We start from the raw sequence: 72,089 nt of genomic DNA, 5'->3' as shown, positions 1-72,089 counted from the left end.
TGACGTGCACCCTTGTATCATCCAGAGGCGGCGGGCCCGATGATACGCGGAGATACCTTACGGTTATCCGCACCCTTTTGTCATCCAGAGGCGGCGGGCCCGATGACAAGCAGAGACAAGGTTTGGTCATTCTGCACCCTTGTATCATCCAGAGGCGGCGGGCCCGATGATACACGGAGATACCTTACGGTTATCCGCACCCTTTTGTCATCCAGAGGCGGCGGGCCCGATGACAAGCAGAGACCAAATTTGGTCATTCTGCACCCTTGTATCATCCAGAGGCGGCGGGCCCGATGATACGCGGAGATACCTTACGGTTATCCGCACCCTTTTGTCATCCAGAGGCGGCGGGCCCGATGACAAGCAGAGACCAAGTTTGGTCATTCTGCACCCTTGTATCATCCAGAGGCGGCGGGCCCGATGATACGCGGAGATACCTTACGGTTATTCGCACCCTTTTGTCATCCAGAGGCGGCGGGCCCGATGACAAGCAGAGACCAAGTTTGGTCATTCTGCACCCTTGTATCATCCAGAGGCGGCGGGCCCGATGATACGCGGAGATACCTTACGATTATTCGCACCCTTTTGTCATCCAGAGGCGGCGGGCCCGATGACAAGCAGAGACCAAGTTTGGTCATTCTGCACCCTTGTATCATCCAGAGGCGGCGGGCCCGATGATACGCGGAGATACCTTACGGTTATTCGCACCCATTTGTCATCCAGAGGCGGCGGGCCCGATGACAAGCAGAGACCAAGTTTGGTCATTCTGCACCCTTGTATCATCCAGAGGCGGCGGGCCCGATGATACGTGGAAATACCCGAGTGGTTATCCGTATAAACATTCTTTTGCTATCTGTAAGACAGAACGCTTGATAGCATGCAGAGACTGACATAGTCTTCTGCACCTTTTGTTCCTCCGGGAACAACAAGTCATTTACATGCGGAAATTTCATGGTCGCCCGCGACTCTCGTCAACCGAGAGGAGCGAAATTAGTGTCATACACTGATTTTCGGGGACCTTTGCTTGATGACATGCGACCATTCTTTGGTCCTTGTGAGGTGCTTGGCATCCATCATTAGGCAATTTGTGAAATTCTAGGAGCGACAAGTCATGGTCACCCGCGACTCTCGTTAACCGAGAGGAACGAAATTAGTGTCATACACTGATTTTCGGGGACCTTTGCTTGATGACAAGCAACCATTCTTTGGTCCTTGTGAGGTGCTTGGCACCCATCATTAGGCAATTTGTGAAATTTTGGGAACAACAAGTCATTTGCATGTGGAGATTTTATGGTCACCTGCGACTCTCGTCAAATCGAGAGGAACGAAATTAGTGTCTTATCTTTACTTTCCTTTTATCTCCAATAAAAGACAAGTAAAGAGGGGCAACTGTCATACCCTAATTTCGTCCGGGGACCTTTGCTCGATAACGTGCGACCATTCTTTGGTCCTCGTGAGGTGCTTGGCACCCATCATTAGGCAATTTGTGAAATTCCAGGACATGCCGAAAAACCAAAAAAATATTGATGCACAATCCGTAAGTTTCCGTGACACACCGGAAATCAAATGGAAGCATCGTTGCATAATTAAGTGAGGTTCCGTAACATTCCGTAAGTCAAAAAGGGGATGATTATGTAATCCGCAAGGTTCCGTAACATTACGGAAAGAAAACAAGTATCGTTACGAAATTCGTAAGTTTCCGTAACTTTACGAAAAAAGAATCACCAAAAAACAGCAGAGGGGGGTGTACTTAGTAAAAATGGGGGTGCAAATAGCACCCAGGCCCACTTGGGCCCTCCGGAATATTCCTCCAGAAGGCGGTTGCTTCTGGAGGAAGCAACCCTGCTCGCCTGGGCGAGCTGGGCGGCAACCACCTCCCCTATTTTGCTATAAATAGGGGAGGAAGGCAAGAAGGAAGGGGTTCAGCCCCTTTGGCACTTCTCTCTCTTTCGAATTTGCTTGGAAAAATCGTTTCCGTGAAGAAAATCTAAGCCGAGGCGCTTCCGAAACGTTTCCGTAACGTTTTCCGTGAAGAATTTCGCAAAGGTTTCAACCGTTCTTCGACGTTCTTCATTCGTTCTTCATCGTTCTTCGATCTTCAACGGGTAAGTACCTCGAACCAAGCTTTTCGATTCATTCTATGTACCCGTAGTGGTCCACATTGTGTTTCGTGCATTTTTATTCTCGTTTTGTTTACTTTTTATACCCCCTGTTGACGTGCTTAAGCCATTTTACTTAAGTCATTTCTCGCTTAACTTAAAAATAAAATAAATTTCCACCGAACGTTTGAATTGTATTATCCATTAACTTCGGTTAAAATAAATTCCGACCGTTCGGTCGTGCCGTAACCACGTTGGAAATAAAAAAAGAGGTAAAATAATAATATAATAATCATAAAAACATCTTTTAGTAAAATAAAGCGGAAAATCAATCGGACGTTTTCTCTTTGGGATTTCTCATTCTTAATCGAATTGATTAATAACTAAAGTGAAACTAAAGGCTAAAATCAATTCGCCTAGTCAAGCTCGTCCATAAAAATAGGCTTTTGAAGTTTGTCATTTCATTTCCTCACTAAGTAAAATGGATCATTTTTAAGGTCCAACGCCTTAAAATGATCACCTCCTAAAGTAAAAAAGAATCACTTGATAAAAAAGAACTACGTAGGTCTGATTTTCTCATCGCAAATTGAGGAATACGTAGGAGCAAAGGGAAACACCCTTGTCGACCACAAAAAGAGAAAAATATAAAAAGGGTATAAAGGATATAGAGACATAAAAAGGGAACATAAAAAATCAAAGTCATGTTTGCACATTCGATTAAAGGTTGCCGTCCCTTGGGACGGACGTGTGGGGTGCTAATACCTTCCCCGTGCGTAAATACAACTCCCGAACCTTTCACTTAAAAGTTCGTAGATCGCGTCTTTTCCGGTTTTCCCGACGTTTTCCTCAAATAAACGTTGGTGGCGACTCCGCGCGTATTCCTTTCGTGGAACACGCATCCCGCGAGTCTCGCGTCGCCCTCCCGCCGAAGGGTAGGTTGCGACAGCTATGGATCCAAATCATCAAGAGAAGACCACATTCACTTGCCTATTTAGTGTGTTTGCTTATAGAAGAATGCCCTTTGGGCTCTGCAATGCTCTTGCTACTTGTCAAAGATGCATGATGGCAATATTTGCTGACATGGTAGAGAAGCGTATTGAAGTATTTATGGATGACTTCTCAGTGTTTGGCTCATCATTTGATTGCTGTCTAGCCAATTTGGAGCTGGTGTTGCAATGTTGTGAAGAGACAAATCTAGTGCTCAACTGGGATAAAGGCCACTTCATGGTCTAAGAAGGGATCATTTTGGGGCACAAGATTTCTGTAAGGGGAATCGAGGTGGATAAAGCAAAAATTGATGTTATTGAAAAATTGCCTCCACCAATTAATGTTAAGGGAGTAAGGAGCTTTCTGGGACATGCTGGATTCTATAGGCGGTTTATTAAAGACTTTTCGAAGATTTCCAAGCCTCCGAGTAATTTTCTCAATAAGGATGTTGTGTTCTTATTTGATGAAGAGTGTTTAAAGGCATTCAACATTTTAAAGACCAGCCTAGTATCCGCTCCCGTAATTACAACATCAGATTGGAGCCAAGAATTTGAGCTTATGTGTGACGCAAGTGACTATGTCATTGGTGTTGTGTTGGGCCAGAGGAAAGACATGGTTTTTCATGCCATCTACTATGTAAGCAAGGTTTTAAATGACGCTCAATTAAATTATGCCACCACAGAGAAAGAGATTTTTGCAATTGTCTATGCCCTGGAAAAATTTAGATCATACCTGGTGGGATTGAAGGTCATTGTGTACATTGATCACACAGTTATCAAATATCTATTGACAAAGGTAGATTCTAAGCCCAAGCTAATTAGATGGATCCTATTGCTGCAAGAATTTGATCTAGTCATTCAAGACAAAAATGGATCAGAAAACCTGGTAGCTGGCCACTTGTCAAGACTAGTAAATGAATAAGTTACCTTGAAGGAATTAGAAATAAGAGATGAGTTTCCAAATGAATCGCTATTGGTGGTGAACGAAAGGCCATGGTTCACTGATCTGGCCAATTTTAAGGCAGGATGAATCCTTCCAAAGGATCTGAATTGGCAGCGGAAGAGGAAATTCTTGCATGATAACCTTTTGAGAAGATGTGTGACGAGAGAGGAATCTAAAAGCATATTGTGGCACTGCCATAATTCACCTTGTGGAGGTCATTATAGTGGGGACAAGACAGCAACGAAGGTCTTGCAATCGGGATTCTTTTGGTCTTCAGTTTTCAAGGACGCCCATGAGCATGCAACTTAGTGCGATCAATGTCAAAGGATGGGAAGCATATCAAGGCAGAATGACATGCCCTTGCAAAGTATCATTGAGGTAGAAGTTTTTGATTGCTGGGGTATTGACTTTGTAGGTCCACTTCCTCCATCTTATGGGAATGAATACATCCTTGTAGCTGTCGATTATGTGTCCAAATGGGTTGAAACAGTGGTTGCCCTAAAGAATGATGCCAAGACTGTTGTAAAATTCTTGAAGAAGAATATTTTTTCTCGCTTTGGGGTACCAAGAGTTTTGATCAGTGATGATGGCTCTCATTTTTGCAATAGCCAACTTCAAAAGGTGTTGGGGCATTACAGTGTCACACACAAGGTGGCCTCACCATACCATCCACAGACAAACGGTCAAGCTAAGGTTTTCAACAGGGAACTGAAGAAGATACTAGAGAAAACTATGGCTTCTACAAGAAGAGACTGGGCTATTAAGCTGGATGATGCCTTGTGGGATTATCGGACTGCCTTTAAAACCCCCATAGGACTATCTCCATTTCAAATGGTTTATGGCAAAGCTTGCCACTTGCTAGTAGAAATGGAGCATAAGACATATTGGGCTTTGAAGTTTCTGAATTTCAATGATGTTTTGTCGGGGGAAAAGAGGAAGTTGCAGCTCTTGGAGCTGGAGGAAATGAGGCTGAATGCTTATGAGTCATCCAAGCTATACAAGCAGAAGATGAAGGCATACCACAATAAAAAGCTGTTGAAGAAGGACTTCCAGCCAGGCCAACAAGTTTTGCTTTTCAACTCAAGACTTAAGTTGTTTCCAGGCAAATTGAAGTCCAAATGGTCTGGACCATTTACCATCAAAGAAGTGAAGCCATATGGAGCAGTGGAGTTAATGGATCCTCAATCAAATACTCCTGAGAGAAGCTGGGTTGTGAACGGGCAAAGATTGAAGCTTTATCATGGTGGAAGCATTCAGAGATTAACCACTATGTTGCATTTACAAGACCAATAGAGGTGATACACATAAAGCTAGTGACGTTAAAGAAGCGCTTACTGGAAGGCAACCCAACTTTCTTTCCTTTTCAATCTTTTATTTTTGTGTTTTAATGCATGTTAGTTAGATTTTGTTTCATTTGATACTACTAGGGAGAAGAGTGAAAGAGCATGAACTTAGAGGAAAAGGGTTGGCCATAAGCTTCTTTGAAGTTGCTTGGATAGGTTGAGTCTTAGAAAACTTTTAGTCATCCAACTCATTCAGCGAGACACAGCCTATGCGTTGAGTGAGTAATACTCTCGCTAAGCACACCAACCCTTCATCCAAAGGCAGATGGTGCCTCGCTAAGCGAGTGCATGCACTAAGCCCAAAACCTTCTCGGGTTGTGCATTTAATGAAATTGGGCTAAGCGAGACACTTTTGCTAAGCGCATCAAATTTCCTCTCTAAGTGCACCAGCGCACTAAGCACAAAACCTTCTCTGTATGAGCTTTTATGTTAATTGGGATAAGCGAGATCATCTCACTAAGCCCAAATGTCTCTTTGTAATGGCAATTGAGCTAAGCGAGACTACCTCGCTAAGCGCTTCACCACCACTACATTCACACTCACTTAATCCATTAAGCGCGCCATGACCCGCTTAGTGGAAGTTGCAGACCAATCAGAGCTGCAGAACTCGCTAGGCGCACACCTACGCGCTAAGCCCAAAAACCTCTCGGGTTGACAATTTGGATAATTGGACTAAGCGAGTCTTTCTCGCTAAGCACATGAATTTAAATTTTGAAAATTCAAATGTCACAGAGTGCTCGCTCAACATGACACTCGTGCTTAGCGAGCCAATCGTAACTACAAAAAGAAGACATAACTGTCTTAGGGCATTTACATTTCTCATCTCTATAACTGCAGTCTCCTTCTCTTCTGCCTCATCATTTTCTTGCACTCTACTCATTTTGTGTATTTCACTCACTCTTTGCATTCCAAGTAAGTTCCTTCTTCCTCTCTTGTTAATTTCTGTTATGAAAACCCTAGGGTAGAGGACTTGATTACTTAAGTGTGTATGTGTTGATGTTTGTTAGTTTCCTGTTTATTTCATGGATTGTTAGGAGTATATTAGGTTGCAATGTGCTATTAGGTGGTTAGGCTGAGCCTCAAGCTTCCAAGCTTGAATAGTGGCTTAGGGAGTTAAGGCTGACAAGCCTTAATTTTTGGGTTTGCGATGAACTCACTAAGTGAGACGGCTCCGCTAAGCGAGTTCATACGTTTTTATGAATTTCTGGGTTTTTAGGATGAACTCGCTAAGCGCGCCTTGTTCCATTAAGCGAGTTCATCAAGTTTGTTTAAATTTATGCAGTTTAGGATGAACTCGCTAAGCCATTGTCTTACGGCTTAGCGAGACTTTGAGGATTAGTTATATTTTCTGGGATTTTATCAAATCGCTAAGCCGGCCATCTGCGCTTAGCGAGCACATTCAGTTTGATCTGAAACTCTGAGGCTTTTTACATTCCATCAGTGGCTTAGCGTGTCTGTAATAAGATTGGGCTAAGCGAGCCTGTCTCGCTAAGCCCAAAGAAATTTAGATTTCTGAATGTTTATTCATGCGCTAAGCGCGCCATGAGTGCTAAGCGCAAATACCTCTCTGCCTCACTAAGCCAGCATTGTTGTTGGATCAAGTGGCCTCAGAATAATTAAGAGGGGGGGGGGGGGTTGAAATAATTATTAACGAACCTTTACTAATTAAAAATCTATCCTTCTTAATATTACCAAAAGTAAAAGCAATAATTAAAGTGCACAGCGGAAATTAAAAGAGTAGGGAAGAAGAAGACAAACACAAGAGATTTATACTTGTTCGACAACAACCCGTGCCTACATCCAGTCCCCAAGCGACCTGCGGTCCTTGAGATTTCTTTTCAACCTTGTAAAAATCTTTTTACAAGCAAAGATCCACAAGGGATGTGCCCTTCCTTGTTCTCTTTGAACAACCTAGTGGATGTACCCTCCACTAGAACTGATCCACAAGAGATGTACCCTATCTTGTTCTCAGTCACAACAACCCAAATAGATGTACCCTCTACTTGTGCCACAAAGGATGTACCCTCCAATGTGTTAAGACAAAGTTCTCAGGCGGTTAGTCCTTTGAAACTTTGTGAAGGGGGAAACAAAAGAATTCTCAGGCGGTTAGTCCTTTGAAATCTTTTGTTTATGGGAAAGGGAAGAATCAGAAGAATTCTCAGACTGTGTCGTTTTGAATTCTTTGACAAGGGAGAAGGGAGACACAAAAGAATTCAGGCGGTTAGTCCTTCATTCTTTTTGAAAAGGGAGAAGAGAGACACAAAAAGAATTCAGGCGGTTAGTCCTTGACGAATTCTTTTTGGCAAAAGGAGAAGGGAATGAAAAAGTTGAATAGCACAAGTTTTTGAACAAAGAACTTTTCTTGGAAGAGAAAGTTTTGAACAAAAACTTTTAGAAAGATGAAGAGAAGATGAAACCAGAAAGTTCTGAAAGAAATGAAAGAAGATGTTGAAAGATAGATTGAAAGATAGAATGATTGAAAGAGACAATTGATCTTTTTCAAATTAATGCCATGGTCACATATTTATAATCTTTTGATGACTCAAGTCAATGTTGCTATTTTTCCATTGTCGCGCTAAGCGCGTCCTGCGTGCTAAGCCACTTGCTGTTATTTCTATAAGGCGCACTAAGCGAGCCCATCTCACTTAGCGCCAACCCTATGTTACCACTTGTTTTCTTAGGTCAGTTTTCAATAAAACTCCCGACTAACTTCAATCTTTTTCTGTGTTTTGGTGCAGATGGCTTCTAAAAAGAGACTTGCTTCCTCTTCCAGGCCTCAAGAGCCATATGACACATCCAGATTTGTCTCTGAGATTGCATGGGAGAGATATGAGATGAATGTTCATCACAGGAACATCCTCCCAGAGCGAAACATGGAGCTGACATACTCACACTATGATGAATTCCTTCAGGAATTAGAGAGACGCCAGTGGCACAAGAACCTGACAAGGCAGATGGAGAATCACATAGACCTAGCCTTGGTCAAGGAGTTCTACTCCAACCTATATGACCCAGAGGAACGCTCCCCCAGGCAGTGCAAAGTGCGGGGGAAGACTATCAAATTTGATGTCGCCACACTGAACACCTTTCTGGAGACACCGGTGGTACTGGAGCCTGGGAAGAGGTACTCAACATACTCCCGCTTCTGCCATACTCACCCTAACCCTCAGGCTATTGCATCCAAATTATGTATAGCAGGGTGGGGGTTTGTTCTAAATGTTGAGGGAGCACCTTGGAAGCTGCTGAGGAAGGACTTGACCACTCTCGCGCAGACATGTAGTATCCTTTCATACTCTAACCTCGCTCCTACTTCTCATACCTCTGACCTTAACATGGACAGAGTGAGGTTGGTATAAGGCTTAGTCATGAAGATGGACATGGACCTGGGCTCCATCATTTAAGGCCAGATATCTCAGATGGCCCAGTCCAACTCCTGTAGGTTGGGCTTCCCAGCCCTCATCACTGCTTTATGTTTGTCTAGGGGAGTAGTGTCTGATTCTTGGACTTTTGAGTCCCTCAGCCCGACCATTAATTTGGCATACATCAGGAAGAACTACTGGAACCTGGAGGATCCTTCCATCACATTCTCAAGGTCCCATAAGGCCAGGCCCGAACTCCTTCAGGCGCTCCAGCTCCTACACCTCTAGCACCTGTACCAGATTCAACTGACCCTTTTATGCCCAGTAGTGATGTGATTGTGCCTATGCTGCAGAGTATCCACCTTGGCCTTTGCCTGGTGATTGTTGAACCCTCGACAAGTGTATCGATTCACACAAGTAGTATATAAAATGGTAAGACCGAGCATCATATCCACAGGGAATTTGTTTCACCTAGACTATGTATATTCGAGTATGTAAACACTTTTTAACTTTGAAACAAAGTAAAAATTGAATGGTAAATAAGTTTTCTGCAATATTAAACTACTTAGACAATGGTAAAATACTCAAAATTGTAAAATGCGATAAATATCAAGATAAAAACGCCAGGGAGTTTCCTACTAAAATTTCTCTTGCCGTATAAAAAGGTTTTTCTCTATTTAACGTTATTTTAGCGTTCTTACACCGAGAAAATAATCAGACCATGATTCCTCACATGAATGAGCCTAACTCTCTTAGCTTTTGTTCTTGATTCCTCAACAAACTCATTCTAAAAGAGTTGCAGTAGGCATACAGTGTAAAATATACTAGATTATGACATTCTATTCCTAGACACACATGCCTCTAGCTTGCTCTATCAAGTTCTAAGGTTTTAAAGCATTTTCCAACATTAAAAAACCAAACATACAAATGGGTGATCAAGCCACAAGCATGCAATATAAGTGCAGTTAGAAGCAAAGAACACCAAAAAATAACATTAAATAGATAGTTAGAACATTACATCAAGAGTTTTAAGTAGTTCACTCCCCAACAAAGAAGTTCTAGCCTTCCATTACAAGAAAAGCTTCATACAAACTAAAAAGGAATGTTTTTGGTGAAAGAAAATGGAAAAAAGATGAAGGAGAATGTCTTCTCCAACCTTTCTGCCCTTCTTCTCTCTATTTTTCACATAGTAGATGGTTGGCTAGACTATGGTTGTGGTGGTCACCTTTGGTTTTCTGCCAACTCAGTGTTTTAAAGGCTCTTGGACTTCTCATCACAGAAAGGCTCACTCAGCAAGCATGTCTCACCAAGCGAGAGTAAGTGAAAATCCGCTAAGCGAGCTTGGGCGCGCTAAGCGCGAGAAGAGACAACGTCCTCGCTAGGCGGGTTGGCTATGTGCTGAGCACGTTGATCTCTGACTTATCCTCTTTTGGGGTTTCGCATCCGCTAAGTGAGTTGGCTGCTTCACTAAGCGGATGAGACTTGCTTAGCCAATCTACCTCACTAAGCGAGTTCATCAGTAGCTTTTTGCACCTTCTCTTCTTTAGCCTACAAACTGAGTTGAATTCAACATTAGATCACAAAAATGGAGTTTCTACTCTATAAAATCACACAATAATGAAAATATTTACAATTTCTACAAAAGAACCATAAATTGGAGGTACATTGCTATTTTCTTGCAAATTTTCAATACACTAATAACTCATGAATAGCAATCAACAAACTCCCCTAAGTTTATAGTTTTGCTTGTCCTCAAGCAAAGAAAATAACAGTTTGCTTGTCCTCAAGTGAAAGGAATCAACAATGGTTAACCAAAATTGTGTTTGTTTCAAATGTATCAATGACACAAATAGAGATGACTAGGCAATGCATCAACCAACAACCTTTCAAAGCAAAGTGCAGTATTTTCAAAGATATGAGCATGTCTATTAAGCAACACAAATGAAATAAGCTAGCAAGCATGACAAGTATCAAGGAAGGTTAACCAAGCTTAATCCTCACGGCCATTATTTCTCTCATATGCACCAGTGTTTAAGGTAATTCTTCAAATGGACAACCAACACAATTCCCAACTTTTGCATTTCATCTCATTCCATACAATCATAAACACACAAAATGAATCTGAAGGACTTTCTTTGGCTTGTAATGAGGCTGGGCTACAAACAATTCATGGTTTTTCTAGGATGCAAAACTTAGTTTCTAGGAGAGCATTCATCCATAGATCACCTTTTTCTTTAACCTCCCAACTTCTATTGACATGCCACAAGCACAATGAAGTTACAACATAATTAACAGCACACAGAGCTTCACTTATTTTTTATATTCTCTCTTTTTTATTCATTTTTTTATTACTTGGCTCTTTGTGTGGCTGTTACCTTCATTCCTGCAACAAAAATCACCCAAACACACAACCCCAAATTTGGGACAAATTTGTCTTAAACCATACAATGCTCTCCTATAACCTAAGGTAGCATAAGTAGAGATCGCAATTACATTTAGGTTCAGGGTTCAAAGACTCATTCATTCATATTCAAGCTCATAAAGTGTGCAAGGGTTTAATCATTCATGATCATGGTAAGGTTGTTTGGCTAAGTGGCTAAATCAATTCAATCATGACCTTCATCATTTCCAAGTCATGCATTCATTTAGTATTCAGAGATTCATGCAAAAATCGGTACTTGATGCTAGTCACTCTCTCACAATTTAAGGTTCACACAACTCATCGGGTTAAAGTAATTGGTTACCTTCACTATTACCTGTCAATCAAGCTAACATTTTCACTCACGCCCCTAATTTTCATGTTTTTTCTCTTCTACATACAACAGACTTATTCGAGATATATGATCTAGCATCGCAAGTCACTCAATTCATGCAATCAATTCAGTTCGAACCTATATCAAACAAACACCACTGCTAAATAAATTCAAAAAGTGTATCATAAAACCATTGTGCACAATTCAAAACCAATAAAATGTTCAAAGGCAGTAAAAAAAATTCTAAGTAAATAAATAAAATCTAAACTAAAAATTGTCCATAAAGCAGCATAATTAAATCAAGTCATGTCATCAATTATCCTAGGCTAGTGTTGGATCATCCTGAGGTGGAGTGGGGTCATCATGAGCTGATGTGGGCCATGGGTCCCAAGTCCCCTAAGCCGTAGTGACATCCGCTACATAGTCTTCATCAATGCCTGCCTCTGCTACGCCTCTTCCCTCAGTGATCTCCATGGGTGTGGCTGCAGGTGTCTCCTCAGGGGTCTTCTTAGCCTCCCTAGCCTCTAGAGTGTCCTCTGATGCCTGTGCCTACAGTTCCTGGGCTACTGGAGCCTCACCTCCCCCCAAAAAAGAAGGTTGGACTCTGGGCCAGGCAACCTGAGTCATGAAGTCCTCCATGCTGATAATCGACCTCTGTTGAGCCAAGTCATGAATGCTCTGCATCACTAGGCAAAGGTCGTGGTGAAGGCTCTGCAGCATCGGCAAGATGGCATCACTGCTCGATGTGGAGGGGTTAGCTGGTGCTGGAGATACTGGTGCTGGTGTGGGAGCAGGAGCTAAAGCTAAAGTTGAGGCATTTGAAGGAGCCCTAGCCCTGGCCTTGCGGGACCCATGAAATGTAATAGTGGGATCATCTGGGTTCCAAGAGTTCTTTCTAATGTAAGCCAGGTTAATGGCTGGGCTAAGGGATTCAAAGGTGAGTGAATCAGACACTACTCTTCTAGCGATGCATAAAGCCGGGATAAGTGTAGGAAAACCCAACCTAGAGGAGTTGGACTGAGCCATCTGAGAGATCTGACCTGAGATGATGGAGCCCACGTCCATGTCTGATGCAATCCTACCCCCCCAATGGCATTGGATAGAAGACTCCAAGAAGATTGAGCCAGAGATGCAAGAGAAAGCCCTAAGGTTCTCATGAGCCTTAGGGTAGATTTTGGGCCCATGGGCTAAGTATGAACCCACTTATCTTTGTACATATTAGATTAGGATTTCATTATTTTTGGGTCTTGTATTTTGGGCTCCATAATGTAGGTAGGGTACCCTAGAAATGTAGGATTTTTCAGCCCTTGTATTTTAGGGCACCTAGACTAGTTTTTATATTAGGGGTAGTTTTGTAATTTCACATGCATTAAGTGAATATTTGATGTGTGTGTTGAGAAATAAATTTAATTGAATTGGGAGAAGCCCAATCCAATTAAATTTTAGAGGGGGAGGTGAGCATTTGCTTGCTACACCCCACTGCCACATCATATAGTCACACTTTGTGCATGTCCTTCATGCTTTACATGCCTCATGACACCTAAGCACACTTAGTGGAGAATCTTGGACTTGATCTTGGATTAGTGGGCTGAACAATAGCTAAAATTTACTAATCATAAATAGTGAAATTTTGGCTCCAAAATTTGGCTCTGCAAATTCAATTTCAAATTCAAGTGAAATTTGAATAGAAATTCAAATTTCCCTCTAATTTTGTATGACACTTAGGCTATAAATAGAGGTCATGTGTGTGCATTTTTTTAAACTTTGAACATTTGAAAATTAAACTTTAGATTTCAGAGCTCTTTTAGAGCACAAAATTTCATGCTCTTCTCTTCCTCTCCCTTCATTCATCTCCTTCTTCCTCCAAGCTCTTATCCATGGCCTCCTTTGCTGGTGAGCTTCTTCTAGACTCATCTTCTCCTTGAAGTGGCGTCTCCTCTCTCTCTTCCTTCTCCATTCTGCTGTCATTCATCTTCCAAGAAGCAAAGGAATCCATTGATGAAGAAGATCCTAGGCCTACAAGCTCCAATGGAGCTTACATCAATGTCCATCTTTAAAACAATTCTGTACACCAACCTCGCTCTTTCCATATTAAGGTTAGAGGTATTAGAAGTGGGGGCAAGGTTGAAGTAGGAAAGGACACTCCATGTCTGCGCGAGAGTGGTCAGGTCCTTCCTAAGGAGCTTCTATGGTGCCCCCTTAGCATTTAATACAAATCATCGCCCTGGAATACAAAGTTTTGCTGCAAGCTCCTGAGGTTCTGGATAGGTCTAACAGAATCGTGAGTAAGCCGAGTACCTCTCCCCAGGCTCTAGGACCATTGGGGTCTCCAAAAACTCATTAAGTGTAGCAGCATCAAACTTGATCAGCTTCCCCCACACCTTGCATTGCCTGGGGGAGCGATCCTCTGGATCATAGAGGTTGGCATAGAATTCCATGACCAAGGCAAGGTCTATGTGGTTATCTGGCTGCCTGGTCAAGGCGCTATGCCACCGGCGCCTCTCGAGCTCCTTGAGAAACTCGTCATAGTGTGAATAGGCTAGCTCTACAATCCGCTATGGAAGGATGTTCTTGTTGTGCATGTTTGTTTCATATCGCTCCCAGATGACCTCAAACACAAACCTAGATGTGTCATATGGCTCTTAAGGTTTAGAGGGAGAAGCTCTTCTCTTCTTTGAGGCCATCTGCATCAAAACATAGCAAATTAATGAAATTTGATAAGTTTTTATTGAAAAACAGACTTAAGAAAAACAAGTAGTAACATAGGTTGGGCGCTAAGCGAGATGGGCTCGCTTAGCGCACCTATAGAAATGATAGACCTGCGCTTAGCGTGCAGGGTGCGCTTAGCGCGACAACAGAAAAACACTAACAGAGGCTAAGCGAGACACTCTCGCTTAGCTGGAACACAACTATGGCTAAGCGAGAGTGACTTGCTAACCTTTATTCTCAGACGAAGAGCTAATTGCACTTAGCGTGCAGGGCGCGCTTAGCTCGACATACTATCTAGGCTTAGCGCCAGTGAGTGCTTAGCAGGACTGACTACTGCCAACACTAAGGGCTTAGCGAGACAAGCTCGCTAAGCCTTATTCTAGAACAGAGAGGTATTTGCGCTTAGCGAGCATGGCTCGCTTAGCGCATGAACAAAACCTACAGAAACTAAATTACCTTGGGCTTAGCGAGACAGACTCGCTTAGCCCAATTTTATTCCAGAGGCACTTTTGGGCTTAGCGAGCATGGCTCACTTAGCCGCGATAGGAATACAAAAAGCCTCTAAGTATCAGACTCAACTAAGTATACTCGCTAAGCGCGGATGGCCGACTTAGCGAGTTGATGCAAACCCAGAAATAAAAGACAGAAATTCAAAGGCTCGCTAAGCCGTAGTGTAGTGGCTTAGCGAGTTCATACGAAAATACAGAAAATTTAAACAAATTGGTGAACTAGCTTAGCGGAGCATCGCTTGCTTAGCGTGTTCATCAGAAAACCCAAAAATTCATCAAATTGGATGAACTTGCTTAGCGGTCGGGGCTCACTTAGCGAGTTCATTGAAAAATCCAAAAATTGGGGCTTCTTAGCCTCAACTCCCTAAGCCACTATTCATGTTAGGAAGCTTGAGACTTAACCCTTAAATAAAACCACATTACAACCTACATTATAGTCCTAACATCAACCTCACTATATAGAGAACTAACAATCATCATAATCCACAACTTACATAATCAAAACAAAATTCTTCAAGTCCTCTATTCAAAAATTGAAAATAAACAAGAGAAGTAAAAGGAAACTTACTTGGATTGTAGAGATGAAGTGAAAGCAGAGATGCAAGAAGCAGAATGCAAGTGTGAGCACAGTACAAATAAGTGCAGAAGAAATGATGAGGTGCAGTTATAATAATTTTTTAAAATGTAACTGCCCTAAGGCAGTTATGTTTTTCTTTTCCAGTTTTGATCTGCTCGCTAAGCACGCGTGACTCACTAAGCGAGCACTCTATGACATTTGAATTTTTAGAATTTAAATTCATGCGCTTAGCGAGACTAACTTGCTTAGCCCAATTCCATAGAATTGAGAACCCGAGAGATTCTTGGGCTTAGTGTGCAAATGCGCGCTTAGCGAGTTTTGTAGCTCTGATTGGTCTGAAACTTTCGCTAAGCGGGCCATGGCTCACTCAGTGGATTAAATGAATGAGGATGCAGTAGTGGGGCGGCACTTAGCGAGATGGTCTCACTTAGTGTAATTTCCATTCAAGAGAGACTTTTGCGCTTAGCGCACAGATGCACTTAACGAGAAACTATGTTGCGCTTAGCGAGATGACTCACTTAGCCCAATTTCAATAAATGCACAACCCGAGAAGGTTTTGGGCTTAGCGCAACTGTCTTACTTAGAGAGACCCCAACAACCAATAGATGGGAGTTGGCATGCTTAGCAAGAGTATTACTCGCTTAGCGTGGGTATCGCATTGAGCGAGTTGGATGACTGAAATTTTTTCTAAAAGTTATTTCTCATCCTTAGCTTCAAAAAAGCTTGTGGCTAACCCCTTTCTCATTAAAAACATGCTTTAACACTCTACTCAAGCAGTCTTAAGTGAACAAAACCTAACTACATGCATTAAACACATAAAAAATGACTAAGAAAAGTAAGAAAAAGTTGGGTTGCCTCCCAGTAACAGCTTCTTTAATGTCACTAGCTTGATGTTCGATACCTCTAAGGGTCCTGTGATACCTTAGCCCTAGCCATCATAGCTGCCTCATGTTCAACCTTCTCTACCTTGAAATAGGCCTTGTGGTCATTTGGATGCTTCACTGAATCAAATAAATTGAGGGTAACCTTTTGATCATCAACGCTTATTTCTAGGTTAGCCTTTCCCATATCAACCATGCATTTGGCTGTCAACATGAATGGGCAGCCTAGGATAAATGGAATCTCAACATCTTCTTCTATGTCCATGACCAGAAAATCAGCTGGGAATGTGAAGTGACGCATTTTGACCAATTCATCTTCCACTACACCATATGGCCTTGTGATTGAGCAATCTGCTAACTGTAGTGTCATTCTAGTTGGTAGAATCTCCAAATTTCCTATCCTTCTGCACATGGATAGGGCATTAAATTTATGCTGGCCCCTAAATCATTAAGTGTCTTTCCAACTGACACAACACCAATTGAGCATGGGATAGTGACACTCCCTGGATCCTTGTATTTTGGTGGAAGGATCCTCTGAATAACTGCATTGCAATTGCCTTCCACCACAATGTTGTCACTGTGGGTATACTTGTGCTTCTTGGTTAGCAGATCTTTGAGAAATTTTGTGTAGAGTGGCATCTGTTGTAAGGCTTCTCCAAAAGGAATAGTGATTTCCAATTTCTTGCAAATATCAAGGAAACGAACAAAGTATCGCTCCTTGTCTTTTTTAGACGGCACCAAAGGATATGGTGCTTCCCTTTCTGAATTAGGGACAACCTCATTTTTCTTTTCCCTCACCAGCTTACTCTTTGTCTTTTTCTCGTGCTCTCTTGTCTCTCATCCCCTTCACTATCTCTCTTTCTGTTATTTTTCTCCTCTTCTTCCTCATCAACTTCATTTATTTTTCTCTCCTTCGTCTGATCTTCCTCTTTTTCTTTTTCTTTTTCTTTCTCAGCTTCTAACTCCTCTTCTTTATTGGTCCTACTCTCATTCTCCATAACTAATTCCCTTTTGCTTCTAGTGATAACAGCTTTGCACTCTTCTTTGGGATTCTTTTTTGTATTAGCTCTGAAAACTCTAGAAGAATTCTCAGCTATTTGTTTGGCCAACTGCCCCACTTGGATTTCCAGGTTCTTTGGAAATTGAGATTTGCATAAACTGAGCCAAAGTGCCTTCCAGCTTGGTGGTTCTCTCATACAAGTTAGGCCCTTGATTAGGAGGTCTGTTGGAAGGTCCTCCTTGCTCCTTGTTGAACTGATTGCCTGGATGAGATCACCACCCTTGACCTTGATTTTGATTGAAATTTCCTCCTTGTTGGTAGCCTGAAAAACCTCCTGAATGAAATCCAGGTTTGTTTTGATTTCCCATGTAATTTACCTCTTTAGTTGCATCATCTTGGGCTATACAATAACCAGATTCATGAGCATCTCTTCAAATACTGCAGCCTCCAACCTGTATAACTGCTAAGTGAGGTGGTTGAGCTGCTTACAGTTGTGTTGGCAATTTGCTAAGTGTCTCCGTGAGTGATTCAAGTTGTTTGGCTAACAGCTTGTTCTGAGCCAACAATGCGTCTTGTGAAGAAAGCTCCAACAGACTTCTTTTGGCGGGTGTGGGTGTCCTATCATGCAAAATAGCGTGATCACTAGCTGCCATGTTCTCAATGAGCTCCATTGCTTCCTCTGGAGTCTTCAACTTAATCTTCCCTTCGGCTGAAGCATCTAACAACTGTTTGGACTGCGGCCTCAAACCATCAAGGAATATATTCAGTTAAATGGGTTCAGTGAATCCGTGAGTCGGTGTCTTTCGCAGCAATCCATGGAATCGTTCTAAAGCTTCACTCAAAGACTCATTCGGGAATTGATGAAATGGGGAAATTGCTACTTTGCCTTCATCTGTGTTGGATTTAGGGAAATATTTCTTCAAGAATTTGTCTACCACTTCCTACCATGTCTTTAGACTATTTCCCTTGAAAGATTGCAACCATCTCTTAGCTTCACCCGCTAGAGAGAATGAAAACAGATTCAATCTAATAGCATCTTCCGGCACCCTTGCTATCTTCACTGTGTTGCAAATCTCTATATAAGTTGCTAGGTGTGCATAAGGGTCTTCACTAGGAAGACCATGAAAAAGATTTCCTTGAATCAGATGAATCAAGGAGTGCGGATAGGAAATATTGTTTGCTTGGACTTCTGGTCGCGTAATACTTGTGAAAAACTGCGGCTTGGTGGAGCTGGAATAGTCTTTAAAAGTTACCCTCCACGGTTGATCGCCTGCCATGATGTGAGCTTCGGATGCACCAACTTTAGACTCTTTTAAGTGTGTTGGAAATGATGATGAAGATTCAGACAAAAGTGTTCTCTCGCCCCTTGAATTTGTTGTCCTCTCTTGTAACGCCTTGCTCCTTTTTTCTGCGTTGTTTCTCCTGCAAGTAACTTCAATCTCCAAATCTAATGGAGCTAAATCCCCTACTGGAGTTTTACCTCGCATACAAGAAGCAACTAAACAGAGCAGCAGTTAACCAAGTCAAGAGATAAAATTTGAATTAAAAATATTCACAAGAAAAAAAATCAAAGAATAAAGAATTAATGTTTCCACACTGACTTACACAATCTAAGTGGAAAGAAAATTCAGCGACAATGGCGCCAAAAACTTGTTGAACCCTCGGCAAGTGTACCAATTCGCACAAGTAGTATATAAAACGCTAAGACTGAGTATCGTATCCACAAGGAATTTATTTCACCTAGACTATGTATATTCAGTATGTAAACACTTTTTAACTTTGAAACAAAGTAAAGATTGAATGGTAAATAAGTTTTCTCCAATATTAAACTACTTAGACAATGGTAAAATACTCAAAATTGTAAAATGCGATAAATATCAAGATAAAAATGTCGGGGAGTTTCCTACTGAAATTTCTCTTTCCGTATAAAAAGGTTTTTCTCTATTTAACGTTATTCTAGCATTCTTACATAGAGAAAATACTCAGACCATGATTCCTCACATGAATGAGCCTAACTCTCTTAGCTTTTGTTCTTGATTCCTCAACAAACTCATTCTAAAAGAGTTGCAGTAGGCATACAATGTAAAACATACTAGATTACAACATTCTATTCCTAGACGCACATGCCTCTAGCTTGCTCTATCAAGTTCTAAGGTTTTAAAACATTTCCCAACACTAAAAAATCAAACATACAAATGGATGATCAAGCCACAAGCATGTAAAATAAGTGCAGATAGAAGCAAAGAACACCAAAAAATAACATTAAATAGATAGTTAGAACATTACATCAAGAGTTTTCAGTAGTTTACTCCCCAACCAAGAAGTTCTAGCCTTCTATTACAAGCAAAGCTTCATACAAACTACAAAGGAATGTTTTTGGAGAAAGAAAATGGAAAAAAGATAAAGGAGAATGTCTTCTCCAGCCTCTCTGCCCTTCTTCTCTCTTTTTTTCACATAGTAGATGGTTGGCTAGACTGTGGTTGTGGTGGTCACCTTTGGTTTTCTGCCAACTCAGTGTTTTAAAGGCTCTTGGACTTCTAAGCACACAAAGGCTTGCTCAGCGAGCATGTCTCGTCGAGCAAGAATAAGTGAAAATCCGCTAAGCGAGTTTGGGCGCACTAAGCGCGAGAAGAGACAACGTCCTCGCTGGGCGAGCTAGCTCCATGCTGAGCACACTGATCTCTGACTTATCCTCTTCTATTGTTTCGCATCAGCTAAGTGAGTTGGATGCCTTGCTAAGCGGATGAGGCTCGCTTAGCCAATCTACCTCGCTAAGCGAGTTTATCAGCAACTTTTTGCACCTTCTCTTCTTTAGCTTACAAACTGAGTGGAATTCAACATTAGATCTCAAAAATGGAGTTTCTACTCTATAAAATCACACAAGAATGAAAATATTTACAATTTCCACAAAAAGAACCATAAATTGGAGGCACATTTCTATTTTCTTGCAAATTTTCAATACATTAATAACTCATGAATAACATATAGAAGCAAATGACTTTGGTTGTTTGATGATGATCATGATGATTTGATGCAAATGATGCAAATGGGCTTTTCAAGTTTAAATTCAAGACAATGATTCAAGAATACAAGCCACAACATCAAGATGATCACTAGTATGTTAGGAATGGAATTCCTATTTGATATAGCAAAAGGTTTGGCCAAGTAATTTAAGTTAAAAAGTGTTTTTCAAAAGATTTACTCTCTGGTAATCGATTACCAAAGGATGTAATCGATTACTAGTGGCCAAAAATGTTTACAACAGCTATTAAAAATTTGAATTAAAATTTTAGACTGTGTAATTGATTGCACAATATTGGTAATCGATTACCAACAGTTAATAAACATTTTAATTCAAATTTTAAAACCTGTAATCGATTACACAAATCCTGTAATCGATTACCAGAGGAGATTTTCTGAAAATAACTTTCAAGAGTCACATCTATTCAAATGGTTTATGAATGACCATCAAAGGTCTTTATTTATATGTGACTTGGAAACACGAATTAGAGAGAGTTTTGATTGCTAAAAAAGTTTTATCCTCTCAAAAGATTAAGAGAGTTTTTTTGAATTGAAATGTCTTATCCTCTCAAAGATTCATTGGTCAAACACTTGCATATTCAATAAGGAATTGTGATTGATCTTTATTGTACAATCAATCTCTTTCAAGAGAGATTTCTTCTTCTCTTCTTCTTACTTCTGAAAAGGGATTAAGAGACCGAGGGTCTCATGTTGTAAAGGATTCTTGAACACAAGGGAAGGGTTGTCCCTGTGCAGTTCAGACTTTGTAAAAGGAGTTTTACAAAGAGAGTGGAAAATCTCAAGTGGGTTGCTTGAGGATTGGACGTAGACACGGGAAGTGGCCGAACCAGTATAAATCAAGTTTTCATTTCTCTCTTCCCTTAAACTTCTTTTATTTATTGCTATTTATCTTTGGCTTGAAATAAGTTTATTTGGAATTGTCTTTTGAGTAATTCATGTTAAGGGTGCATTGTTAATCCAAAAAGAGAGAGTGAAATTTTAATTGGGGAATAGTTCTTGTTATCTTAATTCAACCCCCCCTTCTTAAGATAACTGAGGCCATTTGTTCAACATAACAATCAACAGTGATGCAAAGCATGCAAAATCTATCTCAGCAGCAGCCGATGATGAGCATGGAAGACTTTTTAGCACAGGTAGCTTGGCCTGGAGTCCAGCCTTTCTTTTTGGGGGGAAGTGAGGCTCCTGTGGTCCAGGATCCATCATTTCATGCTACTGAAGACACCCCAGAGGCTGGGGAGGTTGAAGACACCCCAGAGGCTAAGGCAGAGGCTGAGGACACTCTAGTGGAGACTCCTGAGGAAGCTTCAGGCGCAACAGATGCAGACATGGATGAAGATTATGTAGCAGACATTATTGCAACGCAGGGGACTTGGGATCCATGGCCCATTCTAGCTCAGGATTGAAGCTTGACAGGATTCCATTTAATTATCTTGTTTTTCGAACAATTTTTATTTATTTATTTATTTACTTAGTATTTTACTATAGAAGCAAAACTTCATGGTGAATCAAAGATGATTCAAAGGTGTTTTGATGATAACAATGATGATAACAAAAGATGATGACAAAGGTGATGACAAAAAGCTCAAAGATCAATCAAAGAACAACTCAAGTGAATCAAGAACAATTCAAGAGTTCAAGATAAGAATCATGAAGAATTCAAGACTCAAGAAGAAAGTCTAGAGACAAGGATCAAGATTCAAGGTTCAAAGATCTCAAGAATCAAGATCAAGATTCAAGACTCAAGACTCAAGACTCAAGATTCAAGAATGAAGAGAAGACTCAATCAAGATAAGTATTAAAAAGTTTTTCAAAACTTTGAATGGCACATGAGTTTTTGACAAAACCTTTTACCAAAGAATTTTTACTCTCTGGTAATCGATTATCAGATTGTTGTAATCGATTACCAGTAGCAAAATTGTTTTGAAAAAGTTTTCAAATTGAATTTACAACGTTCCAATTATTTTCAAAAAGCTGTAATCGATTACAATGTTTTGGTAATCGATTACCAGTGCCTTTGAACGTTGAATTTCAAATTCAAATGTGAAGAGTCACATCCTTTCACACAAAAGCTTTGTGTAATCGATTACACTAATTTGGTAATCGATTACCAGTGTTTGTTTCTGAATAAATCAAAAGATGTAACTCTTCAAAAGGTTTTTGACTTTTTCAAATTGGTTTTAAGTTTTTCTAAAAGTTATAACTCTTCTAAATGATCTTCTTGACCAAACATGAAGAGTCTATAAAAGCAAGGCTTTGTTTTGCATTTGAAAAAATTAAATTCATTCTTTCACACTTTTTCACATTCATTCGATCAATCCTTTACAAGCCTTGAATCTCTTTGAACTTCTTCTTCTTTGTACCAAAAGCTTTCTGAAGTTTTCTGGTTTTCCAAACCTTGAAAACGTGTGTTATTCATCTTTTCATTCTCTTCTCCCTTTTCCAAAAAGAATTCGCCAAGGACTAACCGCCTGAATTCTTTTTGTGTCTCTCTTCTCCCTTTTCCAAAAGAACAAAGGACTAACCGCCTGAATTCTTTTGTGTCTCCCTTCTCCCTTGTCAAATAATTCAAAACGACACAGTCTGAGAATTCTTTTGATTCTTCCCTTTCCCTAATACAAAAGTGTTCAAAGGACTAACCGCCTGAGAATTCTTTTGTATCCCCATTCACAAAGTATCAAAGGTTTAACAGCCTGAGATCTTTGTCTTAACACTCCTTTGTGGTACAAGTAGAGGGTACATCTACTTGGGTTCGACTGAGAACAAGAGAGGGTACATCTCTTGTGGATCAGTTCTAGTGGAGGGTACATCCACTAGGTTCAAAGAGAACAAGGGAGGGTACATCTCTTGTGGATCTTTGCTTGTAAAAGGATTTTTACAAGGTTGAAAGAAATCTCAAGGACCGCAGGTCGCTTGGGGACTGGATGTAGGAACGGGTTGTTGCCGAACCAGTATAAAAACTCTTGTGTGTTTGTTTCCTTCTTCCCTACTCTTTTACTTTCCGTTGTGTATTTAATTTCCGCTTTTACTTTATGTTAAGTTTCTCTTCTACTCCATATTCTCTTAACAACATAAGTAAAAGCCTTAGAAGAGTAATTTTTTAATTAGTAAAGGTTTAGGAATAATTAATTCAACCCCTCCTTCTTAATTATTCTGAGGCTACTCGATCCAACATTTATAGCTTTTGAAGTTGAGTAGTGGTTTAATCTAGCATTTTCATGATTTTACTCAGCAAATGGTGTTCTTTTTTATATATTGTTTGAACTGAATTGATTGCATGACATGAGTGACCTGCACTGTGAAATCATATACCTCGAATAAGTTTGCCTTATTTAGAAGAGAAAGGGCATGAAAATTAGGGGCATGAGCGAAAATGTTAGCTTGCATGACAGGAAAATAGTGAAGGTGTAACCAATTGCTGTAACCCAGTAAGTTGTGTGAATCTTAAACTGTGAGAGGACGACTCACATCAAGTTCTGATTTTTGCATGAATCTTTGAATGCTGAATGAATGCATGATTTGGAAATGATGAAGGCCATGTTGAATTGATTTTAGCCACTTAGCCAAACAGCTTTCCCAGGTTAATGAATGATTGAAACCCTTACACCCCTTTTGAGCTTGGATGTGAATGAATGAGTCATTGAACCCTGAGCCTAAATGTAAATGCTATCTTTGTATACCTTATCTTAGGTTATAGGAGAGCATTGTATGGTTTAAGATAATTTTTTCCCAAATTTGGGGGAGTATTTTGGGTGAATTATATTTCAGGAATATAAGTAACAGCTACACAGAGAATCAAAACCACAGCCTTTAGCAATATCTATAAACTGCTAAAATAAAAAAAATATATAAAAAGAAAGAAGAGTGAAAGAACATCAAAAATGAAGAAAACTCTGTGTGTTGTTAATTGTGGCATGTCAATAAAAGCTGGAAAGTTAAAGAAAAGGTGATCAATGGATGAATGCTCTCCTAGAACCTAAGTTTTGCATTCTAGAAAAACAATGAATTGTTCTTAGCCCAACCTTATCACAAGCCAAATAAAGTCCTTCAGATCCACTTTTTGTGTTCATAAGTGTATGGAATGAGATGAAATGCAAAAGTTGGCAATTATGTTAGTCGTCTATATGAAGAATTATCTGATACTTTTCATGCATAAGTTGAGGATTAAGCTTGGTTAACCTTCCTTGATACTTGTCATGCCTGCTAGCTTATTTCATTTTTGCTACTTAATGCACATGCTCATGTCTCTGAATATAATGCACTTCACTTCGGAAGGTTGTTGGTTGATGCGTGTTTAATCATCTCTGATCATGTGATTGATACTAATGAGACAAGCACCATTTTGATTTGTTGCTTTCTTTTGCTTGAGGACAAGAAAATTGTTATTTTCTTTGCTTGAGGACAAACAAAATTGTAAATTTGGGGGAGTTTGTTAACTGCTATCCATGAGTTTTAACTGCATTAAAAATAAGTGTCTAATTTATGATTTCTTCTGTGAGAATTGTTAATATTTTGTTCTTGTGTGAATTTATAAAGTAGAAACTCCATTTTTGTTGACTAATGTTGAATTTAACTTGGTTTTTTAAGCTAAAGAAGAGAAGGTGTTGAAATGTTGCTGAAGGACTCGCTTAGCGAGCCAGATTGGCTAAGCGAGGCTTATTCGCTTAGTGAGGCAGCCAGCTCGCTGAGCAAATGCAAAACCCTAGAGAATGTTAAGCCAGAGAGCAGCGCATTTAACGCGCAGTCAGCCCGCCCAGCGAGAACGTTGTCTCTTCTCGCGCTTAGCACGTTCAGGCCTGCTTAGCGCATATCCACTTACTCTCGCTCAGTGAGACATGCTCGCTAAGTGCACCTTCGTATGCTAAGAAGCCCAAGAGCCTTTAAAACACTGAGTTAGAAGGAAATGAAAACACACTACATGAAACAGAAGGAAGAAGGCGCCTAGGCTGGAGAGAAGACATTTTCTTCATCCCTTTACTATTTTCTTTCATTCAAACACCATTTCCTCTTGTATTAAGTCCTCCTTGTTAATGGAGGGCTAGAAACTTCATTGTTGGGGAGTTATTCTACTAAGCACTCTTAATGTAAACTTCTAACTATCTATTTAATGTTATTTCTAGTGTTCTCTACTTCTATCTGTGTTTATTTTACGTACTTGTGGCTTGATCATCCATTTGTATGTTTAGTAATCCTTAGGACTTGGTAGAGCAGCTAGAGGTCTGTTTATCTAGGAACAAAATGCAGTAATCTAGTATATTTTGTACCGTGTGCGTACTGCAACTCCCTTTGAATGAGTTTGTTGAGGAATCAAGAACAAAAACTAAGAGAGTTAGGCTCGCTCATGTGAGGAATCATGGTCTGAGTAAATCGATGGTGCAAGAATGTTAGGGTAATGTTAAATAGAGAAAAACCTTTTAGTACGGCAAGAGGAAGTTCAGTAGAAAACTCCCCAACACTTTTATTTTGATATTATTTCGTTTTACAGCTTTGTGTTCATTTCGTCATTTGTTTAAGTAGCATAATTAATTACAAAAAATCAAACCATTGATGGACCTTTATTTTCATTACCAAAGCAAAAAATGTTTACACACAGAATATGCAACATCTAAGTAAAACAAATTCCCTACTACTTGTGCAAATTGGTACACTTGCCAATAGTTTAACAATTAGTCAAAGTAGTTAGCTTAGGCTTGAAATTAGTTAGTTAACTTGATCTTGTATATAAGCATCAACATAAGCTCAAAAGTGAAAGAGAATTCTAAAGCCAACAATGTTGTCATTACGATGCCAAGCAACATGATTTGCATGACCCAAAGTGTAACATCCCTGATTTTCAACTTCTTGACGACTCTCATACTACGACACTTTACACGGTGACACTTCACTCATCATCCTAGTTGGTTAGAATCCTCCACCGGTTAGAACCCTCCATAGGTAGCCCTTTTCCAAGAACTTGAAAATCAACTTTTTCTACTTCTAAGATCAATGACTGACCTTACAAACCAACACAATATTTTTTAGCATGTTTTATCCTTATTCACACGCTTTCCGAGAAACTTTACAGAATGGCACCTATCCCATTACTACTTCAAGTCAAACATGCTTAACTGTAAAGTTCTTAAGTGATGGGCTACTGAAAAATAGATGCATCTTGTTGGTATAGGTAGTATTAATTAATGCGTTTAAGTCATCCTTAACTGTACAGTCCCAAACCTGCACAGTCTCCAGATCCTTCTCTTTCTAGTGCTATTCGTTGAGGTGTTACACAAAGTAGGTTCAACAATTGAACCATCAATTAAACCAAATTTGTTCTTGCCAAGAAGAGTCATCTTCATTAGCAAGAACAAATTTGGTTTCGTTGATGGTTCAATTATTGAACCTGCTTTGGGTCATGCGAATCATGCTGCTTGGCATTGCAATGACAACATTCTTCTTGGCTTCTTAATTCTTTTTCACTTGTCAACTTATACTGATGCTTATATAAAAGGTCAAACTAACTAATTAATTTCAAGCCCATAATTTAACTAACATAATAGAATACTCAACTAACATAAAATACTCAACTAACTTTTACATTATCTAATAACACTTGGTCTCTGGTCCCTTTACTTGTTGACAAACGTTGTATTGGCTGCAGATGGGTCTACAAACTCAAATATAAACATGATAGATACAAAGCTTGGTTAGTAGCTAAAGGCAACACACAACAAGCTGGAATAGATTTTTCAAACACTTTTTCACCTGATGCCAAGCTTACCTAGGTGAGAGTGCCTCTAGGGGTAGCAGATACTAGGAATTGGAGTTTACAACAATTGGATGTTAACAATGCTTTCCTCTATAAGAATCTATTTGAGGAATTTTATATGGACTTGCCTCATGGATGCTAAACCATTGCTCCTGTTCTTGTATGTAAACTCAATAAGTCCTTGTATGACCTTAGGCAAGTCTTAAGGCAATGGTTTTACAAGTTTTCTTCTACCCTATTATAGTAGGGTTTCATTCAATCAAAAAATGATTATTATTTTTTCACTTATGCCTCTGGATCCTCATTAGTAGTGCTCTTTGTATATGTTGATGACATTATACTTACTGGCCCAAGTTCTTCATGTGTTGTTGAGGTCCTAACCAAGTTACAATCCATGTTCAAGTTGAAGGTTTTGGGCTCTTTGAAATATTTCTTAGGCCATGAAATAGCTAAATCTAGTAAAGACATTTCACTTTTTCAAAGAAAGTACAAACTAACTCACTAATTTCAAGCCCAAGCTAACTACTTTATCTAACATAACAAAATACTTTAACTTTTACATTCTCTGATAAGCAGTTAGTGAATGATATTCATTAGACTACAGTTGGTTCAATGGTTGCAGCCTTCAAGCATATCAATTGCAAATGCAATACTACTGCAAATGTTTTAGAAAAATTTGGTTTGTCCTTAGAAGAGGGAATTGTGTTCTACATTTCTCCTCCTACTTTTGTTATGAATTTGTTAAGTGTTGACTTACTTGAATGCCTTGATAGGTTCTGTGTAATTCTATTGGGGCTTTTGCCATAAATATTCATAAAAAATAACAATAGAAGGAAATATTATGTTATATTTTTCTCTTTTACAGTAACAGTATTGTACCTAAATTGTTAATTATTTTTGTCAAAATTGTGAATAAAATTTGTTGATAAATGAAAATATCACCATTAATTAACTAATCACTAATATTGTTTCCTTAACCCTCTGTTTGATTGATTCGCTATAGTAGTGATTTGTGAGAATTTTTTTAAAAAAATTGATGTGGGTCTACATTTTCTTACACTACCTTAATTCAAATATTTATTTATACTTTCATTTGTTTCCTTTCCATTCTACTCTAGCAAACAATACCTAAAAGAAATCAATTGAAAATTATTTTATTTTTATAGTAAATTTTTTACATAATTTTAAAATTATATAATTTTTTTTTTAATATTTATTTGAACTATATAAAAAAATTGATCTCACTTTAATAATTTTTACCTCTTAAAGGTTAATTCTATGACTTCTGACTACGTGGAGACTTTGTCTTCAGAAAAAAAAAAAATTGATGTTCCTTTAAAATTGTGATCTTGGACGGTCGGCCACCTAGACTGTTTATATATATAATTCACCTTAGTTAGTATTTTTTATAACAAATGATTAAATATATGTTTATGTTGCATTTCAAATCAGTGAATTATTTATAAGAATACAACTATTTATTTATGAAGATATATATTGAGCAGTGAGCACCTTTATACTGCTCACCTTTATACGTAAATGTAAAGTTACAAGCTCATATACAATTTACAATACTACGTAAATACTACAAAACTCGCATCAGTTGATTTGATGCACCAGAACCTTGCGACGAGATGACAACATTTCGTTTAATTGTGCAATCTGAAATAAGAGTTGGCTAATCTTCTGCACAAATTAACAAAGTGTATATTCAGGATAATGATATTCAATGTAAATACCTCATTTTTCAAATGAGACCAGATTATGCAATTAAATGTACAACTAAAAGTACTAGGCTTAACGTACAACTGTCGAGAACAACTATATTTTATATAAATTAAAGAACATTATACGATAAATTAAAAATGAAGATATTAGTGTATCAATGAAGATGGACACTCCGCTTAAACAAAAAAATAAATAAAAGAAAAACGCTTAGTAAATTAGGGCAATATCTTGTGCTAGTTGACTATAAATTTACATACATTTAATTTTATCAAAATTTTAATTATTTAGAATTGACTTAAGGGTAAGACTACTAAAACTTAACCTTTTAATTCATTAACAAAAATATTACTTATTATTAATTTTTAAAAGGCAACTAATATATTTTTGGACTAAATTAAATTTATTTATTTCCTTATCTAATTTAGGCAGGTTGAATTAATGTTTATTTTATTTATTATAATAGCCTATTTTCCTATTCTTAATGATTATTGACTAAAATTTATTAGAAATCACTCATTTTAGTGAGTCACAAATAATATATACATATACATATACATAATTTTGTTCTTTTTAAGAAATAACTGTGTATCTTTACAACCATGTCTTAAAATTTAGCATAGTATAATTTTTTATACTATATAGAAATTAAGCTCTTAAATTTAATAATAAAAATATCACCCTATTTTTACTAACTCACTCCATAATAAACCTAGTTTTACTTCCAAACTTCAATAATGCATATGACAAAAAACTTTCAAAAGTGGTAGTCATGCAGAAATAGCAAAGAATGTTGTAAATCGAGTATTTTCATGTGGGAATATTCTCATTCTCATGCACTTTCTATTATAGTATTATTTGCATGTACTTACCTAATCTTTTTCTTTAAGAAGATAAACTCATTCTATTACCTACCTAGGATTTTTTGAAGCTGATTGTGAAATTTAGCGACGGGGGTTTCAGTGAGGGAGAAGGAGTCGTCTGTAAACCGTCCGTTTAGAGTGGGTGTTTCCTATTGTATGGTTCCTTTGATAAGAGAGAAAGTAAGAGGAAAGAAAATAAAGAAAAAAAAATATGATTAATAAAACATTTTCCTCTATTTGTTTGAAAAGAAAATAGAAATAAAAGTTATTTCTGTAGATACAAAAATTTAATTTTTTCTTTTCTGTCAATTTTTTTTTCAATTCAAATTTTAAATTTTTTTCTTCCTTTCCTTTTTTTCCATCAATCCAACCAAACATACTAATAATTTGATTCAATGTAATAACGAAAATTCTTTTAATGTATGCAACTAATAGAAATATCTTTATATACTCACCTCATCTTTCTCTTTAAGAAGATAAACCCAAGGATCCACCACCACGTTCCGCCGACCAACCCTCCTCCGCCGCCGTCGAATCCCCACGTAAACAAGCGACAGCAACACCGCCGCGGCCGCCGCAGCTCCGGCAACCTGCGTAAATGACCAAAACGCCCCCGCACACATTGCCCAATTACCAACCTTAGAAGCCACCCCAACAACGCGCTCTCTCACACCCTCCAATCGCACCTTCAACACCTTCTTGGCTTCGCTAACCACCCTCACCCTCCAATCTAACGGCGCCGTCTCACCCTCCGAACTCGACACCGTTAACGGCGACGAAGTTCCGTCGACTTCCGGGTCCGTCACCGTTGTTGGAACGATTTGTAACAATGAGAGTTCGTTATTAGTGGAAGAAGCTTGGTCACCAACAAGGTAGTTTTCGTTGATCACTACCATGTTCCATTCGGAGAGTTCGGGGAATTGTTCGATTTGTTGCCACTCGTTAATGTTCTCTTTGTTTTCCATTATGTTCGGAGTTTTTGCGTGCAGCTAAGGGGTTACTTAGAGGTTTGCCGGCTTAAATACATATTTTTGGTTTTTATAATTTAGTTTTTCTTTTGTTCTGTAATTTTTTTAGTTATTACAAAATATGATTGGTTTATTATTGTTCTTAAAATGTTTTAAATAATATTTTTTTACTATTTAAAATGTTATTAAAAACACTTTAAAAATAAAATAAACATATTTTGAAGGATTAAAATGATTTTTTTTTCAAAATTAAAAAAGAAAAAACATTAAATTTAAAAGAGAAAAAATATATTCAAATCGGTTTTGCATGTCTTAATCGTACTAGAGAAATATCTATGTAGGAAAGTAGAAAATATCTTGGGTTTTGTGTTTTTTCTATTATTTGGGGTGGTTTGGGATAAATAAATAAATTGGTGCCTTATGTTTAGAGGATATGGTGGGCCAGGGCTTTATCGGATTCTTCTGAAACTATCTTTCATTATCAGTACAATTGGACATGTACTTTTTCATATGGTATAATTTGATGGATAATTCGAAAATGCTCTAGTTGGGAGAGAGAATTTGACTTTTTCAATTAAATAAAAATAATAATATGATTACTGTGTAGGAAAAATTATTCATTAAAAATAGCAACATCCAAAGGGTGAGTGAGGTCATTAATAAAATGAAGGAATTTTAAAAATGAAGAAATCTAATATTTTATCCAAACGCAAAATTTTAGAAATGAAAGAATTTAAATTGAAATATTTGAAATTCTCAGAATTTAAAATTCTTTAAAATTTTAAATTTCCTCGTCCAAATACACTTGATAAAGAATTTTTTCATGTTATTTTATTTTACACAAAAGGAAAAGTAGTACTCTTTCTTGTTGGAAGGTATGGGCTTGTATGAATATTTGTAGGGTAACTTAAATAGCTACAAAAAATTGTTTGGAGCAACAAGTGTCTTCACTAACCTGCCTTTTTTATAGCATTGGTTGAATCATCAATGAAGTTTATAGGGACACATAAAGATAGTAAATAACATTACTGTATTTTTGGTAGCATAAAGTAGTAGTTACAGGAAAAAAACTTTGAGCCCCGGAGACATATATCACTTATGGAAAGGGCCTAACCATATTATTTAGTGCCCAAATAAATTAATTTCGTACCCAAAGTATGTGGAGACACCTTGGGAAATCAACAAGGAAAAGTAAATTTCAATAAATTGAATATTTATTAGCAGTCCCATGAATAGGCTAACATGAAATTCTTGAATCTTGATTCTACCAGGAGAATTTTGATTTTGGATATACTCAAGTAACAACCGCTATTCCAATGTAGAAAGCTAGATATAAAACCAATATTAAGCCCCCACTATTCCAATATAGAAAGTTTAAACATTTGGTTTGGGTTAGTTTTTAACATATCAAAGCCTTTATGACCAAATTATATTAAAATCCTTCCCATCCTTATTCTGCAGCTGTTTCTGAAATTAGTGCCTCCTGCTATGGAGTTCCTTTACTCCGTTTCACATAGTCGAAGAGAAACCTAAACAAGTTGAAGAGAAACCTAAACAAGTTGCATAATGATATCCAGGGTCGGTGATTCTATAATATTTTGCTTAAGTTAAGGATAATTATGATGAGGTTAGATTCTATAAAAATTTTGAAGAAGAAAATATGGACATTAGATGATCATGAGAACATTCAGCACAGGAATGAAGGTAACTTTCCATAGCCTTTATTATGTCTTGCCATGCTCTATGGTTCAGTGTGTTGGAATAGACATAGTAATAGAGGTGCATCCTTTGGATTAGTTGTGTGAAGAAACAAGAGATAGATACACACATTTGACCAAGCAATTGATGTTAGGTTCAATCAAAGATAAAATGGAAATTGTTCAAAAAATAATTTGAATTTATACTTCCTATAGATGTGTCATTATTCAGGAAATGCTTGTGGCTATGGTTGACTTGTGTAAGTAGTTATATAATCTTAATTTTAGGCAAGGATCAGTTTCTTTAGATTGACTCTGTAATCTGACAATGTTAATGTCATTTTATTCATGAGAATGTGAGACTCACTGTTGCTCTGCCTGTGTTATGCAGTTTATAAATGTACATAGACCAAAGCAAGCAACTGCAAAGAAATTTTGGCTTATTGTGCACAATTCAATGATATTTTCTATAGTGCTCACTCATGCACATCCCATTGCTGTTCCAGAACGGGTTCTTGCCTTTCATCCTGTGAGTTTCCTGTAATTAGGTTCATGTGAACATTTTGAAAACCTTGGTGTTTTTATTGGATATATGATAGGTCAGTAAGTTATGCTAGTAATTAGTTATGTTAGCCAAAGAAATACAGAGTTATGTTAAAAAGAAGGGGAAAGAGGCCGCAACTTATTAGGCACCTTAAGGGTGGGTTTATGTTAGTAGACCAGTAACTGTTTATAAATAAGAAGAGGAGTTAAGAAGAGTCAGTCATCATGGGTGACATTGAATTGGGATTATTGAGAGAATTTTTGTAGAGTTAAACACAATAAATAAAGAAGTTATGTTTTTTTTCTCTGTCTGATCCAGTTTCTATCAATATATTTCTCTTTGAATTGCAAGTACATGCAGTAAAAGTGGATAAACTATAAACAGTCTAGTTTTTATTGGATGCCTGTAGCTTGAATTACAATTACATTTCAACAGATAAAACAGTGTAGCACATAAAATTACATGGAAGAAAAGCATAACATTGCTGTAAACAAACTTCCCACAAAAAGTGAAACCAGTGATTTCAATTTTGAGTTTCTTTAAGGGTATTCTAAAGACAGATTACACTTCATCCTTTTATTGTGTCACAGACACGAGAAACCTAAATCTCAAGGAAAATGGAATATTGAAGCTGATAATGTATTACTAAGTTTCCCCATCAAATAGATCAGGAAGCGGGAATGCTGCTGTTCCGTACTTGAACATACGCTCCTGTTTGACTTGATTAATCTTTTCATGGTCATCTTTGGTGAGTGACCAATCAAATATCTCTAAATTTTCCTTTAATCTCTCTTTATTGTAGCTCTTTGGTATGAAAGTCACACCTTGCTCAAATAACCATCTAAGACATACCTATTGCATCAGAAAGGGTTGATTGTATTAGCATCCAAGTAGCTTCCAAAGTAAACTCAGTACAGTGACAATTATGATTTATGAGGTTTGAATTCGTGATTTGGGATGTATTAGGAGAACTTATTTACATGTTAGACTTACCTTATATTCTTATGACATAAATACTCGGGTAAGTATTCCAAAGAGCTTATGAAAATATCATAAGATCTGTCCATAAATTGTGTTTAGCTTATTTTAATAAGTTCTCCAAGATAACTTATGAAAACAGTTTACAACTTATTTGAAAACAGTTAAGTCTTGTTTTTTTATTTGATTACAGACAAAATTATACTTAAAAGCTTATATGATAATAAACACTTATTCAACAAGTGCTAAGTTAAGCTATTTACCCAAATTTTAGTGCAGCTTGCTAAACAATTTATTTTTAACTTCACTGTTGGTGACTCAATTTTACTAGTGTAATTGTCGTTGAGCTTTAAAAACACAAATAAATCTGAAAAATGGTAACCTGAGCTGCAGTTTTGCCATGAGCCTGTGCAATCTGCTTGGTCAATTCATTGTCCAAAATTTGATTGATATCCCATTTGCTCCCTTTGGCTCCCAAAGGAGAGTAGGCAGTCACAATTATACCCTTTGCCTTGCAGTATGCTCTAAGATTCTTTTGCTGCCAGGCAATATTCATCTCCACCTGTTTGGGGTGGAAAATAAGATGTGTGAAATAAACAAAATGTGCAGGATAGATGATAGATGATGGACTTACTTGATTGACAGAAGGAGGAATTGTAGCAAAAGAGAGAAGATTTTCAAGTTTCTTGCAAGAGAAGTTGCTAACTCCAATTGATTTGGTAAGGCCAAGTTTGTGACATTCTTCCATTGCTGCCCACACACTCTTTACGTCAAATGGAACAAGGCTCTCTTCAGAATAAGGCATCTCCTACATTCCAGGCTTTGCAGTAATTGGCCAATGGATTAAATATAGGTCCAAATAATCTAATTTAAGAGACCTGCATCAATTTAGGTTCTGACAAAACTTCAATACAGTTTTTCATATTGTTCTCTGATTAGAATTAGAGTTTCACTTTGAGAACCTATGTTGACCTTTAATGAAAATGTTTATAACAGGATTATTGAAGTGCAACTCTAATTCTAATTGGAGAATATAGTCAAAAGCATTTAAGGAATTGGAGAATGTAAAAAAAATTGCCTTAAAGGAACTGCTTCTAGGTTTTATCTGGCTTATCCCATCAGGGTCATAGACTAGTAAATGAACACTGATACATGGACACCTAATCACTTCACAAGGAGTGTTACCAATACACTCTCTAACACACTCTTTCTAACACATACTCACAGAAATTTGTGATTGCAATAAACTTGAACCAATTCAAAGTGTGTGTTGCTAACATTTCAAATCATCCAAATACCTCTTTAACACCTATCATTCCTTCCATTCTCTTTCTCCTTATCTTGTCATATTACCTATTATATTTATCATTTCTCTTTATCTCTGTCTCTCCATATCTCTAGGTAAGTAGAATGTGGTGTTAACCAATTATTTTCATTAGTAAATTACACAATTAGATTAAACCATCAATTTGGTCCCTTAAGTATCATCATCTCTCTTAAATAGTCCTTAAACTAACGAAATTTATAAAATAGTCTTTAAAATATTAGAAATCTTGCTACAAAATCACTCAAGTATAGACTTGTTTTTTCAATTTGGTCTCTTAAAGTTAGTAAAATATATTAACTTGCAAGTAAATTGATGGATACTCAATCATTTAAAACTACCTACTTCTTTCTCCTATATGTAAAACCCATTTACCTAACTCATCAAGATTAAGGAAAGTGGTTAATTTAGTTGATAACAATAAATTTGTCTTAAATTTATAACTTTTTTCAAAACTATTGTTGTCATTAATACTTTTCTTTCTTCTTTGTCAGCACATTCTTTTTCTTCTTTTAATAAAGAGTATTTCTAGTATAAAAATAATTAATACAAGAAATATTATAGATTGAGGCTTATAAAAAGAAACAAGAACGTTTCAAACCTTATAGGAATGGAGGAAGTATACAATTTCATTAATATAAGGACAATTTAGGAGAAAGGGTGATACTTGATGGACTTAATACATGGTTTATAGGGGTTTCATTAATTCCTTACCGAAGCGAATTTTGTAGAGCAGGAAGAACAAGATGGGGATGATTATCACAACACCATAACTTGGAAGTGATGAAAAGCTCGTCTCTTGAGGCTATGAGACCAACACGAAGTGCTTCGGCAATGGCTTCTCCAAGAGCCTGCTCCGATCCGTACTGTGCCGCGGTGTCGAAGTGTCTGTAACCGAGTTTGATAGCCTCTATGACTGCAGCCTTCACCGTGTCACCGTCGTTGTGGACCGCGGCGGTGCCGAGTCCTATCACCGGCACGCAGAGTGGGTTCGATTTGGAGGGTGGTTGTAGTTGTAACAGCACTTTGGGGACGTTTGTTGCAGACATGATACGATGTTGCGATGTGTCGCGGGTCTTCTTTTGCTTATGCTTGTATTTCTGTTTACTACTGGTGGAAGTTGGTTGGAGGTGGGGGAGTTGGGAAGAGACCCGATAAATCAGATTTTTGGATCCGAATTGAACACGGTGTCTCAGATACGAGTGCCGGCAGGTTTTTTGACCGAGGTGCACACTTTCTCAGGTTGTTTCCCTGGAGTATACAACTCTCTCCATAATGCCTGAACTATATTATGAAATTTTTTTTTCAAAGTACACCTCTTTTTGTTTTGCCTTTGGTCACCCCGACTTCCGTATTTAGTCTTTTTCTTTCTTTCTTTTATTTATTTATTATTTATTATAAATTAAAATTTAATTAAAGTTAAATATTATGTTATATAAAATTACTTTTAATAGATTTTAAAATTATTTATTTAATAAATTAATTTTAGAAAAATTATTTTATATTTTTTTATTAAAAAATGATATTATTAAATTTAATTATTTTTGTTATATTATTTAATTTATTTAAGATATTTTTGGTTAAATATTTGTTTTAAAAACTGAATTTTGTATATAATATATTGATTTTAGTAAAAATTGTAAATTTTAAATTTAATTATTTTACTAAATATAATTACTTTATTTATTTAATTAGATTTAATTAAAAATGATAAAACTAAAGCTTTTAATAATTTATCTATGGAAGAATATTACATTGTATTATCCATAAAATATTTAAACAATGATAATTGACTAAGGAAAAACTTAAGATGAGAATATATTTGGACAATTGTTTCTGCTATGACCATGTTGTCCGCAAAGTCCATATTTTTTTTACTTAGTCGTTCATTGTCGTCTTCGTCCATCTCAGTAGGAATGCAAGTTGAAATAGGACGATCCTTTGCAGTTCTCTTTCTCCTTGGATCAGGACCCCACTGATCTCCTTCATATTCTTGCAACATTGATTTGTGTGGCAATAAACCAAAGGAGTTATCGTAAATGTGCAAAATGTGTTGTAAAGTGAATAACATCGGCACATAGGTCATGGGATCAACATTGACAGATTTACAGGCAGCCATGACGTGAGAACACGGTAAGTGTTTAGCCTGATATTCACCACAATCACACTTTTGGGATCGTAACATTACTCTAAATCTTCCAGGTGGTCTTGGTGTTTCAAGTGGGGATTGAGTATTTGTTATAATAAAAGTGTGAGTGTGTCTGTATTCATTTACAATGTGTATATTAGATTTTTTTTTACTGTTATTCATTGCATCAAAGACGACTTCAGAATACTGTGAGCCAAAGTTGATCATTGCCTAAGTTTGTCGACCTCTATTAGCAAAAAGTTGTGCGGTCTTGAAATACGTCTCTTCAACCAACGATGACACCGACAAATGTCTTGTGTTTTTTAACATGGAATTAACAGACTCCGACAAATTGGTAGTCATATGTCCCCAACGTTTCCCCTCATCGAAGCATTATACCCATTTTTGTTTGGATAATTGATCAAGCCATTCAGCTGCACTTGACTTATTCGCACGGATATCCCTAAGATGTCGCCAGTGCATCTTCTCCGTGTATGCGTAACCTGTAAAGATTCAATGAATGTATTATGTTATAAAATTTAATTGAAAGAAAATTTTAAGGAATAAATAAAATAGATTCTCACCAGCCAACATGAGTGATTTCTTTAAATGTTTGCAGTTTGAGTTACCGCGAACAAAGTTTTGTGCAATGTGGCACAGACAAAAGAAATGGGATGTGTCCTGGACCCATAAGTTACTTGGGTTGTTGTAGGCACTTATAATTAAGGGGTGTCGGTCTGAAATGAGAGAAATGTTAATTTGCGGAGTAACATGTCTTCTCAAATTCTTTAGAAAAAACCCCAAGATGAAGTTGTCTCTCCTTCTACAATAGCGTAGGCAATTGGGAAGATATGATTAGCTCTATCTTGTGCGGTAGCTATCAACAATGTGTCAGTATACTTCCTGTAAAGCCATGTACCATCTACTTGTACTATGAGTTTGCAATATGCAAAACCATTAATGCATGAACCAAATGACCAAAAGACACGTTTAAACAATCTTTTGCCCGGTACTATTTGTCCCCCCTCATACAAGTATTTTGTTTAAGCAGCGACCGTAGTCCCAAGAATACAAGATTGCAAAGCTCCGAAAAGTTTTGGCAGTTTGGAATATGATTCTTCTCAGTTTCCATGAATCATCTCCAACACTCTTTGCTTTGCTAACCATGTCTTCTTGTAGGATGGGGTATAATTCATGAACGTTTTGATCTCTACAATCAACGTCTTGATGGAGACGGTTGGGTTTTGTTTTGACAATTGGTTGGATAATTTGTACTATGACGTGTTTGTCGAGTTGGCGATGATCTTGTCTGTGCATTGGCACGAGACACGTGTGATGACCTCTGATACTCTTGATAATCCATTTGTAATTCCTTTTTGAATTACATGTGCCTAAGCTCCATGTACAACCATTTTCATGTAACTTACATACGAAGTTTAGCCTTCTCTGGTAAGAGTAAACTGTTGTGTAATCAAAATGATTTCTGATGTTGTATTCTTTGATCGCTCGAATACATTGTGCTTTTTCATCGAAGGTCATGACAACCTCGAGTATACCGATTGTTAATTGTACATTGTGTTGTTGATGAACAAAATGTTGTCGATCAATGTAGTGTGGTAGGTGGTCAAAGTTCAAGTCTACTAGACACCTAGGTTGGTGATATTGTAATGGAGGTGACGGAGGTGTTGTTGGTCTCCCAACACCCTCGTCATCAGTTTGGTCATCGCTTTGGTGATTGATGTGATCAAAGAACTGTTGATCCTCATCCTCACTAAAATCATTCATGTTTTCATCATGAAATCGTATAATGGGATCTTCGTTAGCAATGGGATGTTCATCTCAGTTTGATGTTTGCATTTGTGGTAGTTGTGAAAGTGGCGTAAAGGGGGATGAAGGATGATTTTGTTGGTCAAAGGAGGATGAAGGATGGTTTTGTTGGTCAAAAGAGGTTTGTTGGGCATTGAGAAAAGAATCATTTTCGGATAATAGTTGTGTGTATGAAGTATACATGTCAAAGGGGTCTTGTGATTCAAGGTTGTTGCATGAAGATACAAGATTATTGAGGTCTATGTTGTTGTACGGTAACTGTTGCGGAGACGGTAGTTATAGTTGTGGACATGAGGGTTGTGGAGACGATGGTTGTGGTTGAGGAATAAGCTCAGTAAACAGCATAGAATTCGACAAAATTCAATTGTGGATTCTGGAGAATTGTTTCCATCGCGCCTCTAAGATCATCATTGTCGAATAGTTGAGCTGAAATAAAACGTGTCTGACCGAGATGAAATGAAATAGGGACACGAAATAACAATTGAGCAACTTGTTTAGTTGCTCGAGCAGGGAGACGATTGTTAATTTTTCGAATGAATTGTGTAAACGTAATAGAACGAATGGCGTAAAAAAATATTGGGGTCCTGGCGTGTACATCTATCCTTGAACTGGATCGTCTACAATGTGACCATTGTGATAAATGATGGTCGCAATTTCTTTAGGTGGAGCCATGGTGGTGCTTATGGGATATGAGTGGAAATGGTGTGAGAGTTACAAATCGAGTTTTGTTTTGTGAGAAAATTATTGTGTGTGATATGTTGTTGTCAAATGGTGATATTATATATAGGCTGAGAAAGTTTATTAAGAGAGTTATGTTGGATCAAGTGGCCTCAGAATAATTAAGAAGGGGGGGTTGAATTAATTATTCTTAAACCTTTACTAATTAAAAATTTACTCTTCTAAGGTTTTTACTTATGTTGTTAAGAGAATAAGGAGTAGAAGAGAAACTTAACCAAAAGTAAAAGCGGAAATTAAAATGCACAACAGAAAGTAAAAGAGTAGGGAAGAAGGAGAAAAACACACAAGAGTTTTTATACTAGTTCGGTAACAACCCGTGCCTACATCCAGTCCCCAAGCAACCTGCGGTCCTTGAGATTTCTTTTCAACCTTGTAAAAATCCTTTTATAAGAAAAGATCCACAAGGGATGTACCCTCCCTTGTTCTCTTTGAACCTAGTGGATGTACCCTCCACTAGAACTGATCCACAAGAGATGTACCCTCTCTTGTTCTCAGTCAACAACCCAAGTAGATGTGCTCTCTACTTGTACCACAAAGGATGTACCCTCCAATGTGTTAAGACAAAGATCTCAGGCGGTTAAACCTTTGATACTTTGTGAATGGGGATACAAAAAAATTCTCAGGCGGTTAGTCCTTTGAACACTTTTGTATAAGGGAAAGGGAAGAATCAAAAGAATTCTCAGACTGTGTCATTTTGACTTCTTTGGCAAAAGGAGAAGAGATGAAAAGAAAGAAAAACACAAGTTTTCAAGGTTTAGAAAAACCAGAAAACTTTGGAAAGCTTTTGGCACAAAGAAGAAGAAAAAGTTCAAAGAGATTCAAGGCTTGTAAAGGATTGTATAAGATTGATTGGAAAAGTGTATTGAAAAGCAAATCAAAGCCTTGCTTTTATAGACTCTTCATGTCTGGCCAAGAGGACCATTTAGAAGAGTTATAACTTTTAGGAAAACTTAAAACCAATTTGAAAAAGTAAAAAAATCATTTGAAGAGTTACATCTTTTGATTTATTCAGAAATAATCACTGGTAATCGATTACCAAATCAGTGTAATCGATTACACAAAGCTTTTATGTGAAAGGATGTGACTCTTCACTTTTGAATTTGAATTTCAATGTTCAAAGGCACTGGTAATTGATTACCAAAACATTGTAATCAATTACAACTTTTTGAAATCAATTGGAACATTGTAAATTCATTTGAAAACAAAGGCCACACGATGACATCATGCATGAGCATAAATGCATTGGTCCTCTATGCCGTGAACAAAGGCCACACGATGAAAGGCATGTCATTCACCACGTGTTTTAAGGAACACGAAGCAATGGAGAGTGCAACAAGAAAGGGAAACGAAGAAGGAAGCATGATGGGTTCAATGCTGGAGAGTAAGAGGGAGAGTAAGAAACAGAGTGCAAGGTAGAGGGGGAGTCAGAGGGTAAGAAATGTTAACAAAGAGTGCAAGAGAGTAGAGGGAGAGATCAAAAATTAAAAACACACTCACGGTTGTGGAAAACCTTCTAAGATGGTTTTTACAAGACAGTATAGGGAGAGATAAAAAATTCGAACGTCAGTCTTCTAAGCCGGTTTTCGAGAAACCTTCTTGGAATGACAACAATTCTAAGAGGATTTCCGCGAAATTTTCGTGGAATGGTAGTTTCTAAGGCAATTTTTGAAAAAACCGTCGTGAAATGGTTGTATTATTTACAAAAATACCACTGCATTTTATTCCATGACAGTTTTTTCTCAATCGACGTTAAATCAATGTCGTAGAAACACATTTTTGTAGTAGTGAAATTTCATTCATCAAGGATTGAATTGTGGAAGGAGCATTCATTTGTTGGATCAAGTGGCCTCGGAATAATTAAGAAGGGGGGGTTGAATTAATTATTAATGAACATTTACTAATTAAAATCTATCATTCTTAATGTTACTAGATTCAATTAGGCTTTTACTATAATGTAAAGAAAGTAAAGAACAAAAATAGAAACTTAACCAAAAGTAAAAGCGATAATTAAAGTGCACAACGGAAATTAAAGAGTGTAGGGAAGAAGAAGACAAACACAAGAATTTTATACTAGTTCGGCAACAATTCGTGCCTACATCTAGTCCCCAAGCAACCTGCGATCCTTGAGATTTCTTTTCAACCTTGTAAAAACCTTTACAAGCAAAGATCCACAAGGGATGTACTCTCCCTTGTTCTCTTTGAACAACCAAGTGGGTGTACCCTCCACTTGAATTGATCCACAAGAGATGTACCCTCTCTTGTTCTCAGTTACAACAACCCAAGTAGATGTACCCTCTACTTGTACCACAAAGGATGTACCCTCCAATGTGTTAAGACAAAGTTCTCAGGCGGTTAGTCCTTTGAATCTTTGTGAAGGGGAAACAAAATATATCTCAGGCGATTAGTCCTTTGAAATATTTTGTTTACCCAAGTAGATGTACCCTCTACTTGTACCACAAAGGATGTACCCTCCAATGTGTTAAGACAAAGTTTTCAGGCGGTTAGTCCTTTGAATCTTTGTGAAGGGGAAACAAAAGATATCTTAAGCGGTTAGTCCTTTGAATTCTCAGACTATGTCTTTTTGAATTATTTGAAAAGGGAGAAGGGAGACACAAAAGAATTCAGACGATTAGTCCTTCGTTCTTCTGGAAAAGGGAGAAGAGAGACACAAAAAGAATTCAGGCGATTAGTCCTTGTTGAATTCTTTTTGGCAAAGGGAGAAGAGAATGAAAAGACATAGCACACTTTTGTTTTCTACAAAAGAACAAGGTTTGGAAAACAGAAAACTTGGAAAGCTTTTTGGCAAAGGAAGAAGAAGAAGGATGAGAAGCAAAGGTTTCAAGATTTCTCAAAAGTAGTTCAAGAAATTCTAAAAGTTGTAAGTGTTTTCTAAAATGCAAGTCAAGGTTTTGCTTTTATAGACTCTTCATGTCTGGTCAAGAAAACCATTAGAAGAGTTATAACCTTGAGAAAATCTTGAGAAAACCATTGGAAGAGTTACATCTCTTTTTTATTCAGAACTTGTCACTGGTAATCGATTATCAAAACCATGTAATCGATTACACAAAGCATTTTATGAAAAGATATGACTCTTCACAATTTAATTTGAATTTCAACGTTCAGATACATTGGTAATCGATACCAATATATTGTAATCGATTACACCATTTAAAAATCAATTGGAAAGTTGCAAATTCATTTAAAAGCTTTTGAAATCAAACTTTGCCACTAGTAATCGATTACAGGAAACTGGTAATCGATTACCAAAGAGTAAAAACTCTGGTAACTTAGAAAAATTTGGAAAAACTTTTCTTGTAAAACAAAACTGTGCTATGTTTATTTTTTGAAAAATCTTTTCAATACTTCCCTTGTGAAGTCTTCTTGATTTCTTCTCTTGAATCTTGAATTCATCTTCTCTTGAATCTTGAAATCAAACTTCTCTTGAATCTTGAATCTTCTTGATTTCTTCTCATGAAACTTGAAATTAATCTTGATCTTGAACTTGTTGACTCAATCTTGAAATCGTTCTCTTGGGCTTTTTGTCATCATCAAAACTACTTGAATCGACTTGATTCATCATCATAAAGCTTGCTTCTACATCATTAACCTAGAAAGAATTACTAAATGCTCATAATTTCCTTCATGAGTCTTGAAAGTAGCTTTATGAATATCCTCATCCCTCCCCCTTACTTTTTGATAGCCCAATTTAAGATTTAATTTACGAAAAACCTTGCACTATGTAACTTATCCAATAACTCATCAATAAGTTTAAGATGGGGTGCAATTATGAATTTCCTAGGTCAAAACAAAAAGTTCAAGTTCAATTCAAGTTTCTAAAATAAGATCCATGTTCATTAAAAGCTTAATTTGGATGAAATTTTTATGGGTTAAGCCTTGATCGAGTTAAAAAGACCTTTATTTAATCCATACTCAAAGTTTAAAGCCCAAGTCCAATATTTCATCAAGCATATTTTAGATAGGCCAATGTGGGTCACATGTTATAGTAGATTTAGGGCTTGCTTGCAATTTGGACTACTATAATGAGTCCTATGCTTTTTGTAAGCATGATTTTATAAGGATTTTTTTTTTGTGGTGGGGAAGGGGGGTATTAGGCCATAACACATTAGGTAATTTGTGCTCAAAATTTAAAGTCCAAGTTTGATGAAATTAATTCTAATTTGTGTAGAATTTTTGTGGGCTAAGCTCAAATTGGGAAATGATTGTATCAGACTATCACGCTAAAAAAACTCAAATTTAAATTGTGTTCAAAATTTAAAGCATAAATCCTATGTTTGGTTGGCTTGACTTGGATCATTTTGTCACCTCTAGCAAAGACTGAATAGGAAGAGAAGAAGACTAGGCGAGAGGTAGACAAGAGTGGAAGGAAATATAAAATAGAGTCAAACAATTCTTACAATTTTAAAACTAAAACATCAAACACGTGGATCAACTGACACAAGGTTGTTCCAACTTAATTGGTAGTCTTGAGTTCAAGTCTTGAGTATATAATTGCATTAAATACTTGAAGAAAGAACTTTATTACCATGATAATTTTATCCAACTCAAATATGATTATTTCCTGTAGAAAATACTTCTAAGATACTTGTAGTTCATGCCAAAAAGACTTAAAACTAGATTTATTTTTTCAAAATCGAGTTAAAATAAAATCAAATTCATTTAAAAATCATTTCAATATATTTTTACTTCAAACAATTTTTTTTTCAAATTTAAATTAGAAAACTGAAAGGAAAACATTTAATAGACACCACCCCATATGCTAATATAGACTTAGAGAGAGACAGAAAATAGAGAAAAATGATAAATGTAATAGATATTTGATATGATAAGAAAATTAAAAAAGTAAAAACAAATAAAAGATGGTAGTTGATTGTCTATAATATTGGGATGTACAAGTATTACTACTCACCTGAAAACTTATATTTATTCTCAAGGGTTTAATATAGCTTTTATTTCTCAACTAATACGTAGTTTTCACTCAGTGTTCTAGTTTTCGGTTATCCTTGTAACATCCCATTTTTTCATAAATTAATTTAAAAAGGATTGTTATTAATAAATAAGGATAAATAACTTTATTAATTAAAATAATGGTTTGAAAGAAAATAAAAAAAGTATTTTATTTATTCATTTGATAAGAAATAAAATAGAGTTCTTTTTTATAAAATAAATAAATAGAGTAAATAATAGGTTGAGAGTACCGTAGCTATAAATAGAGACATCTTAGGTAAGATTGATGATACGTCTCTACGCTTTCTCTTCCTCTCAAATTCGTTTTCCCTTCTCCCACTCCGAAAACCATCTCTTTTTCCCGCATACGCTCAAACTTGTCTCGGTAAAATAAAGATCCCGGACTCGTTCACCGTTGGATCGTCATGAAATTTAAATACGAGGTTCGTAACATATTTTTGGATAGACCCATCATTGGGATTTTGAAATAATGTCTGTGTTAAAAGAAATGTCCATCGCACTGAGCTTTTCCTTTTCCCACAGACACCCAAAAACCTGTTTGGGTAAAACTATGATCCCTGACTCGTTAACTGTTAGATCATCGTGAAATTTGGGTACTGGGCTCACAATTGATTGCTGCACATTTGCACTGCTGGGATTTTCAATTAAATGTTTGGAGAGGGAGAAGTACTCATCACACATAGACAGTGGAATGAAGACTTCAATTTCTTCTCCTTCTCTCTAACGCTTGAAAACCCTATCAGAGCAAATTAGAGGAAAAACTAGAGGAATCTCAGGAAATTGCTAGAGATGTCGCTATCACTTTTAAAAGACACGTGAGCTCTCTTAGAGGTAAGGGATGAGTTTATTGCAATTGGGGTTAGAATGAACATGTGTAAGGATCCTTAGAAGATTAAATTGGGGTTTATTTTGGGATGTTTATTGAATTATAATTTTTCTTTATGATTATAAATACAATATTGTTGTGTTTGATAGACCAATTGATGTTTTGATGTGAATTGGTAGATAAATTTGAGTGCTCTTGATATTTTCGTATTTTTTTTATTTATGATTTTGATTCATTGATTTTAATATGATTGTGTGGAATTGTTTGGGGGATTTTACTCCCCATGTTGTGAGAAACATTTTTTATAAATTGTTATATTGAGATTATGAGATGGTGATTCGAATTGTGAGTAAGTGACAAATTGAACCTATGATGAATGGTGAGATACATGTGTATTGAGATATTATATGTATTGAGTTGTGAGCTATGAACTGTGCAATCACACAATTGTAAGACCCTTTAAGGGCGACAAGTTTTTGTACGACAAATATTATGATGGAATCCATTGTGGGAACCCGACGAGTTGATTCACTTTGAGACGCGGCGAGTTAAAATGATTTTGAAAACAATTGAGTAGTTGTGTGTATTGCATAGTTCATAAGTAAAGTGTATATAATTCATGAGGTGTGATAACATGCTACTTTGAGATTATACCATTGTGATTAAGACCAAGTGTATGTGGTAAATTGAGTATGTATTGACTTGCAATATATATGAGCATTGAGATGTTGTGTGTATTGAGTTGTGAGCTATAAATCGTACAATCACACGACTATAAGACCCTTTAAGGGCGACCAGTTAATGCGCGATGAGTATTGTGATGGGAACCACAGTGGGGACTCGACAAGTTTAATCATAAGCGCAACGAGATAAAATTATTTTGAGAACAATTGAGGAATCGTGTGTTTTGTACAATTCATAGATAGAGTCTGTGTGCTAAAATATTTTCTGGGTTAGACCTGAATCAGGAGGGAGAAGCCCTAATGGACTTTTCAGAGTGTAGGCCTTGGGGGTAAATACACCCGGTTTGAGTGCTCATTTAAGTTTGTGCTGATCCCACATGGTTGGAGCATTCTCGCAAAACAACGTGATCCTGACTGGTCTCCCTATGATTTTACCTTGTGAAAGTGACCTGACCTACTAGTGTATGGTTTGTCTTGTCATGTACTCCTAGACGCTCGACGAGGTTTTTCATTGATATGGTACCACATTACATATAAAATTGAGTCTTAGTGTATCTATTGCATAACTCTTGTGTATTAATCGATATTGATTGATTTAGTGATATTGTGTTTTGATCTTTGAGTACATGAATGATGTGAAAATGAATGAGACGTGTTGTGTTGTGATGTGATGTTATGCGACAAAGTGATAGAATGACGTGAGCTATGTTTAAGTAAGTTATATGTCGTTTATATGATATGTATATCTACATGTTGTCTTGTTTCTCTCTATTAGCTAGGAATGTAATAACTCACTCCCCGTGTGCTATTTGTGTTTGGATCCTGTGATGATCTCAAACCTTGTGTTCGTGGGAGCAAATAGTTAGGTGAATGATTATGAAAAACCTCATGCTAGAGGACACGAGAAGACAATGCTCTGATAGGATGTGTGACATTGGAGTATAGGTTTCTATATTAATTGTATGAAGTCGTGGACGACCTTGTTTTGAGCCGAGATGATTTATTATTTATTTGAACAAGTTTTATTATGATGTTAGATAAGTGAATGTGAGCCTTTTACCCTTTTAAAAGATTTATATTTAAATGTATTTTAAAAACTTTTAATTAATTATGATTTCTTATTCCTTCTATTATTAGTATATATATGTGAAGGATAGAAGGCGTCACAATCCTTCCTCGTGGCTTTCATTTCAAACAAATTGAATGATTTTTGTGAAAGAACTTTTATGACAGTTTGAAAGACTAAACAAACAAAAGGAGCAACGCCAAAACAGGGAATATTGGAGACAGTTGAGCTGCCGTTTGTCATTTCTTTAGGAATTTTCTGTGGATTTATTATGCAACTTACGAGGGAGGTATAATCCTAATCTGATTATGTTCACAATATCTTAAGAGTACGCAAGCTTCAAATACATGGCTGTATTTGATTCCGATTTGCCCAAAAACATAATTTAATTTTTTGTCTTAATCTTTTAGATTATTAGGAAAAAGAGACTTGAATTAATCCAAATTTCGATCGAGAGGTAAATAAAATTTGATTTTTCTAACGATTGGGGTTTAGTTTTCCTATTTAAATATGTTTTTTTCTGCAATTATATTAAATTTTAATTTTAATCTCTAAAAAAAATTGAGGTTTAGATTGCGTTACTTATTTTTAAGAAATAAACAAATTTAAATCCCATCATTATGATGGATTCATTAATTGACATGTCAAATAAATTTCAAGTGACATGTTAAAATCTAATGGATTTATAATGACTCTAACATAACTGTTATAGGTTCCTTTTTTCAAAATAATAAATAAACCAAAGCTCAAATTATATAGAGATTAAAACGTTACCAAGAAATGTAGAGATTAAAAGCACAATTAATGTGTTTATAAAAATTAAAAATATACCAATGATGAAAAAATAAAAAATATATTTAAACTTTTTCATAAATATTTAGGACAAATAAAATTTATTTTAAAATGGATTAAGATTATCTAATTTTATTATAATTAATGAACATGATCATATAATTCATATTATAATAGAAAAATAATAATAACATGATATAATATCATCAATAAATTTATTATACATAATGAGTTGTAATTACATGATGGATTAAGATTGAATGATGTGTAAATTTTATATAATTCTTTTTCTCAAATAATAAAGCAATAATTCTTAAGATAAATAATAATAAACGGGTGCAAATAGATATGGCAAGAAAACCCGTACCCGTGGGTACCCACCCAAATCCTTCCCGACTTTGAGGGGTAATACCCGAGTTGACCAGGTATGGATTCGGATTCGGGTTTTCCCCGATAATCAAACGTCGGGTACGAGTATGAGATTACTAGATTCGTCCCGATCCCAAACTCAAACTCGCCTAATTACTTAAAATCTTTAGAATTTTTGCATAATTTAATCAAAAGACATAAAATTTTTATTACTAGTTAATTTTATTTTAGAATTTTTACATAATTATTTAATATTATTTTCTTAATGATTTTTGTAAACACATACGTTGTAATAAATTTATTGATATATAAGTAGTTAAAAATAAATGTTTAACAATCAATTTATTTTTTCTAAAATCAAATTTTTAATATTTTTTTACAAAAATAAATATTTTTCTAATTTGAATCGGATATGGGACAGAATCGGGGATACCCGATATCCAACGGGTATCCGACAGGTACGGGAATGAAATAATAAACTTAAATAAACCTGTCGAATATCAAATACGGGTATGAGAATAGAGATTGGGAAGACAATACTTATACCTGCGTTGTCCCATTGCCATGTCTAGGTGCAAAATTAAAAACTGCTCCGCAGCAGATTTCAGTTGATATAATCGTACAAGCATCACGCTAAGGTATATGCTTTTGTGACTGATAAGGGGTGATTTCTACAAGGTTTTTGACATTGGCAAAGGATTCTCGTATGCCGGAAACTAATCTTACTTTATTAGCCGAAGAAAGTCCAACACAAAAATCAGCTACAAGTAGTATGGGAAGAATATATATGGGTGTACAAAATATGTTTTATGGTGAACAAAAACTTAATGGCTATAGCAAATGTGTGAAGGAACCAGATAACTCAAAACACGAAAAACATACATTTTTCTAATTTACTAAATTCTATTTGGATAGAACGTGGGGTAAATAACATTTGAAAATTTTGAAACCTTAATTCTGTATTTTCTTTCTCATCCTTTTCTCCATCTAAAGTTGACAAATTTTCTTAAAGTCCACTTATGTAAAAGGATATTTCTATTAATTTTTTGGCGTGTATAAACCACAAGTGTTTTATATTGAAGATAATTATGCTCAATCACGTATGATAGTACCACTATATTCTTTTAAATATTTAACAAACTGTATATCTATTAAATTCAAAATTCTGGTTCAGCTAGAAGAATATCAAAGCCAGTTATCTTTATACTGAATCCAAAATCTAAAAATGCAAACAAAAATCACCTTCTCAAGCCTAACACTGGATAAAAGATAGTCCAATTTTTAATTAATTCAAATACAAAACTTCTAGTTGCTATAAAACCGCATGCAATACTGATTACATCCCTGTATGTTTCAAATCAACAGTTACTAGTTACTGAGTGCAAGATAATAAGCCAAAGCTAAAGTCAGTTTCCTTGTGAAACACATCTTGTAATCTCCCCTAGAAAGAAAGAGAAAGCTGTGTACGGTTCTAAAGTTTGTTTTTGAAGAAAAAAAGGAGGCAAAAATTAAAGAAAGCCGAATTAGACATGGAACAAAAGAGAATCTACAAGCATCAATTAAAAGAGCCAAGGATCTCACTCTCAATTAGAGGTGTTCACGGCCTGATTTAATTCATTTTTTTTTACCGTTTTAACTGAAATATTATTTCATTAAAATTTATATAATTTCTTTTTCAACTTTTAAATTAAATGACATTAAAAAATTGTTAATAATAATTTATGAAATTTATTAATATGTTAAATTTTCTATAAAATAAAAATTTGTCTAATTTTCATCATCAATTTTAAATCAAACATATTTTTAAAAAATATTTTAAAAAAAAGTGAAATACATTGTATAAATTTATATACATAATATTATAAAATATCATAAAACTCAAGTGATCATAAAACATATAATATGAAAATAATATAAATGTTAGTATAATTGTTACATTTTAGTTCAATTTCAAAAACACAAACGATAAACTCAACCAAACCAATCGGTTTGAGAGAAAAATTATTTAAACAAATAAAAAAAAAGAATTGATTTAGTTTAGTTTTTGATTTTTTAGCCAGTTTTTAATGTTATTTTGGATCAGTTTGAATTTAACCATCATGTGTATTCTCAACTAAAGATCATCCCAACTCACTTCTTTATAAATGCGTGTGCTCTCCAATGCTGCTATGCACCAAAAGCAAAACCTAGCCATATATGAATCGAGAATATGGCAAACAAGAGAAAAAGATGGGAAGGTCAAGGAGATCAAGGAAACAGTGAAGAAGGGAACATTGAATTGGAGCAACTAAGGGAAGAAGCAGCATCAATGGCTGCTGATATACTCGTTGCTAGAAGAGCTAAGAAACGTTACATTGGTGTACGCCAAAGACCCTCAGGGAGATGGGTGTCTGAAATCAAAGACACCATACAGAACATTAGGTTATGGTTAGGCACTTATGACACTGCTGAAGATGCTGCTAGGGCTTATGATGAGGCCGCGCGCTTGCTTCGTGGCGCCAACACTCGCACGAACTTCTTTTCTTCACAATCTTCTCCTAATTCTGTTCCTGCTCTTCCTCTAAAGATTGCCAAACTTCTCCTTCTTAGGCTCAAAGCTAGAAACATGGCCTCTTCATGTGTGGTTACCCCTTTTCCTAGTAACCACTATGAACCCGAACCCGAGTCACATTTTTATCATCAAATAGAAGAATCCTATTATGGGAATTCTTTAGATATGGTAGGAAATGGGATTGTTGAACAAAATTATTATTGTGCTAGTTATAGTTCTTCTGCCATAATAACTACTTGTGACTTTAGTTGTGGTACTAATGAAGAAAATTCTAACCTAGAGGGTAGTAGTAGGGAGGATTCAAGATTAGGGTATCATTGTGATGACAATGTTTATGATCAAAACAACCAGATTGTGAGTGGTAAAGAGTTTGAAGACTGTGATGCTGGGATTAGAGATCTTCAGTTTTTGGACACTGCTGGATCATTGAGTTGCTTTTTTTCTCCTTTTGAGATAGCAGAAGAGATGGTGGGATCAATAGAGGAAGAAGAGAAATATCGTGTTGATGATTCACCATTAGGTAGAGAATCTTTCAGGATGAAGTATGAACGTAAATTCTCAGCTTGTCTTTACACCCTAATTGGGGTGTCTGAGTGTTTGAGCCTACAAGTTGGACCAGGAAATGGAAAGGAATTGGAAAAAAAAATTGAGGATGGAAAATAGCTTAGATGTGAAGAGGCACTAACGGGAGGACCTGAATTTTGTTCCATTCTTTTGGAGCTCTCTCCTTGATTTTCAATATTCTAGCTAGCTAGGCTGCAAATAAAATTGGAATAGGATAGATTATTCTTTCTATATATCTTTTACTAGAGGATGGCATCTTAGTCCATATTCTTTAATTTCATTATAAATAAAGCTACTGCAGTTTTGCTATATGATGATCAATGGTTTTCTGTCCTATAAATTCCTAAACTATTTCCACAAGATGTTATATATAATACTGCTCAGAAGTTTCAAATGCACTTGCACTTTTAGTCCCTCATAATTATAATAATGTAATTTTAAGGTATGTTTGATTTGCATTTTCATTTTCTGTTTTCATTTCCTATCTTTATTTTCTGAAAATTGTTTTCATTTTCAAAAATTTAGAATTCTGAAAATATGTTTGGTTTGATTTCTTGTTTTCTGCTTTCAAGAAATAAAAATACTAAAAATACGTTTTCAAAAGGAAAATGTATTTTTAAATTTAATTAAAATTATATTCCTTGCCACTACGTTTTTATTTTATCCAGAATGAGGTTCCTGGTTTTAACTGAAAACAAGATTTTATTGTTTTCAATTTTTGATTCGTTTGAAAAAATATTTTCATTAAAAATGTTTTCAAAAATCCAACCAAACACATTTTCATCACCATTTTCTATTTCTAGTAAAAATAAAAATAGAAAACAACCAAACCAAATATCCTTTTAATTTCCCAAATTTTATTTATGTCAATTGTATTCATTAGGTATCATAAATGTATAATTTTAAAATTCTCAAGAGATTAAAATTGAAAAATTATAATACTTAAGGAATCAAAAGTACAATTAAAACTTAAAAAATTAAAATTACTTAAAATCTAATTTAGGTTATTTGTGTTACAAGATAAAGTAGATTATAATAATATTAATCATTAAATAACCAGAGAATATTGGCTAACAACTAACATTGAGCAATAAAAAAAATCATTGAATAACCAAAAAATAGAGTTTAAGAAATTTTAATTTTGTCATGACTATAATCGATTTTATCATGACATTTATTGTAACACCTAGTTACACTAGACTCAACCTTAATTAATTTACCATCCGTTAGTGGGTCCATGCCTTTCATTTCTCATCTTACAGGTGTCATGCTGCCACTGCATGCCCCTAATAACATAGTGCTCGACTAGAATACTTACTCATTTCTGAAGGAAAACTCAATAATACTTTCAGGTGTCATGCTGCCACTGCATGCCCCGAATAACAGTCCCAAACTCCGTGACATCCTCCTTTGGATTGTTAATGCTTTCAACATCAATTTTAGCATCCATCTCAATAATAGCACTGTTCAGGCCAAGATCATGGATCCAGAGAAGAGCACTGAGACTAGCATCTTAAGGGATAAACAGATAGTTTTAGCCAACACAAACTGACCTTGATCATCTCTAGGGCACAAACCAATACCTATAATTTTCTGCTCATCATTGAAAGTCGCATCCACGTTGCACTTCAGGAAGCCTGCTGGGGTTTTAATCCAAATCTTTTTGTTATTAACATTATTTTCCAACTGTCCAAAATTAATGGATTAATTTGTTACCATCAACTTCTCTAGGGAATTTGATGCTCACAAATATATTTGTAATACTGTTTCGTTATTTTTCTCCCATAAAGAACCATGGCAATCCTAGCTCTATGATGTGCGTTGACCTTGTGCTGCATAATTTCAAAATGATATCATGAAAGTTGTCTGAAATATCAAGCAATCTATTCATAACATCCTAAACATTTAATACTATTGGTGCATGTGAGCTTGAGTTTTAGTTCTCCCAACATTTATTATTAGTTTTTTAAAACAAAAAAGATCACACATTGACTAAAAAGTTTCACATATCACTCTTTTCTTTATAGTAAAAAAATCTCTCTCAATTTTTGTTTTATATCTCACTTTTTGTTGGATCGGGCTAGTAAAAAAGATATGCTATGAGTTTTCTAACTCTGAATTGTACACAAATTAATAGCAAGACATTGGACACCTTTGGTTTACAAGCGAGTTCGAGTAGGAATACAATCCCTATATGCTCTCCATAAGTTTCTGGATATCAGGGGAACTTTTAATTTCCAAATCATTTTCCAGTCACCGTTCAGGTTGTAATCTTTAGTTTCCACCACCCTATCCATACATAAGTCATATGCAGATTTAACAATACATGTACCTTGTTTAGCAGGCCATCAGTATATAATTCTGTTGGTTTTGAGGAGGAAATTATAAAAAACAGAGAAGAGAAGAGAGACAATACGTATGTGGAGGAAATAGAATTATTTTATTCTAATTCAAATTATTCTCAGCAGTGATACAATAAATAGAAAAAGATAAACTAATTAGATAACAAGATATTAGCAAAATAGAATATTAAAACTAACTTGCTCCTTAAAGACAGGAACCACTTATTGACTAGGCTAATCCATTAAAACTGTCTTACTCCTAAAATGTAGGGAATCAACTTATTTACTAAATCCTATTTTAAAAATTGAAAAATAAAATATTATGCAGTTACAAAAGTATATTTTCAACACTCCTCCTTGCTTTTGGAACTGCAAACTCCAATTCTTTGAGTTCAAGTTTGTTGATAGGTAGTGACTTTGTAAACATGTCAACCAATTGATCTTTAGACTTGCAGTAAATTAAGTTCACTTCTCCACTTTGTTGCATCTTTATCAAATAATAAACCTGGATGTTGAGATGTTTAATCTTCCCATGACACACGGGATTGTTTGCAATAGCAATGGCCACTTGATTGTCAACAAAAATTCCAGTTTTGTTCTTTTTAGAAAATAGAATGTTTGACCTTGTTGAAGTGAGATACATTGGACATCCAATCAAGCTCTCATAATATCCTTCATCAATGTTATCAACATCTTCTTCTTTTCTGAACTTCTCCTTTTGATTCATTAGTGTGCTAGCAGATTTGCATTCCTCCATTTGAAACTTCTTCAAATTTTCTTTTGCATATTTCCTTTTTTTCATGTTTAACATTCTTTCAAGATGGCAATGATCAAGTCTCTTGTGCTTGAATTCCGTGGGTGTGACTTGAGTGAAATAGGTTGTATGCTCCTCCTCTGCTGGATCAAATGAGAAGCTTTTACCTTTCATTTTAACCCTTAGAACTTCCCGGCCAAAATTGTCATAGATAAAGCAATGTTGGTATTCAAAGGACACTTTAAATCCCTTTTTAATCAACTGACCTACGCTTAGCAAGTTTTGGTCAATGTTAGGTTCATAAAGAACATCTGATATTAATTTGATACCTGAACATGTTGAAATTGCAACAGTTCCTTTTCCTTTTACAGGAATATAGCCACCATTCCCAATTCTGACCTTTGAGACATTAGTTGGCTTCAAATCCTTGAATAGAGTCTTATCATATGTCATGTGGTTCGTACAACCACTATCAATCAACCAACTTTCACTTGATTCACTACTCAAGAAGCATGTGGCCACAAACAGTTGGTCCTCCTCTTCTTGATTAGCAATCTGAGCTCCCTCATCATGGTGATTTTTGTTGGGGCAGATCACCGCTTCATGTCCTATCTGGTTGCACTTGTTACATTTTGCATCTGGTCTCCTCCAACATCTGAAAGGTGCATGACCTTTTTTGCCACAATGCTGACAAGGTGGATAATTTTTCTTTTTATCCTTACCTTGGTTGTTTGCACTGTTTTCGCTGCTTGCTGGTTGATTCTTCTTGAAAAAATCCTTTTTGCTTTCATCAACTTCATGATGTTTGGCGGGCAAAGCACCTTCGACAACACGATCTTGCCTCATCAACCTTCGCTGCTCTTGAGCTTGCAGGGCGTGTAGCACTTCTGCCAATGTGACTTTCGACAAATCCTTTGTGTTCTCTAATGAAGCTATAGATGCTTCATACCTCTCCGGCACCGTTACCAAAATTTTCTCTACAATTCTCGAATCAGCAAAATCACTTCCCAACAACTTTATCTTGTTGGCAATACCCAACAATTTGTTTGAGTATTCTTTGATTGTATTTGACTCTTCCATCCTTTGAAGCTCAAATTCTCTCCTTAAATTCAGCACTTGCATGCTTCGTATTCTATCATCTCCAGCGTATTCCTCTTTCAGATAATCCCAAATTGCTTTGGGTGATTTAAGAGTCATGATTCTGATGAATATCATTTGTGAAACACCAGTGAACAAACATGACCTTGCCTTTGCCTTCTTCATTTTTCTTTCCTTGTGATTTTTAATTTGGGCCATGGTGGGATTTTCAGGCAGCGGATATATTTCATAATCCTCTTCCACAGCATCCCATAAATCCAAAGACTCCATGTAGGATTGCATTTTCACTTCCCAAAGATCATAATTCTCTCCATCAAAGATTGGAAGAGTTATGTGGGAAAAACTTGCTTCACCTTCCATGGTACAAGTCCCGTAAGAATAAGGCTCTCGATACCAAATTGTTGGTTTTGAGGAGGAAATTATAAAAAACAGAGGAGAGAAGAGAGACAATACGTATGTGGAGGAAATAGAATTATTTTATTCTAATTCAAATTGTTCTCAGCAGTGATACAATAAATAGAAAAAGATAAACTAATTAGATAACAAGATATTAGCAAAACAGAATATTAAAACTAACTTGCTCCTTAAAGATAGGAACCACTTATTGACTAGGCTAATCCATTAAAACTGCCTTACTCCTAAAATATAGGGAATCAACTTATTTACTAAATCCTATTTTAAAAATTGAAAAATAAAATATTATGCAGTTACAAAAGTATATCTTCAACAAATTCTATCCTTCTTGACATATTGCATCAAATGAATTTCTAATGTTTTTCTTTGCCTTGTCCTCAAGAAAAAGATCATGTATCATCACATTGTTCCAGGTTCTAGTTCCTAGAATCATAAGGTCAAACCCACCTTCATTCTTGCATTTAGCATTGGGATTGTTTGAATGAATTTGTAATCAGGATCCCTTAGCCATGGATCTTACCAAACAAGAGCAGTAGCCCGATCCCCAATACTCCATCTATAGTCCTCTCTTAACAACGTTCAAGAACTTCAAATGCTATGCAGGGAAAAGCTAGGATGGATTATGTTACGAATAGTAATGATGGGGGTCTGCAGGAAGCAGTGGGGTTGCAAGAAGGAAATGCAAGATCCACAAGGAACAAAAGGTCACCAGCGTATTGGAAAGATTAGGTACGTACGTAGTGGGTAGGAGCCATGCAGCAGACAAGGAGCGCGTAGCTTTAGCTAGGAAGTTAGTGGGAAATCAGGAAATATCTCTCTGTCAGGATATTCCCTGATATTGCATCTTTTTTCAGTTTTCGTTGTCGGGCTATGTCCCCTAGTTAGCTTATAAATATCGTGTAATAAGCGCTTCATGGTAATGAGAAATATTATCTTCAGCCTCTTCTTCTCTTATTCTTTGGGAGGGACTTGGTCCTCGAACTTCAAGTGGTATCAGATTATGTTTAACTTATGCATCCAAAAATTGCCACTTATAGTATTTAGGTTTGAAGAGCTTTGATAACATAGAATCAATGTTGGAAATCAATTTCCAACTTTTTTCCCCCAACATAGCAAGGTTAAAAGCCTATAGATTACAAAAACCCATCCCTTCATGAACCTCCTTACATGAGAGTTTATCCCAAGAAAGCCAATTTATTCCTTTAGAAGTTCTACCTTTTGAACTCCATAAAAGAAAGTCATCATCTTCTAACTCAATGAGGATGGAAGGAGAAAAATACTCACGGTACGTATATGAAGGAATGACTTGAAGCACTGGTTTTATAAGCAGTTCTTTCCCTACTTTTGCAAAAAATTTACTTTCCTCCAAACTGTCATTCTAAAGTTAAAAGTGGTTGTTTTGCTTTTAATCAAGGATGAAAGACTCAAATACTTACTCGAACCAATACTTAATTGGACACCCATCGGCATGCATGGACAAGCTCTCTCTACTTTGTTGATCAACATTTCTGCTAAAATAAATTTTAGACTGATGTAAATTAACTGTTTTGTCCGACACTTCAAAAAACTGTAAGAATGTTCTTCATCACGCTTATCTCATTCTCTTGCTCTAAGGAAAAGAAAGAAGTTACTATCAAAGAGCAAATGAGAAATGATTGGAGCTCCCCAGCAAATCTTAGCACCGTTGAATAAGTGCGAAGACCTTTAAAGCAAAGACTGAACAAATATATAGAGGATCTCCTTGGCGAAGATCTCTTCTAGGCTGAATAGGTACAGCATATTCTTTATTAACTAAAACAAAATAGTTTATTGTCTCAACACACATCATGACTATTGATCCAATGGCTAGCAAATACGATCATTTCCATGATATCTCTAAGGTAACACCTATCAACCCAATCATATGCTTTTTGATGATAAATATTTTTAAAGTCACCTCACCTTTCTCAAGTTAATGATTTAAAATTGACTTAAATATATTTTAATCCTTTAAATATATAAACATTCTTGATTTAATTTTTTAAAATCGTAATATATTTTTTAGTCCTTCATATATAAAATTAGTGTGTCAAATCACGAATAATAAATTTATAATTTGTGATAGCTTTCGACGATCATAATTTAATTTTTAACTTAAATTTTAAATCATAATTATTTGAGACTAAAAATCATCACAAAATTTTTAAAAAAAATTATTAAAAAAATACAAAAATTCATATACATCTCCTTTCTCCATCGTCTACAAATTAGCAAATTGTCTCTTTAAATTAAAACACACGACCACCTCCATTTAATTCCTCTTTGACATTGATTTAAAATAACAAACCATAAATAACAAGCAAAGCATCATACATTGAAATTGAAATTGAAAGGTACCCCTGTATCAAGAAAAAAGAAATTGAAAGGTACCCAACAAGAAACAAACACCGTACACAGAAAAAAAAATCGAGAACAAATTACACTCATTTCTCTTCCTGTAATTTGAACTTATTACACTAAATTCCACTCATTGTTGAATCCCTATACAAATCCCCTCATATTTACAATTCCATTACACAGACAACCCTTGCACTCTAACATACTTATTTTCGTTAACTTCAAATCATCACATGCCGTGCACATGCTTATTTAATAAAAATTTCAAACAAAATTACCATCATCTTCTTCGGCACCTCCAACAGCGATCCTGGCTATAACTTCAAATACTCAGCCTGGGTTTAATTTCAAATAGTGAAAACCATAACTACAATTCAATAGAAATCGTCTAAAATCAAATGACCTCTTGTAATCAATTTGGGTAACAGAATTTTTGTAACAAAAAAAATGTAAAAACAAAGCTTTCTAACAGAATTAAGTTGTCAAATTAAACAAACTTCAGTTCCAAATTCAACAAGTAACTAATGCAAAAGTACACCGTCAATTACAGCAGAAAGATATCAAAGAAAATCATGTTTCCAAATGTAGAGAAGCCATAAGATCTTACAACAACCAAGCCGAATTAGAGTTTGAAAAAGACAAATCAACACAATACCATTCTAAAATAAATAAATAAAAAATCAATCCTAAAAAAAAAGTGCCGCGCAGAGATAATATTTCCAACAATTCAGAATCCAAATAATTGCTGAAACACATAATCCCCACCGTCAAGGTTCTTCCTTCAAAACTCCATTGCTATGTTAAACTGTGAAATTCACTAGCTATTGCTATGCAAGCACTTCCTCCACTCGAACTCTAAAACCATGTGGTGGTGTGAATCTCTAATCCGCCAAGAATGACGGGAAGAGGAAGAATTACCGTTTTGGAGTTAGAGCAAGATCCCTCTCTGATACCAAAGCCGATTCTCTTCGTAAAAAAAGGCCTTCGCGACGTCGGAGACAACACAATTCGTCATCAAAGAGAGGAGAGGTTGTTGGAGCTATTGTAGGCACGTGATGAACTTGGATGATCTCGAGGAAGGAGATGAAGGAGGACCCAGTGGCTAGAGAGGCGATAAGTTATGTGGAAGGGTCTTTTTAAGTTTTGACCTTTCACTAAGCATTAGCACCATTATTCAGTGGTGTTAGCTTAGGGGTGTCAAGTAATGCATTTTAATGAGTGCCATACGTCCTAACTACACGATAGACGAGTCTAATTTGCTCAAAAATCTAAAATTCCAGATTCCATTTATTCTTGAACGTAACCTAAGCACAATTTCGATGTCAATAATATTAAATAGATCTCAATAATTGAAATACAGCGTAGTTAACGAGGGTGAACATGATTCATGCGACAACAAATGCGCATTTCCACACCTTGTTCTCTCCAACTTGAATCACCTGCAGGAGAAGAAGAAAAAAAAAGCAGAGGTTGTTTCTGCCATGTCCCAAACCTCTACGGCGGCCGGCAGTAGCACCTCGAGATTTTTGCACCTTAGTCGGGTAAAACAAAAAACCACTACAGAGGAGGAAAAAACGCACATGGGTAAGTGTTTAAACATACATACTAGGCATGGTTTGGGATGCTTCGGGGCAATGGCGTTTGGGGTTGGGGTGCTTCGAGGAACAGAGGTGGAAGACGGCTGGGTGTGTTACACCCATATCTCTAATACTATATTACATATGAATTGTTCATTTACCTATTTATTTTTTACAGCGTATGCATCTCTATTTAATTCTGCAATCATGTGAAGTTAAGAAAATGTCACCTCAATTTTTACTAACCTTTTATTAGTTGATTTCTAAAGTTATTACCGTGCAGTAACTAAACTTTCTTTCATATTTTTTCAAAACGAAAGCACAAGGTAATCTCGTTAGAAATATACTTCTTAGAGCAGATTACAGTTACCTCCCTTAAGGTTTACTCTAATTACACATATATTTCCTCCTTTTGTTTACTCAACACAAAACCCCAAACTTTTCCATTCCCATTACAGGTGCACCCCTTCTCCACCAAAGGGTGTTAACTCAGTTTTATGACCACGTGATTGGCATGTGATTTAAACAAAAAAATTATCCCCAAAACAACCCTCATCTTCATCGCAAAACACCTAAAAAAAGATTTACAAAGGCTGAATAAAAGATTTGTAGAAGATGAATAAAAGAACAACATCATATCAAAGTTAAGTAGATCACAAACAAATTTCCTTATATCAGCCTCAAATAGTGAGAATTGAGATATAATCATTATTTTATCAATTCTATGGACTCTGACCAGGAAAAATTATTAAAACTCACGACTAATTAGAATTTAAAACTCTGATCAGTGATGGAAAACAGAAATTTGAAATTCCTTCCATATTTTTCAGTATAAAATCATGAATAAATAGGAAAACAAACATAAGTCTTATTTAGTAAAGGTGGGAGTGTTAATTCTATAGTAGATTAATTATACTTATTTTTAATCAGATCAAGTATATTTTCGCACTGTATAGCGTAGCATCCCCGCTTCACAGGTTGTGATAAGAGAAGACACCAAATGGAGATGGCCATTCCATAAGTGTATGGAATCGACCTTGGCTGCAACATAATGGTAATCCCTATATTTCATCCCTTCCCCTCATTGACTTGAACAAATGCATGCCAGCACAATTACTGATCATGGAAACTCATCTTGGAGACTTGAAATTCTGGAACAAATACTCAATCCAGATGATAGCAATGAAGTCCAGAATCTGCCACTTTTAAATGTTGCTGAAAGTGATGTTCAAATATGGAAGCTCACCAAAGACGGGAACTATTTTGTTAAGTCAGCATATCACAATATCATTGACACTTTGTCCCTCGATGCCAAATACAAAGCTGATGCCAAATACACTGAAAATAACCTGGAACCATCTTGACACATCTTCTTTGGCTGTGACAAAGCTATCTCAATATGGAAGGAATCTGGTCTGATGGAGAAGATTGAAACTCAAGTCCAACAAGCAGAAGGTATAAAGACTCTTATCTTTGATATTCTGCATTCCCTGACACATAAACACGACTGCAGAAAATTCACAACTGGCCTTTGGAGCATATGGCAGCAGTGTAATATGGAAATATCTACATGTATGACCTCCAATAATGATTAGAACTGATTGCTATGTTTTGGAAGTGAGAAGGGAAAAGTTTTCATTATTCATTTGCCTATGATATTCACTGACACAGATGGACACAAAAATAGAGTTGAACCAGTTTACCTCCATCACTGGATCAATATGTGATACGCTCCAATTTACAGCAGCTCTTTGAACTTTTTGTTCATGTCTTGGGAGTTGGGGCTACTTTGGCTTGCAAGCAAAATTGCATACTTTTGTCATTCATTTGTTAGTTAAATTATAAATAATGAGAAAAAGCAAAGGAAACTAATTCTCCCACATCTAACTAAATGTTTCATAAAAAAGACAACTTGACATTAAGGAAATTAAATAATAATGTGAAATGATATATTAACATCACACCCACCCTTGGAGAAATTGCCTAAGTAGTGATATTTGCTTTGAGTTGTAGATAAAATTAGAGTCTCTGAAAGGAGTTCAACTTTTGCACATTGCATAAAGACTTACGCTAAAATGATTGTTATATACTAGAAAATATATTTATATGCAGCTAAATATATCCCATTCAGTAAATATAGCTTGCAGGAAAAGAATCCTTTTATGTTAAAATTTAATGAGAGAATTGATACTCATGTATGACTCACCAAATTATCACTCGTCATATGATCATACAAGTCAAGATTGTTGAATTGAATTATGTGAAAAAACTCATACTCAATGAGTCTACCAAAAATCCTAAGTTCGAACATCATTAAAATCTGCATGATATTTGCTCTCACGAAAGACATTGTTAATTAAAAATGACAACAACATTATATGCCATAAAATTGCTTTATTGTATAGTTGACAACATTTGTGAATAAGAAAAGGATGATCCAGAGCCTTTTTCTTGTAACTCTAAAGGGGGGTATTCGACTTTTTAGAATGATATACAAATTTGGAATGTGCTACAATTCTTGTAATCATATTTGATATAGTGAAACACTTTTGAAATGATTTCATGGAGATAGGTAAGAAGTATCAAACTACATTAATCATTGTGTTTTTTTGTCTAAATTTATTTTGGTGAGTGAGTGATTCTGTTAGTGATGTCTTTCTCAACACAAATATTGATTTTTGTTTGTCATTCCATACTTACTACTCATTGATGAAAAGGGCTGAAGATCATCTTCTTACCCAGAAATGTTGTCAACTATACAATGAAGTAATTTTATGTCATATAATGTTGTTGTTTTTTTTAATTAAATGTATTTTGTAAGAGGAAACCTTATACATATTTTAATAACATTTGAATTTAGGATTTTTGGAAGACCCATTGATTATGTGTTCTTTCACATAATTCAATTTAACAATCTTGACTTGTACAGACCATATGATTAGTAAAAATTTGGTGATTCATACATAGATTGATTCTCTCATTAAATTTTAACATAAAATATCTTTTTTCTGCCTTCTATAATGTTGAATGGATATATTTAACTGCATATAAATATATTTTCTAGTATATAAGAATCATTTTAATGTTACATCTTTGTGGAATTTGCAAAAATTGAGCTCCCTACACAGATTGTAATCTTATCTACAACCCAAAACAAATATCATTACTTAGGAGCGATTTTTTCAGGGGTAAGTGTGATGTCAATATTCATTCACATTATTATTTAATTTTTCATATTTCAAGTTGTTTTTTTTTTATGGAACATTTAGCTAGATGTGGAGGAATTAATTTCTTGTGCTTTTTTCAATTGTAATTTAGTAACAAGTGAATGACACATGATACAATATTTGAGAGAGATGAAGTTGTATAACCAGTGTGTGTATAATCCTTGACTATCCTTAATCATTTACTTTGATCAAAAGCTATGGCATAAACTCCTATTCCTAAAAAAAATGATAATAAGCATATCTAGAAGGAGAATAAAAGCATAACTATGTTGTCAAATGGCGGTTATGGAGGCGCCGTAAGGGTTATACAGCAGCATAACGGCGGCCTGCACCATCCGCTTTGTGCTATGTTGCCCAAAATAAAAGTGTCCACCACATGGGTTCTCGCATTTTTTTTAAAAAAAAATTGGGCTCGGGCTGGTCAAAATGCCCTGACCCAAAAACCACACTTAACATCGATGAGCACCCTCATTCTTCTCACGCTCACTCAACCTCTCTTCTCACATGAACCCTAGCTACGAGCCTGCGACCTTAAGGGATCCATACGGTGACCCATTTGGTCCGACAACCCTTTCTGTCCGACTTCCCTCTGCTCCAGCCATCCTTAGCTCCGACGGCCCTCTGTGCTGGTTTTTTTCCTTTTGTTTTTCTTCTTTTTTTCCCTGAATTGTTTTAGTGTTTTTGTCTCCTCTTCTACTCTATTCTCAACTTCATTTGTTCTTTTTTTTTTTTTTTTTCAATTTGAGGGTTTTAATTCTGTTTTTCAGAATTAATATTTGTTTGTTGTCCTAAGGTTTTCTTATAAAACCTTATCCCAATTGTTTCTCAGTTATAGGATAAAGTTTGGGACAGGGACAAGCACTGCTTCCTCAAATACTACAAGTAAGAGGATAGACATTGGATGGAAACATTGCACGGCTATTAGAGAAAATGACACCAATGAAATATGTTGTAACTACTGTTACAAGATCATGAAAGGAGGAATTACAAGGGGGAAACACCATTTCATTGGAAAGTCGGGGAGTGTAGCACCTTGCTTAGCATGCCCAAAAGAAGTTGCAGATGAGATAAGGGCAGATGAGAATAGTAAGAAGAAGAAACAGAGTGAAACATTTTGCCAATTTGCGATGCAAGATGAAGAATCTTTGGAGGAAGGGTTTATAGAGTTAGAAGCTAGGGTTGCTGGTCTACCTCCTATTGGTGCTAAGGGGAAGTTCGGGAAGAAGGATACTAGGAAGGGATCCATGGATCTCTATACTCAAACTCAACCCCAATCTACAACTTCAAAGAACTGGGATGAAAAGTTGCTGCAAGCAAACATAAGGGAGCTTTGTGATAAAAAGGCTATATAAAGGGTATACCAATCTATAGCACGATTTTGGTATCAAGCTGGACAATCCTTCAACATGATCAAGTTGCAAAGCTTTCAGGACATGCTTTGTGAAGTTGGGAATTTTGGAAAGAATTTGTTACCTCCAAGCTGTCATGACATTAGAGTTCCACTCCTTCAAAAAGAGGTGGAGTACACTAATGATTTGATGAAGGGTCAAGTGGAACAATGGGCAACTTTTGGGTGTTCCATAAGGTTAGATGCCTGGACAGATAGGAAGCAAAGAAGCATAATTAACTTTCTGGTGAACTCCTCTTCCAGGACAACGTTCATCAAGTCCATTGATGCTTCTAACTTTGTGAAGACTGTTGACAAGCTATTTGAGTTGCTTGATTCTATTGTGGAGGAGATTGGAGAAGAAAAAGTTGTCCAAGTTGTAACAGACAACGGGAGTAACTATGTTTATGCCGGTAAAAAGTTGGAGGAAAAAAGACCCAAAATTTATTGGATTCCTTGCACCACACATTGTATAGACTTGATATTGAAGGATATTGGGAAGCTTCCCCATATAAAGAAGACAATTCAGCGGACTATCTCTCTTGTTGGCTTCATTTATAGTCATACAAGTACTTTGAGTATGTTGAGATTCTTTACAAACAAAAGAGTTAGTGAGGCATACAATCACTCAATTTGCAACTTCTTATCTTTCCTTAGAAAGGATTCACCAAGAGAAAACAAATCTTAGAACCATGTTTGTATCGAATGATTGAAATGAAGCCACTAAAACTGTATTGATGCCAAACTTTTGGAAGAATGTAGTTTACATTCTCAAAGTGATGGCGCCTCTAGTGAAAGTGCTTCAGCTTGTTGATAGTGAGAAAAGCCAGCTATGGGCTACATATATGAAGCAATGGACAAAGCAAAGGAAACTATTATTAGGTCTTTTAAAGATGCAAGCAAATATAGGGATGTGTTTCAGATCATTGATAAAAGATGGAATATTCAGCTTCATTGCCCATTACATGCAGTCGGTCACTTTTTGAATCCGGAGTTTTTCTATGACAACCCTTCGATGGAATTGGATGGTGAGCTTATAAGGGGATTGTATGAGGTCATCAATTTAGAGGGAGATCAAGAGATGGAGAAGATCATCATGGGGGAGTTGTTATTTTATAAAATGGGGGCTGGTATGTTTGGGACTCCAGTTGTTGTTTCAATGTGAAAAGAAATTGCACCAGGTAAGAAACAAACATATGTAGCTTTTTGAATTTTTATTCTTTAAGTTACTTGTTTAAGTTAAGTGTTTAACACACTTTCTTTGCCTTTGTAGCTCAATGGTGGCAAATGTATGGTTCAGATACTCTCCATTTACAACAAATAGCTACAAGGATCTTAAACTTGACTTGTAGTGCTTCCGGTTGTGAATGCAATTGGAGTGTCTTTGAGAAAGTAAATAATTTGCTTCTTAAAGTCAATAATCAATTCATATCTTGTTCATAATTATTCCTTAAATACTTATCTCATTGTTGTAGATTCATAGTAAGAGAAGGAATAGGCTTGAGCATAAAAGATTGCATGACTTAGTCTATGTCAAGTATAATCAAGCACCACACCGAAGATACAACCTAAGGGATAAAATTGATCCAATTAGTCTCAATGAAATTGATGAATGTGATGAATGGCTGCTTGGAGAGATGGATGGGGATGGGGATGGTGAAGATAGGGTTTTTGAGGAGGAAGATGATGACCTTAATTGGAGACATGTCTATAATGCTTTGGATCTTGGCAAGCCTATATATAGTAGGCGTAAAAGGAAGCAACGTGCAAGAGGAGCGGGGCAAGAGGGAACATCTCAAAGATCTTCTAAAAGATGCAAAGGGGGAGCTTCTTCAACTAGGAAGGGAAAAATGGTTCAAGTTGAGGAAGCATTGGAAGATAATTCTAGTGAGGAGGAGGAATTAGAGGCAGATTTGTCAGAAGAAGAAGCTGCAGGATTTGCACCATTAGAGAATGCGGAGATTGATTATGTTGGCTTATAGGAGGGGGATGAAGATGAGAATGATGATTATTAGTTTTATAATTTGTCATTGTGTCTTTAATCTAGAGTCTTTGTTAGTGGCTACTTGCTATTTATCCTTTTTGTTGGTGTTTTTATTAATTATGTATTTATGTGAAGACAATCATCTAATTATGAATTTTAGTTTGTCATTATGTTGTTTTTAATATATATTTACTGTTTTTGTCTAGTTTATATATATATTGATTTTGTCCAGTCTTTTTATATATATACATATAATTTTTTTTGTCTGCCATAGACCGCTACGCCATCCACCATGTTGATATGGCGTATAAAGGTGGTCACCGCAGTCCACCATAAAACACTACTGATTATTGATAACCTTGAGCATAACACAAAAGAAAAATGTTGTACATTCAACTAAGTTTGACAGAGGGAGAGAAGGAACCTTGTTCTTAGGAGTAAACATGTCAAAGCTTGTTCGAACATCACTTATCTCCAGAGAGATTATCCAGTGTGACAGATTTCTTCCTTTGAAACAAATGCTTTCCATTCTGCACAAATCCAAAAAATAGAAAATGATAAACCTCATATCACCACAACAAAACTAGTATTAGAGTAGGCTTAGCCATCCTTTTAGAATAAAGAAGAAAGAGATAGAGAGTGTGCTTATGCCCGGGTAATTACTTGAAGGAACATATAAATTGGTTAAGTCATCCCAATCTGCAACTTCTCCCGCGTGTCTTTAGACCTATAATCACACATTAGAGTGTTAAAGACCAATAATATTGATTCAACATCATACATTGGTACTAATAATTAAAGAATGGTCACTAGGACATTTGTCAAACAGTTCAAGTGCAAAACATGATACGATACAAACATAGATCAAATCTCTTATAAAATAACAACCACAAGAACCTAAACTTCATATCTTACATACACACATATTAATTAGGGAAAATAATAGAAATTAAATTTAAGAAAATGAATTGATGAAGGAAACATTAACAAATAAATTAATTTAACGCTAAAGTTACTAAACTAATACAGTGAAAAATTACAAAACCTTCTAGTTATTGAAGCTCACCTTCGAATGTTGAGAAATTGAACTTTAGTTCTCCATTTCTAACCAAGCAAAATGCGATGAAATGAACCATCTAGCCTTAACGGAAAACAGATCATGGAAGCTCTAACCTAAAAGCCAAAATTAAATCTAGAAAATAAACCCTAAAATTGGGAATGACATCAGAATGCTTGATGAAAGTGATTCGAAATTTCATTACCGAATAGAAGATTCCAATGGAGATATTCAGCCGAGAGATGTTGCTACGAGGAGAAAGTGATTAATCACTGTGAGAGGAGAGGTTGTTGTGATAGACAAAGCCATTAAGTTAAGTGTATCGACACAAAATGAAACGAACGCAAGCGTGTGTTTGTGTCAGAGAGAGAGAGAAACAATGTGACACAACAAGAGGGCTAGAGAAAGATAACACGCAAATGAAAGTGATAGTATGACCGTGAGAGAGTTGGAGAGAGAAAGGCTAATGCATAAGTTTCGCAAATAAAATTAGGCATACGGCCGCCTAAAAAAAGTTACATTTGATAACATTTTTGTTATAAATGTTATTAAAATACTACTTAATCAAAAAATAGTAACACATTTTCCTGTGTTACAAGTTAAATGTTGTTTTGTAAAAAAAATTAAATATTACAAAATGTTATATATGTAGTAGTGGTAGTAGATTATAGGATTTGTTCCCTACATTAACTCAATAATAAATGCGAGTGAGGTGGAGTAAGGGTAATAAACTTTATTGTTTCTCATCTCATTTGATTTCTCTCTCTTTTTATAGACAGGGCCATTAAGATTAGTGTAGCGACATAAAAAGAAATGAATGCAAGAGCGTGGGAGAGAGACAGAAAATGTGACGCAACAAGAGAGAGCTCAAGAAAGACGACAACGCAAATGAGAGAGTGATATTGTAACCGTGAGACAGCTAGAGAGAGAAAGGTTAATGTGCATTCTAAAAATTCCCAAATAAAATCAAGTATATGGCCACCTAATGATTTACATTGGTAACATTTTTTATATAAACGTTATTTAAAGTAATACTTAATAGAAAAATAGTATAATATTTTTCCTTGTGTTACAAGTTACAATGTTGCAAAATGTTATATATATAGAGAGAGAGAGAGAGAGAGGAGTGATAGTAGATTTAAGGATTTGTTACCATATTAACTCTTTCAATAATAAATTTGAGTGAGGTGGAGTAAGGATGATAAAATATTGTTTTTCATTTCATTTTTTTTTATTTTGTGAAATCTGGTCAGATCATTTGATCCGGTCAAGGTAATGAGTTAATGGTCAAACCAATGGGTTAAGAATTGATTCAGTTTGATCTTATATATATTAAAAATTTAAAATTATATATGTATCTATTATATATAAGTATGTAACTAATATTATTTGAGTAAGAAAAGTTCATTCATACTCTAAAATCTAAAATAACAATTAATAATAATGAAACATCAAAACGATATCATAAAAATGGTCTAATTTTGTTTTTATGGTAAAACCGATTGGATTGGACCGTCATAGAGGTGACCTTACTGGTTGAATTTGACCGAGTCATCCCAAATCAATTACGTGACCGAGTCATCTAATTTGAACTTATATTAAGACTTGGGAGTTACTAAAAAAAAAGGTATTATCCCCATAAATAATCTTTTTTAAATGAATGTAGAAAATTATAACTAAGAGATAAAAGAAATAATAAATTGGTACTTATTTGACCGTTTTAACTTTCTAATTTTTATTATTTTGCTCCTATATATAATACTAAACACATACATAAAATCGGTAAGAAATACACATTTTAACTTGATTGTAATTTGTGAAAGAATATAAGTAATTTGAATTTTTTTTATCATAAAATTATATATTTCGTAAAAATTTATAATATTTTACTTCTGTAAAGATAAAATATATTGTTACCTTGTCATTGATATAAAAATATATATATATTGTTTTCTTGTCCCACTAAACAAATTTTCTGATCTGTGCGAGTTTCCGTGTGTGCAGGCATCCATTTTATTGGAACTCATAATTTTGTGGATCTTGCATCTTATTTAAAGAATATCTCTTATAATTTTATAATTTTAAATAAATTTTAATCAATAGGAAAATGTGTTAAAATAGGGTGTTCCGGACACTCCTCTTACAATGAAATAGGATACTAAATAATCTTTCAGGCATACAGTCATAAAAAGCTCGAGAAAAATACCAACCCCAAATGTGCCATTAACCAAACCAAAATTCGAATCATTATACCCTGCCTGCCTTATGAAAGAAACCCCAACAGCAGTATCATTTGCTCTCTTAGATGGTAGTGGATCATCGTGTACAAAAAGGAAGGTGCACCAGGGCAATTCTGCCAATTCATATGTCAGCATCCATTTTGTTCAGCACCTTTGTTGCTTTCACAAGTAGAAAGTTACTGCTTTCACCCAGGGAAGTAGAATGGCCATTCTAACCTTCGTTGCAAATTGCAGGGGCAGATCACCAAACTACACTATACTATAGTAGTATTTTTTAAACCCCTAATACCTGAATTCGATTACTATGGATCAAAAAAATACATAGAACTAGAAGGAATAAGCGGTTAGGCACACATAGAAAGATCATTCAATGCAAGCAAAGTCAGAAGGTGAATCCCTTAGACAGTAATCTACATATAGAGATTTCTCAATGCAAATGAGCTCAGTATACTTATTCAAGAATCCACTTGGTGCATACTGATTATCAACAGATGAACAGATTCTTTATATGTATAAAATTAAACAATGTATTAAAAAATTGTAAAAGGCATCAAGTCCATTGAATTAGAAAACAAACTTTCAAACATCACAGCAAGTACTTTCCCTTAGTAGACAGATTTATACATACCAACCTAAGATCTCTCAGTGAGGCTTGTCGCATGCCTTAGCCTTGAAAGACCCCTAACCATTTTATAACAAAGAAAGAAATATACTTTTAAGCATCAGGAGATATTTGTAAAAGACAGAGACAGATATAAGAACTGAATTTGATAGACTCACCTTTCACATCTTTCTCAAATAGTAAAGATTTTAGAGATGAGCATATCGGTCTAAATAAGCTAATTGTAGTTCATTGATGTTTGAAACTAAAGATCAAACTGTGTATCACAAGGGAACAATAGAAATGTGGTTCAATTTAAATTAATTTCTTCCATTTGTCTATAAAATATTAGCTTTTCCACTGACACTCCAAAAACAAATACATTGACTATCCCGCTTAATGTTTCTCCGTGTTTGTAATATAACTAAAAGAAGCAATTTCCGTACGCTGAAATGAGCAAGCTCATCAAGGTAAAAGCCATCCAAAGTCATTCAATCTACATAGCTCTCCTATTCAATGCTCAGAAGAAGAATTGTTGCAACTTGCAAGGATCCTCAATGGCAACACAATTTTCTGGGAACAATCTCTTACAGCGTCCCTCTGCATCTTATTCATTCAATCGGCATACAGTCAATATCATGCCGGCAATGTCATTGAATGCCCATTGATTCAGCAGAAATGGCCATAGTTTCTAAAATTGACTTGCCTTCAACATCTGAGATCTCCATGTTAGAAGATCTACAACTGAAATAGAAAACTGCACTCATCATGGAATCTATAAGCACCACAAATGAATACATTACCACCAAGAGCGGCCCTTCCCACACTCTCGAAGATCCATCACCATAGCTCAGTGTCTTTACTCTGTGCTCAAACAAGCCCTCCACAAAGGCCATTCCTATCGTTGATCCGAGAAATATCAGCAGACCCACCTGCGTCTGACCCTTGATCAAAATACTTGACCGAAGCATAGCCTGCGCTCCCGAAACATCCTCCAACACCGAGATCACCATCGCAATGTTGCAGATGATTATGGCATTGGCAAAGACAACCGAGAAAACCAGCCCAACCAGCATTGCACAATACACAACAACATCTGGTAAAAACCCAAGAACAGCCAAAGCACTGCAGAACGCAACAAGGAAAACACAGAACAATGTAATGCAGCAAACTATAACCGTACACACCCACATATATGTGAACAGGATCTTCCTCCAAAACTTGGCAACAATCACACAAAACTTGGAAGCATCGAACTTCTTCCTCGAATAAGTACAATCTACGGAGTAGACGACCGCAGCCTTTGACAACAACAACAACGTAGCATAGAAAGGAAAGCACATGGCCGATGAAACCACGGTCTCCGCGAACCGCTGACAAGACTGTTTGATGATTGGTCTGAGAGGGAGACCACTAGTCTGTGCAACCAACATAAGTCTGATGGACAGATTCTTGACAAT

At 35.9% G+C, this 72,089-nt stretch overlaps 3 protein-coding genes, 1 long non-coding RNA gene and 1 pseudogene across 10 annotated transcripts in view; 1 reads left to right on the top strand and 4 right to left on the bottom strand.

Moving 5' to 3' along the window:
- Positions 1-28,359: 28,359 nt before the first annotated feature.
- On the bottom strand, positions 28,360-30,532 carry LOC114402516. Of its 3 annotated transcripts, none has more exons than XR_003664453.1 (3): positions 29,987-30,531; positions 29,584-29,694; positions 28,360-28,629 (listed from the first exon to the last, which is right to left on the bottom strand). XR_003664453.1 is itself a non-coding variant. In XM_028365120.1 (3 exons), the coding sequence occupies exons 1-3, from the start codon at positions 30,494-30,496 to the stop codon at positions 28,622-28,624; spliced, it is 615 nt and encodes a 204-aa protein (XP_028220921.1). In that variant the 5' UTR covers positions 30,497-30,532; the 3' UTR covers positions 28,360-28,621. The 3 variants fall into 3 exon arrangements, 2 of the variants coding, with proteins under 2 accessions (XP_028220921.1, XP_028220922.1); XM_028365120.1 differs by having other exon boundaries at positions 29,584-29,680; positions 29,987-30,532; XM_028365121.1 differs by lacking the exon at positions 29,584-29,694 and having other exon boundaries at positions 29,987-30,530.
- Positions 30,533-33,100: 2,568 nt separating this feature from the next.
- LOC114401367 lies at positions 33,101-36,342 on the bottom strand (annotated as a pseudogene). The gene is made up of 4 exons (XR_003664259.1): positions 35,757-36,342; positions 34,353-34,596; positions 34,101-34,280; positions 33,101-33,592 (listed from the first exon to the last, which is right to left on the bottom strand). The product of XR_003664259.1 is annotated as an NAD(P)H-dependent 6'-deoxychalcone synthase-like (transcript).
- A 14,324-nt stretch (positions 36,343-50,666) lies between these two features.
- On the top strand, positions 50,667-51,671 carry LOC114403592 (ethylene-responsive transcription factor ERN2-like). The gene has a single exon (XM_028366625.1). The coding sequence runs from the start codon at positions 50,667-50,669 to the stop codon at positions 51,669-51,671; it is 1,005 nt and encodes a 334-aa protein (XP_028222426.1).
- Positions 51,672-60,921: 9,250 nt separating this feature from the next.
- LOC114403363 lies at positions 60,922-68,262 on the bottom strand. 4 transcript variants are annotated; one of them, XR_003664645.1, is made up of 5 exons: positions 67,994-68,262; positions 67,395-67,458; positions 67,156-67,261; positions 61,837-61,926; positions 60,922-61,699 (listed from the first exon to the last, which is right to left on the bottom strand). It is a non-coding gene; the product is annotated as an uncharacterized LOC114403363 (long non-coding RNA). The 4 variants fall into 4 exon arrangements; XR_003664644.1 differs by having other exon boundaries at positions 60,922-61,640; XR_003664646.1 differs by having other exon boundaries at positions 60,922-61,614; positions 67,994-68,261.
- Positions 68,263-70,592: 2,330 nt separating this feature from the next.
- Positions 70,593-72,089, bottom strand: part of LOC114401552 — a 2,179-nt gene continuing 682 nt past the window's right edge. Inside the window, exon 1 of the mRNA XM_028364082.1 lies at positions 70,593-72,089. This exon is cut by the window's right edge and continues 682 nt beyond it. Within this exon, the coding sequence (XP_028219883.1) occupies positions 71,280-72,089 (810 nt within the window). The 3' untranslated portion in view covers positions 70,593-71,279.

This window comes from Glycine soja, chromosome 20, assembly GCF_004193775.1.
Source record: "Glycine soja cultivar W05 chromosome 20, ASM419377v2, whole genome shotgun sequence".
Taxonomy (NCBI): domain Eukaryota; kingdom Viridiplantae; phylum Streptophyta; class Magnoliopsida; order Fabales; family Fabaceae; genus Glycine; species Glycine soja.
The sequence above is the reverse complement of the archived record's forward strand: the minus strand, read 5'-3'. Positions and strand labels throughout refer to the sequence as shown.

Coding starts and splice junctions, on each gene's coding strand:
- LOC114402516 (XM_028365120.1), bottom strand. CDS start 30,496: ATGGAAAACAAAGAGAACATTAACGAGTGGCAACAAATCGAACAATTC. Junction 29,681..29,986: donor TTCTTAAAGAGAAAGATGAG/GTGAGTATATAA, acceptor ACCATACAATAG/GAAACACCCACTCTAAACGG.
- LOC114403592 (XM_028366625.1), top strand. CDS start 50,667: ATGGCAAACAAGAGAAAAAGATGGGAAGGTCAAGGAGATCAAGGAAAC.